This window comes from Gorilla gorilla, chromosome 8 (assembly GCF_029281585.2).
Source record: "Gorilla gorilla gorilla isolate KB3781 chromosome 8, NHGRI_mGorGor1-v2.1_pri, whole genome shotgun sequence".
Lineage (NCBI taxonomy): Eukaryota > Metazoa > Chordata > Mammalia > Primates > Hominidae > Gorilla > Gorilla gorilla.
This window is the reverse complement of record NC_073232.2, coordinates 11,104,815-11,176,903: the sequence shown is the minus strand read 5'-3', so window position 1 is coordinate 11,176,903 and position 72,089 is coordinate 11,104,815. Positions and strand designations below refer to the sequence as shown.

Here is a 72,089-nt window from a genome sequence, read left to right as displayed (position 1 = left end):
TGTGAAAATTTTAAAACAAATAGGCTACAATACGGTTTTAATGAAGTAAAGACTCCTGCAGCTACACTGACAGAATATAATGTAACCACCAAGAAAGATGTCAATAAAAAAGAGTTACAACATGAAACATACTTATTCTATGATGCTTAGTTACCATGTGGTACTTTGAAAATTGGCTGTACCTGTGTTCCCACAGAGCTAACAGAGAGAGCAAGAGAAAGATCTAGTGGCAGACGGGGGGCAAATGACCCATGGAGCTGAGTATCCTGGGAACCTCGAGCATCAGGGGCTCTGAGGGACAAGCAGACACCAGAAAGACAGCGGAGAGTTTCACGCGTCCCCTGGGACACTGGAGAATCCTTGATTAAGACCCTCTGGGCCTACCCTGTTCTGGAAGCGGCACTGCTCCAGTGCACTTCCTGACCACACGTCAGATGCCTGCAAAGCAATAACGGTTTTAGAAAAGAATTCAACGTGCGTGTGGAGTCCTAACGGGGGAAAGGGAGTTAGGCTTGTGCGACAGAGGAAAGCAAAACGAGAAGGCAGATAAGCTATAACTCTGCCTTTCTTCATGGTCCAGGATACAGAGCCCTCCTGCACAAATAACTCACAATTTTGCTGTGCCCAATTCTTCCCAGACACCTACCTGCAAATTAGCTCACTGCAACCTTGGCATTGTTAGTACTGCACAAAGCCCTCTATAGCACACAACATAAACACTATTCTATAAAATCCCCAGCAAGTCTTTGTTTTCTTGCAGTCACCTCCGTTTTGCTGGTCTGCCTGTTTTGTTTTTGTTTGTTTGTTTGTTTGTTTTTGCAATGGATTTTCATATTTTTTTCTGATAAATTTGCCATATATTTACAAAAAATAAAAAATAAAATAAACAATGCGACAAAGCACAATGCATTTCTTTCATTTTCTGCCCACGTGGGACACTAGGTTATCAGCACTATGTTTACCAAGGCTTGAAACACTCTTTAACCAGGAACTTTAGGAAAATCACAAGATGCTTTGAACATTATTGGTTCCGAACTTTGAAAGAGTGTCATCTTTGTAAGGTTGCAGTGATGGAAGTATCTGAGTTCCTTTGGCTGCTTTAACAAAAGACCATAGCCTGGGTGGCTTGTACACAACAGGATTTTATTCCTCAAGTTCTGGAGGCTGGGAGGCTGTGATCAGGGTGCAGGCACGGTCAGGCTCTGATGAAGGCTTTCTTCCCAGCTGCCAAGTGGCCACCTTCTCCCTGTGTCCTTAGATGGTGGAAGGGGTGAGGGATCTCTCTGGGGTCTCTTTGTAAGAGACCCACTTTTTAGAGACCCATTAATCCCACTTTACCCTGATGACCTCATCTTCTCCCAAAGCCCCACACTACCTCTTACTACCAACATCTCATCTACGTGGTTAGGATTTTAACATATGAACTGGGGAGGTGGGGAAACCAGCTTATGACCACCTTAGAATCTGAACCTTTATTCTGTCTTTGTGTATGGGTGATGGTGTGGCCAGAGGCAGAGGTGCTGTGGGGTCCTTTTCACTGTTAATTAAAATTAATACGGTAACCTCCGCTTCACTGCACGCTGACATTTTCTGTGAAATGCAAAATAATATCTCCCAGGGGTCTGGTTAATTAAGTGATGTCAACATAGGACAGAAAAATTACTTAGAAAAAAAAATAGGCTCTAAGAATAAAATGTCAACAGGTTGACTGTGAGTGTGTTAGCTTAAAAGTATTTATTTTCTTCTTTAAAAGAAACTCTGCATATTCTAGATTGGTTTTAGTGATCATGCACCTATTTGTATAGAAAAACCATTGTTTTCCTAAACAATAATGTCTAACCATGTCCTGATTTTTGGGTGGTGTACTGTCATAACTGGATGCAGATGTTCCTCACTAACTTTCCTTCCTTTGACAGTTACGGAGTTATGAGAGAGGAGAGATGTTTGTGTACATTTGAAATTACAAGTATAAAAATCCATCATGTGTATACCTGGGTCCAATGCACTCTGCAGAAAGACGTGAGGATGGATTCCCCTGGCCACTCACTCATGCGTAAGAGCATGTAATTGGGCATACATGATCCAGGGTGTGCCTAAACAGTGGCCATCTATGAATGTGCCTCATATCTTCTGACTAATTACAAGTTTCTAGAAGGCAGAGACTCTGATTTAACCTCACTAGCTGGCATCTATGAGACATATTTGTTGAATAAAGCATCTCTGTGGGCCCGATGCTTTAAACTAGGATTCAGTCTCCAAGAGCCTCTCAGTTTATTTGCCTGATGTCCAATTAAGGGCCCAAAAGGTTATTTATAAATGCAGATGCTCTCTCCATAGTAAAAGGGAACACATTTCATTCATAGGTTTTTAGTCATCCAGCCACAGCCTGAGGACAGCAAATCCTGTCATATAGAGTCATCTGTTTATCCTGTTGTTGGTGTCTGTTGTTTGTCTTAACTCATTAGGGTTGTGATATTCTGATCTTGGTAGGTGAGTAATTTTCTAATGCATCCTGAACATTGTGGGTGTTGTGTTTTGAGACATTGTTTCCTACTTAAATCTTATTTTAGCAGGTGGCCATGCTAAAAGCTTGATATTGTTTGGCCCTGTCCCTGCCCAAATCTCATCTTGAACTGTAGTTCCCATAATCCTCACATGTCATGGGAGAGCCCTGGTGGGAGGTAACTGAATCGTGGGGGCAGTTTCCCCATGCTGTTCTCATGATAGTGAGTGAGTTCTCACGAGATCTGATGGTTTTATAAGCGTCTGGGATTTCCCCTGCTGGCACTCATTCTCATTCTTGCCACCCTGTAAAGAGGTGCCTTCTGCCATGATTGTAAGTATCCTGAAGCCTCCCCAGCCATGTGGAACTGTGAGTCAATTAAACCTCTTTTCTTTAAAGGTTACCCAGTCTCGGGTATTTTCTTCGTAGCAGCAGAGGAGGGACTAATACATAGGTCTAGCCCATGTGTCCTGGCCACTTTGCTGACTGCGGTTTGAATGTCAATTTTCAAAGTCTCCGTGGGGTCACCTGGCGGTACTGCTGGTGCACTTCCCACAGGCAGCTCTGACACCTGGGCAGCACTGGGCACTCTGGTTCAGTTCTCATGCCTTTTGCTGTGCTGGTTCTTGTCAGGTCCACACGTGAGTCGCTCAGGAGCAGCCTTGGAGGTTACACAGCCCTGGAAAGAATGCAGTGGGTCCATCTGCTTACCCTCCCCCCACACCCCAGCCAGGCAGAATGCCCACTGTGAGAGGACACAAGTGCCATTTCATGGTGTTCAGCGGGGCAGGGAGAGCATTGCCACAAAATTCCATCCTGCTGGGCCACCCCTTTCAGGTGCCTGTGGCTAGACAGAATGGGCTTTTCTTAGACATTTTATAAAATCTCCATCATTATTTCCAGGTTAAGGGCCTCTCCAGACTGGGCATTTCTGGAGGGGAGAAAAAAGGAAGTCACGACTGTATCCTTTCCCATGACTCTTTAGACAATCTGACTTCTTTTCTCTGTCTTTAAGTTGTCTGGGGAGGCTGAGGCAGGAGAATGGTGTGAACCTGGGAGGCGGAGCTTGCACTGAGTCGAGATCGTGCCACTGCACTCCAGCCTGGGCGACAGAGCTAGGCTCTGTCTCAAAAAAAAAAAAAAAAGTTTCCTGATCTAGTTTTCTATATGTCTGAGATTTTTAAACTGTAATCATCTGAATGGAGTGGAATATGTTTACTCCATCATGTCCAGAACCAGCAGTCAAGTTGCCATAATTATTTGGCATATACAAAGATATCTTAAGACAAAATTTAATGGGAATCACAAAAGAAAACATTGAGCAGAGAGACCATTAATTACACACATATTCTAGTTTGAGACCTTTATTCCAGTCCTATGCCTATCAATCTGCTCAGAGACAATGTCAAGAAAGCAAGACACTCGGGATAAAGGGATAGCTCTTGAGTATTGTCTCCTTTTCATGCTGAGGCAGCTCGGGGACTAGAAATAAAGAAATTCACCAACATGAGCTTGGAGCAGAAGTTTGGCTCAAGAGCAAAATTTCATCCCTCAGAGGAGGAAAGGCAGGGAGTGGAGCCCGGAACGCAAGCTAGAGAGAGCTTAGGCATTTTATAGTTTCACTGTGACTCCTCAAGTCTTTGTATTTCTTTCAAGTATTTCAGCAAGTTCGATTTATCAAAAAAGAACAGCTATGTCACAGTCCTGAGGATACCCATTCTAAGCACACTCTAGCAGAAGGAGAGTGCATCCATGGTCAGGAAGACAGGACAATGACAGGACAATGGCTTCCATGAGACCCGGTCTCACCTCCCCTTCCTCAGTGACAGAGGGAAACAAAAAATGCCATTGGCATGAAAGTTATTTTCATTTTAAATAATTAATATATATTTAGTATTAGCCACATGTGGTCCTTCCCGACTTCTTACTTCTTGCACGGCCAAGGCTCTGGAATCCTTTCACTTCTGCCAAAGAACTCACTTTGATATGTTTACTAGTTCAGGTCTATAGGTGATTAATCCTTCCAGATTGTATTGTATTTGACTGCAGTTGTCTTTATTTGGCCTTCATCACCATCATCATCAATGTAAATATGTTATTCCATTTTCTGTAGATTCCCATCATTTCTGTGTTCGTTACTTAAAAAACAATCTCTGCTGATATTTCAGAATGATTTAGTAATTATATCTCCAGATGATTTTAAGCTGTTGTTTCTTCTTTATCTTTGTTGTATTATGTCTCAAGGAGTGTTTTTTGTAATATTTATCCAACTTGGGGTGACATGGCTTCTTGAATCTTTAATTTGATTTTTTTTAGTCATGTATGGGCAATGTTTGTGCTGCCTTTCTTCAAATATTGCTTTTGTCCTATTTATCATCTCTCTCTCTCTCTCTCTCTCTCTCTCTCTCTACATATATATATATATATATATATATATATATAGAGAGAGAGAGAGAGAGAGTATATATATATAGAGAGTATATATATATATAGAGAGAGATAGAGATATATATAGAGAGATATACAGAGATATAGAGATATAGAGATATATATGTATATATGTATATATATATGTGTGTGTGTATATATATATATATATAGAGAGAGAGAGAGAGAGAGAGAGATAATAAATAGGACAAAAGCAATACTTGAAGAAAGGCAGCACAAACATTGCCCATACCTATATATATATATGTATATATATAGAGAGAGAGAGACAGAGACATATATATATATATATATATATATATATAGCACCTAAGATAGCGTGAGGCTTTGAATTGGCAGATTATTTTCTATCAAGGACTGGAAGAGGATGAGTAGGAAAACTTCTGCCACAACTATAGTGCTGGAGTGGAGTAGGGCTGAAACTGGGGTTGGGCCTTCTATAGCCGAGGGAGGTCAGGGGTGGAGACCAAACTGCTATTTGAGGCTTCTACTGTGTTGTGTGTTTTTAATTACTCAATTTTTATCAACTCAAGAATGGATGACATTTTCTGGTATGCGTATGTAATGAAATATAATGCAGCAGGGAAAATAAATTAACTGCAGCTTCAAATTTAAGCTCCTTTGATTACTATATACATACATATACATATGTATGTGGTTTGTGCAAAAGTAATTGCAGGTTTTGCAATTGCTTTCAAATGGCAGAAACCACAATTGCTTTTGCACCAACCTAATATAGATAGATAGATAGATAGATAGATAGATAGATAGATAGATAGATAGATAGATAGATTTGGTTTTGTTCCCTTCATCTTGTCTGTGTTATGTGGGTGGAGATGATTTTTATTCTTTTATGACTGTTTTGTTTTATCCTTTGTATCTTTGATATATTTAATATCCATTGTTCAGAGCTTTGCCATTACTTGAGTACCTATTAGTTATTATTATTTGTGTATCAGGAGTGTATTTAGTATGTTTTAATTGCAGTAAGCCGACCTCCAAAGATTTCCTTTTGAAAATGATTTTTCCCCTCCCTAATTTTTATATTCCTTACTGTTTCACTAAATATTAAGTGTTCCTTGACAATTTTAGTGCTCATGTGTTTTGGGGACAAAAGTAAAATAAATCTGTCATTATACCAGGAAGTTAGTTTGTTTTAAATCCTCAGATCAAATGTGCCTTAATACATTTTTTTCATTTAGATTTCAAGCAGTGATAGATTTGCCATTTTAATACACATCATTGGAGATCTACTTATTGGTAAATAACCTGTTGCTCATTTGGAAGAATTAACCAGTGAACAATATTTTTCTATTGTACTTTTCAGAATCATCTTGTCTCATTATTCCTGTTTTAGCTGAAGAATTGTTTTATATGTGGAGAGTAAAAAATTTAAACACACAAAAAAATCTAATAGATCTATCAATTATCTATCTATATCTCTATATAGATATAGAGAAACAGATCTATACATAGAAATATATATTCAAATTTTGCTATATGGAGATTATATAGATATCTATATATATGTAGAGAGAGAGATCTCCCCCAGCCCCTCTTTCTGCCCTTGTCTTCCTTATCATTTTGAGAAAAAAAATTACATGTATTTAGACCTTTTCACAAAGGGCTAGATATATCTTTTAAACTTTTATCTGTTTTCTTCATTATTTCTTCATTTTATGATTTGTTCTAAATACTTTCTCCTGATCTATATTCCGGTTTATTAGTACTCTCTTCTACTATTTCTAATGTCTTAGCAAACACTTCTACTGGATTAATACATTTAATAATAGTTAATTATGTATCTATACTTTCTATCTTATAGGTTCTAGTCCTCTGGTGAAATTTTTATCTTATTTTCTAATTTATTAAACATATTGATCCTAGTTTAGAATTTGAGACTGATAGTATCTGGTTTACCTACCGGTCTGCTTCTTAGATATTAAGTGGTTTTTATTGAAGATGGCACATTAGGCATTAAAAATAGTAAATGATCTGTCTTGTTTTCTTTTTCCACATCAGACTTTATTTTATTCTGGCCCATAGTTACAATGACAAAAGCTCGCTTTGATGCAAGCAGAGACTGAAGTGACTTTGTGATAACTGCTTCATTTTTAATGTCACTGTCTACTCTTGAAGTGGGGCTCTTTAAGATTTTTCTCTTGGAAACCTGTGATACGTACCAGAGTGTTTGTCTGTTCAGCTCTGCTTGGGGTTGAGCCTCTTAGAAGCTATTTTCTTTTGATTTCTAGGCTTCTCACCCCTTATCAGTTTAGAATTTAACAAGTGCTCAGAGAGGAAATTCCAGGCAGAATTTCAGGCTCAGTGCTTTGTAATTTCCTTTTCTTCAGGGTTGTTTCTCCTCAATTCCTATGTGTATTGATTGCTTTCCAATGACTTCAAGCAGTTTGAGCTCTTGTGCAGTTTATTCAGCTATTTTTCGTTGACTTTAATGAGAGAATAATACAAGCTATGATAATATAGATGAAAGCAGAAATGTTTTCTTCAGTTTTCTTAAATGTTAATTTCCTTAAGGTCAGGAACCAACTGACAGGTTTATATTTATGTCACCAGCAGCTGTTTCTGAGCCCACATATGACCTGTCTTCCATGTGCCCAAAATTACTCATTTCATACACTTTATAAACAGGGCATAATTCTCTGTTTCTCTCTTGCTTGCTGTTACTTTACTACATTTTGTTTATTGATTTTTATCTACACTGTATGCAGAGACAGATTTTAAAGTATAGCTGAAGTCACATGATTACAGAGTCATGGTCTTTTCCACTCATCCACACACCCCTTTCTCCTGCCCCCTCACATTAGAAATTAAGGAAAGTACTTTAACTTCTGGGTAGTTTCTATCGTTTGTTGTGCCCGTATTTCTAAATAACACACTCGTGCTACTTGGACAGAAAAATAAATAAAAATTAGCTAACAGAGATCCGTGGTTGTAAACGAAGATGTAAGACAATATATGTGTGTTTGTATACTGTTATAAAGACACTTGCTGCTGGGCGTGGTGGCTCACGTCTGTAATACCAGCACTTTAGGAGGCCGAGATGGACAGATCACGAGGTCAGGAGATCAAGACCATCCTGGATAACACGGTGAAACTCCGTCTCTACTAAAAATACAACAAATTAGCCGGGCGTGGTGGCTGGCACCTGTAGTCCCAGCTACTCGGGAGGCTGAGGCAGGTGAATGGCGTGAACCCGGGAGGCGAAGCTTACAGTGAGCCTAGATTGTCCCACTGCACTCCAGGCTGGGCGAAAAAGCAAGACTGTCTTAAAAAAAAAAAAAAAAAGAAGACACTTGCAGCTGTTACATCCTATGGGAAGGTTTAATCTTTCCCTGAACCTCAGAGATTAACACGCAAAAGCCAGTGTGGCTGCAACATAAATGTATTATGCCAAAACAAATTTGATCTCAGCACAGTAAATCTTCCTAAATTACAGGCTGATCTTGCTGAAGTGGGTGCTGTCCATGGTACATACAGTAACCACTCTAATCTTCAAGCATCCCCACTGTTCTAATCCCCACTGAATCCCATGGTCCCCTCATCCTACCCACATGACCACTCTTTCCAACCACCCCATTCAATCTCACGGTCCCCCCATCCTACCTGCACGACCAGTCTTTCCAACCACCCCATTCAATCCCACGGTCCCCTCATCCTACCCGCACAACCACTCTTTCCAACCACCCCATTCAATCTCACGGTCCCCCCATCCTACCTGCATGACCACTCTTTCCAACCACCCCATTCAATCCCACAGTTCCCCCATCCTACCTGCATGACCACTCTTTCCAACCATCCTGTGCCCTCCTGAAACCTGACTGTTGGCCTCGTTTACACAGTCACACCTCATATGCATCGGGACTGAGAGTGCAGTGGAAATTGTCCAGGATGGAACCCACCTAGTAGTAAATCATTATTCTTACACTCTTTTGAAGGAAAAAAACATACAAACAAAACAAACTGCTGTTTGAGGCTTCTACTGTGTTGTGTGTTTTTAATTACCCAATTTTTGTCAACACAAGAATGGATGACATTTTCTGGTATGTGTATGTAATGAAATATAATGCAGCAGGGAAAATAAATTAACTGCAGTCTTCAAATTTAAGCTCCTTTGATTACTATATACAGATATACATATATAGTAATAAGTACTATATCAATATATAAGTACTAATAAGCTTATGTATTAATATAGTACTTATATAAGCATATTAGTACTTATATATTAATATATTAACAGTATATAAGTATACTACAAGTATATATAGCATATTATAGCATATATAAGTATACTACAAGTATATATAGCATATATATAGCATATTCAACATGGGATTTCGGTGGGGACACAGAATCAAACTGTGTCATATATATTTATGGCTTAGGTTGTCATCTTCCAGTTGAAAATTTCAACTTCTGTATTCAGTATATCAGCAAGTTGCATTTACATTATATTCCTTTACATCTATTTACTTCATTCTCTGTTTTAACTCATTCTAAGCTGACACTCAAGCACATCAATTTTTAAATTCACCTGAAATCACATATGCACCTTTCTGTCACACAAAACAAAGTACACTTATTCATGAAGAAAATGTAATATTGTATGAATAAGAGTAATCTGCCCAAAGAGAATCTGCCTAAAGCCCTTCAATAGTTTCCTAATACCCCTAGAGGTGAGACCAAAGTCCTTACTGTCATTTTTGCCAAAGCTATTTTCCTAATTGTCCTTCAGCAGCCTCAGACTAGATTAAATCTGCTTATTATGTGTTCTGATAACACTGCATTAATCCTAATTATCACTCAATTATTTGCTTTTATGCTTATTATTATTGCACAATAGCTGTGCTTTCCATTAGACTGTAAATGATGTAACACCTGAACCAAATCTGAGTTTCTTGCAACTAGCATAGTGCAGAGTAGAATTTAGTTATTTAATAAATGAATACGTCAATGGGGGTAAGTATTATAAAGCAGAGAACAGTCCAAGAGGAAGTTCAAAGGTAAAGCACTTTAATTTTTATAATTTTGTCCAATTTAGTTGTCTAAGTAAATTCAAAATTCAATAAAAGTTATGAAAATTAAAAGTTCTGAAAAAAATTAAGATACAGTTACAATAGTAAGACAGACGATCATTGTTTTCTCATTTTAATATCAACATTTATCCAAGAAAAACAAAAAGGCAGAAGAAATTACGACTGATAATCATGATACTTTGATTATGTTATACTAGAAGATATTATTTAATTCTTTGAACTATTTTTGATACCCATTATACTCACAACTATCTATGGCATTTGTCAATCTGATTGAACATCCCCATCTGCTAGAAGCTGACACTGAGACATTTTAATATCCTTACTGAAGTTTACACATTTAGACTTCAATTTTTATTTTTCCTCCTATGCTAGGAGGAGATGCTGGTTTCTTCCTTGCAGAAGTGCAGGGTTTGTTCCTCTACAGGAGATAAATACTTTTTTTCAAAACTAAATTAACATTTTGTCCAAGTCAAAACGTTTTGTCAATTGCAATGCATAATTAGAAGGGGTGATAGAAAACATCTTTCTTGAACAATTAAGATGCAGAAGATGGGTGGCCAAGGCAGGTGAATCTCTTGATCCCAGGAGTTTGAGACCAGCCTGGGAAACATGATGAAGCCCTGAATTAGCCAGGTATGGTGGCACATGCCTATGGTCCCAGCTACTTGGGAAGCTGAGGTAGGAGGATGGCTTGAGCCTGGGAGGTTGGGACTGCAGTGAGCTGAGATCCTGCCACTGCACTCCAGCCTGGGCAATAGAGTGAGACTCTGTCTCAAAATAAATAAACTAATTAAATAAAAGTGAATAAATAAGTAAAATTTCAAATAAAATGCAGATGAAGGAGGTACTATGGGTTTGTCCCATTGAGTCTTCACACTGACTCTTAAGACGATATATTTTTATCCTAAAAAAAAAAAGAAGCTGAGACTTGTAACTGTGTGAGTCTTGCCCAGGTGTCCATACATGGCAGTCTCTGCTGGAATCTCTGCCTGGGGACCTCTGATGCCACCACCCTGATAATGAAACTCCTCTTCTGTTTAGCTTTGCCAGAGGGAAGAGTTGGCTAATACCATAGAACAGCTTTGAGGCACCTTGCCTCATCATCTATCAATAATTCCCTTTGTCCTAGATTTTTTTTTTTTTTTGTGCAACACAGATAATTTTGCTTTTGTTAGGAAATTTTGCTATTAAGGGATAGGGCTGAAGTTCGTCCATTCACAACAGACAGACGATATTTCCTTCACCACCAGCTCCCCAGCCCCATCCTTTCCTGTATTTTGGGACATAAGCTCTGCCCACACCTCTGTGGTCCTCTACATTACCACCAGTGATCTGGCATAACCTACAGAGGAGCCCTACTCAGAGATCTTCAGTGATAAATGCTCAATTGTGGGCAGTTTTTGTACAGTCAGGCATTCCCTTGACAGTGATTCGTGTTATAAAGGGGGTCATATGAGCTGCAAAGTACATTTGCACATGGAGATGTCTGTGCCACGTCTCAGCACACTGAATGGTTATATGATTTTTAAAAGACAATTTCCATCGTTTATATTCACCCCCCAAAATACATGCTATCAAATGTAACACACTTTTATTACAAAAGGGAGAATTGATGGATTTTTCTCACCAGGTTCCGAGGAAGCCTTCTTATCAGTTTCAGCAGTCTCAGCACGGTTGCCTGGATACTCAGTCTCCCTGAGTATTGTTCTGATTAAAGGGCAATTTAGAGATTTTTTTCTAAAAGAAAACTGAACTGTCATCTAGAAATATTATCAGCCCTCCCTTGCACTGATTTGTCAAGTGGCAGATTGAGCATTATTATTTAAAGATGGTTTTTCAAATGGGTAACATAAGAATGTGATTTTCCATTTTATCAGCCTCCTTTGGATATATATGTGCTAAATTTGGTGAAGCTTCTTTGGGGGAAAAAGAGTTCAACGGATTTGGGGCATTGTAGGGGCTAGGGAATGATTACAGTATGAACTAAGTCTCTATTTCACAATTTAAAGATAACAACCCCTTACTGTGAATCAAAGGCCGTCAAAATGGTTCTAGGGAAAAAAAAAAGGACAAAATGCCTCAAAATCAGCATTTTTTTGGAGGGCTTTTTAAACACCTATCTCTAATACTGTCATTAGCAGATAAGAAAATCAAAGCCCAATGATCCTCATTGACAGCATTTCAGGAAATAAAAATCTATGCCTGTAATCCACAAATTTACGTAATTCATTTGTATTGAGGTAAATTTGCATATAATGTGCATTTATTTAAGGGGCACAATTTGGTGAGCTGTGATTTGTGTATTCATTCCTGGCACAGTCGCCTCAACCAGGAAAGGGAGAAAAATGCCCACATGTTTCCTTGTGTGGCTGTGAGGCCCCTTCCTCCTACCACTGCCAGTGAGCCACCCTCAGCACACACTGATCTACCGCCCGTCCCGGCAGCTCAGTTTACACTTTCAAGAAATCTTTATAAATGAGAACATAAAGTACGCACTGCTTTTTTCTAACTTTTTTACTCCACGTACTTCTTTTAAGAGTAATCCATGTTTCTGCAGGCATCCTTATTCCTTTTAATTGCTAAATAATATTCCCTTATAAGGATATACCAAATGTTGTTTATTCCCTTCACCTCTTCATGGCAGTTTTTGTTATTTTCAGTTTTCTACTGTTGCAAATAAAGCTCTTGTAGACATCCATGTCCTTTGTAAGGACATATAGTAAGTATATATTTTAATTTTAAAGAAATTGCCAAATTGCTTTGCAAAGCAGTTGTGCAATAATGCATTCCCAGCAGTAATGTGTAAGAGAGTCACTTGCTCCACCTTCACGCAGGCATTTGTGCTGTCAGCCCTTGTAAAAGGTAGCCATCTTTTTTGGCTCAACAAGAGGAGTTTCGCTCTTGTTGCCCAGGCTGGAGTGAATGGCTCGATCTCAGCTCACCGCAACCTCCGCCTTCTGGGTTCAAACGATTCTCCTGTCTCAGCCTCCGGAGTAGCTGGGGTTACAGGCATGCACCACCATGCCTGGCTAATTTTGTATTTTTAGTAGAGACGGGGTTTCTCCATTTTGGTCAGGCTTGTCTTGAACTCCTGACCTTGTGATCTGCCCGCCTCGCCCTCCCAAAGAGCTGGGATTACAGGCGTGAGCCACCGTGCCCGGCCTAAAGGTAGCTATCTTAAAAGATACTATGCTGGCTTTCACTTGGGTTTCCCGAATGGCTAATGAATTTGAGCTTATTTTAAAAATTCATGCATATTTGTCATCTCATATCTGATTAAGTTTATCTTTAAAACTTTTGCAAACTTATTAGTTGTATTAACTGTTTTCTTATTTTTGAACTTGGAGAGTTTTTATAAATCTTTATATATCTTGGATACAAGTCGTTTATCAGATACACATCTTGCAAAGATAATTTCAGGTGGTATTTTTGTCGTTCTTCTTACAACATCTTTCAAATAGCAGTTCTCAATATAGATGAAGTCTAATTTATGATTTTTTAATTTAATGAATCATGCTTTTCGTGTTATATTAAGAAATCTTTAACCCATGATTAAAAAGGTATTTTTCTATGTTTTCTATAAATTTTATAAATTTAGGTTTTAAAATGAAATATTTTATCCCTTTGACTTAATTTTTCTTCGATTTGAGTTATTTTATTCCTGTCTTCCAGGTCTTTATTCAACTTTTCAATATATTAAATTCAATCATAATAATTGCATCAATGACTTTGCTAATTTTAACTTACGTGTCTGATCTAGTTCAATGTTGATTAATTGATCATTTTTCTAAATGTGAGCCTGTTTGTCTGCTTTTGTGCTGTGCCTGGTTGTCTGTAATCAGCTGCCAGGCATTGTGAATTTTTCTCTTGTTGGGGGCCGGAGGTTACTGTTTTATTGGAAATGTGATTGTGCTTTTTGCTAGGACACAGTTAAGCTACTTGGCAAGAGTGTGATTCCTTTGAATCTTGCTTTAAAGAATTTTAGGCAAAACCAGAGCATGTGATATTAGTCTAGGCTGACCATGCAGCAAAACAGAAGCAAGGCTGCTCACGACTCTGCCCAGGGCCCCATGAATTACAGGCTGTTCTTGTCTGTCAGGATGGCACAGCCCCGGTTTTCAGTCCTGAGTGAGTTCTGGCCCATTCTCTCGGGTTATCCTCCCATGTCCTGGCAAGTATCCTCAGAAGCAGTGACAGGACCCTGCTGTACCCTGAAACCCTGGAGGGGGGTTCCTGCAGCTGTCCTGAGCTGTCTTTCTGAGACAGCCAGGTTGGAAGGGCTCCTGGGCAAAACTCCAACCGACTGGCAACTAGGGCGGAGCCTCAGGAAGTTCGCATCCTATGCAGTGAGGAGGAGCGTGGCCCTTCCTCTTCCTGGAGCCCGGCCCCCCTGTTCCTGTGTGGAAACTGGGATTCAATCTGTGAGGCAGGAAGTCTGCAGGATCACGAGCTCTGCCTCGTGGGGAGTCCCTGTTCCCCTCTTTTTCCTTTTTGCCCAATAAATCTCATTATTCTGACTTTTCAAATCGTCTGCAAGCCTAAATTTTGGGGGCCGTGTGAGAAGTACCCTGTATTTAGCTGAACTTAGGAAAAGTCCTGCAACCCTTCTGTGCGGCCCTCGTCCCTCCAGCACCGTGACCTGGAACCTGCACTGCCCTGACTTCTCCTGAGCCGCCTCCTCCCTGCCTTGCCAGGACTGCAGCACTCCCTGTGCCGTGGCCAGAAGACCCCCTGAGGTCGCCAGGGAAGGAAATCAGCGCCGTTCTTCCTTTCCTGTCCCTTCAGCATCGCTGTGCTTCGTTGCTGAATAACCGGGTCTTGAAAAACATGGTTTTAGAGACTTTTTCTGGTTTTACATATTCATTGTTTCAGGCAAGAGAGTAAACCCAGGGCCTGTGACTCTACTTGTCCAGAAGTGCATGTCCTCGACATTTTTGATTTTTGCTACAGGGAAATGGCTATAATCTAATAGTAATTATTAAATAGCTCTCCAAGTTACAATCAGCTAAAACCACCCTAAGTGTTGCCCTCTGCAAATCGCTGCTCATTTGCTGCCAAATCCCTGTATTGGCCACTTCGTGTTGCATGTGATGAGCCGCAAAGCAGGTCAGCACTGGGAGAGACACTGACGGGTCGCCTGGAATAAGAGCCTTAAATCAAAGGGAGCCCTGGAGGAGAGGCGGGCAAAGGCAAGGCTGGGTGGGAGGGCGGACAGAAGCAGAAGACAGACGTGGACATGGAGGAAGAGGGCAGCAGAAGACAAAGAGACAAGAGGTCATCTCTGCATTTTGAGCGGTCACGGACTCCTATCGTCCAAATTATGAGACTTTGTATTTCCGATATTTTAAGTTTGTCTATTATTTTCCCATTTCAATCATTTCTTAAGAACAGTGTGGTAATAGAAGTAAATAAAACAAACTCTGGGGAAATTTGATGGATTTTAGACATCCACAATGAAAAGCTTTTTTAAAAAATAAATTTTTATATATTTTGGTAACAAGTTCCTAACATCTATGACCAAAAAAACAAAACAAAACAAAACAAAACAAAAAGAAAAACAAAACTGTGAGTGTTTCACATTTAACTACTTTAAACGTAATTTACACTCTCCGTCCTGCCTCATGTTGTTTAAAGTGTGAATTCGATTCTTCTAAAGTGGTATTTAAGAACTAGTTCAAATCAAATACTTCAGTTTAGTTGTGAAAAAAACACAATTGAAAACATTCTCCTAGAGGGTCTGGGCAGATTCAGAACCTGATCAGTCATAAAGATCCACATTTATAATGATTACTTTTTCAGGATCCTACCATGTATGAAGATTCATAGTAAGCTGATTGCTTGAGCTCAGGAATTTGAGACCAGCCTGGGCAACATGGCAAAACCCGCCTCTACAAAAAAATACAAAAATTAGCTGGGACTTGTGGTGCACTCCTACAGTCCCAGTTACTCAAGAGCATGACGTGGGAGGATCACCTGAGCTCAGGAGGTGGAGGCTGTAGTGAGCCATGATCACACCACTGCACTCCAGTCTGAGTGACAGGAAAAAAAAAAAAAAGGAAAATTCATAGTGATATAATGATGTCTGCAGACACGTAAAGGTCTCATGTGAATTAGTTATGCTATAATCCTCAATTCCAGGGGCTTTCCGATATTATTATTCGCTTGACCTCAACAGTCAATTATTGTAAGTTGAAGTATCATTGTCGAAATAATTGTAATTTTTAAAATGAGCTGAATTCAATTAAGCAATCTTAGAACTGGATAGTTCCATGTGTAGTGGGCAATAGGAAGATGAGACCAGTAAAGGCAGCTGGGAATGTGGGAACAGTGGTTTAAAGTCAGGCAATTCTGTTGGCCTCTCTAGCACCTGAATTAAGACAGGATTTATTGCTGTCAAAGAAGTTCAGGGATCAGATTCACGAGCAAGAAATATCTGCAGACTCATAGGGATCAGCTTCATGAGGGAGAAGTATCTGCAGGTCTGCAACATTCCCACATAAAGGTCTCTATGTTCTGCTTCTGGAGAAATTCAATTTCCATCCCAAGAGATGGAGTCTATTATCAAATTATATTATTAAATAAAGACATTATAGATCAAGAATGCATTGGTTGGCTTTTTAAAAAATTGGTAATAAACTCTCTAATGTAAAGGCTTTGAGACATAAGGAACGTGGCATGGCAGAGTAGCCCACGTGATACTGAGAATGATTCAAAGATACTCACCTAAGATGCATTGACCTGGGCTGGTGATTTCTAGGATCACGAAGAGACTGTGTTTGAGAAAGTTTTTCTTTACAGGTGAGGAAATTATATTCAGCACATCCTTCATTTAATGTAAAATAGGAAAAGCTCTTTCCACTTCACATTGTCAGGGGAAAGTAGCAGCCGTGGTCCAAAGACTCAGAATACTCGTTTGAACGAAGGCAGAAGGTTCAGGCCATCAAAATAAGTCGCCCTCTAGGTTAAATTAACCACAGACTTTCAGCTCCTAGAAGGAAACAATTCTAATTGTGAATATCGCTGATTAAATCAGCTACTTGGGGGGAGGCTTAAGCTAGTGCATAACTAGACAAATATTGCTGAGAAGCAACTAATTGGGTCAATACAGATTGAAGGAAGAATTGTTTGGGATGTTCAGACAAGGACATCATTATTGAAGCAGCTAAAAATAGATGAGTGGAAAAATGAATAAGTAAATAAATAAATGAAACAATTAGAGTAAAAAAAAAGATGAAACTACATTAACATCATCTTGCATCAGGCCTCCTCCATATTTTGTACAGAAGTGATAAAACACAAAGGAATGCACACTTACCTCTAACTCTTTGTGTCTTGAATCCGCCCCCATTCAGGCTCCACGCCAGCACCAGAGTGCTGTGTGTCCCTGTAGACAGACACCAAACCTTCTGAATCCAGAAACCAGGACATTGTGGCCTGCAAATGTCACCCAGGCAAACAGGTCCCTCCAGACGGCTGGTTTGCCAGGCTTCCCTCTCTGTCAGTGCATTGTAAATTTCATACTCAAGGAATTTGGGTTCTAGACACAGGAATTTCTGTTCTGACTTCACTGCTAAGTTGCTGATTAACTTTGAATATTTGAGTTCTCCTCATACACAAGTAAAAGGATAAAAGCTTAATAAACTGTAAGAATATTTGCAGTTCTTAATTTCTAAGCTCACTTTGCTGACTTGATACCTGAAAAGGATGGGAAGGCAGAGGCGGGTTTCACTGTCACTTTGCTGTCATAGCAGTAGACGTGCTTGGGCATAGCTGTGAAGGAGACGTCTGGTGTGAATGTTCTGCCGAGATACCTCCAGCCTCTGACTGATGGTTAACCGTGGGCTCTCAGCCTCAACACTCAGACATCCTGGGCTGCATCAGCTGTTGCAGGGACCATCCTGTGCACTGCAGGCTGGTCAGTAGCATCCTCAGATGCTACCTCCTAGATGCCAGGGACACTCCACAGTATGACAATAAAATTGTGATCATATGCCACCAAATGTCTCCTGGAGGGCAAAATCGCCCCCACTGCAGAACTGCCGGTGTATGTGAGGCTGAGTGAGACTGTCTATCTATGAATTATTCAATCCATTGCACCTGCTTTTAGTTCCAGATGTAAGAACCTGCTCTCTGCCAGAAAGAATACGTGGAAGGACTTCCTTGATGCTTGAAGTAATTCACAATGATGACAATGTCTTCATCGACACATCTTTAAAAGACAATGCCAGAGCTTTTTGTGATTATCATAGTTGAGAAAGTGAAAGATTATGTCAACATAGTCACCCTTGACCTGTCGGTTGAGAGGAGATTAGAAATGGAAGTTGGGATAACATGCATTACTTTAACAATTATGAGTTTGGAAACTACCCTCTGGTGGTAACACACACACACACACACACACACACGCACACACATGCTTCTCTCCCCCGTTAGTGAGCACCTTGAAGACAGGTTCATGGCATATGAACCTTTACAGTCCTGATCTATGCTATGCTCACAGCACACTGTTGATGCTCAGTAAAGTTTATGTTTGTTTGCTCATTCAAATTATAAATTTTAGAAACTGTTATTGAATAAAAGAACACCACAGAGTCCAGAGAATTAGACCTTAAACTTAGGGCTTGCTATTGCACCACAAAGTGAAAATAAAAGCTCACTAAATGGAGTCATTTTGTCTAGCCAGATTTAAAATTATAAGCATGGGTAGATTTCAACGTAAGTTTAACAGTGAGTAATGCATGGAGTATACCATTTCTTACAATTTATTAAATACCAAATCATTTAAAGATGATATACATAAATTTATATATCCCTCTGGGAAGGTATAAATACCCCTTCCTGATAAGGAAAGAAGAAAAACGGATACAGAGGCACCTCTGTCTCTGGTGCTTTATTTAAGATAGGGCTGAATAAAAACAGTAAAGATATTATTAAGAGTATGCCTTAACACCAGCTGGAGCTTGTAAAAGAAAAACCATAAATAGTAGTTTAAATTATACAAAGCACTTTCTTGTGCCATTGCTCATTAAATTTCCAAAACAATTCTAAGTGATAGTATTATTTTCATACGTTTTTAATGGATGAGTTGACAAATTTCAGGAAGTCAAAGCCAATTGCTAATGATCATAGAGTCCATTTGCAGCAAATTCAAAGATTTGAATTTGAAATTCTGACTCCAAATCTTCTGCTCCTTCTATTGTACAGGCTTCTATTTGGAAACTTAAATTTTACCCTGGCTGTCACACAACTAGGAGAGACTCTGATTCATCACCAGGGACTACAGTTCCCTGTGGGACCATGATTTTAAGAATATAAGCAAGTTTACCCAGCAACCTCGTTTGGGAGAGAGTTTTTGAGGACGTGAAGTTAAAAAGGCTCTGTCTAAATCATCCAGAGGCTTGTGGGGTATAATCTGTTCCTGGGTGTTTTTTTCCACAGCATATTAAATTCTGAACATAGCATAAAATGAAATTTATCAGATTACATTTCTAAAAATCCCTGTATTTCCTAAATATATGTTATTTTACTTGACAATCAATTCTTACTGATTTTTCAAAAGAACTAGCTTCTTTTCTGTCCTTCACAAATTAAGCTGTAGATTCTGTCAACCTGTCAACAACACACACATACACATACACCTGTGGACACTACACACACATACACACACCCATACATACACACAAATACACACATACACATAGACACACACATATACATATATATAAAGTCAATTTGTTAAATCCTAAAAATCCATCTTTTCTTTAGAAATTGTGACAAGAATTTTGTAACTTTGTAATCTTAAATTTAAAACAACACAGGTATTGTGCATTGGAAATAAATAGTATAATAAACAAAGCAGGTGTACTGAAAATCCTGCATGGGGAGGGCATGGGGAGACCAGGACAGAGGACATCAGGTGGCCTGGAGGGCTAATGTGTCGTGTGAGGACCACAGGTCATACAGTTGTACTGTATGGAATTCATGCTGAATAAGTAGAGTTTAGCTGGTATTGCCCCCCCAAAAAATACAGAAAAAAATGGGTAACTATGAGATCATACATGTTAATTTCCTTCACTACAGTAACCTTTTTACTATATATATATATATATATATGTGTCCTATAACATCATTTATATACCTTAAATATACACAATACAATTTAATTTTAAAAAGATACAGCATTAATGACAGAAACTAGTTTATACGTATTGTCAAAGTGAAGATGTTCTTTAAGGTGTCAAAGAGATCATGAACGGAGACAATGTTTAATGATTTCAGTAGGTGAAAAATATCTTAAGAGATTAATTAACAGAATCTAGTTAAGACGATCCAAAATAAAACAAATACGCATTCATAAAATTTAACTATTAAATGACTAAATTATACAGAAACATTATATTCATTATCTTCTATCTATTGAAATAATTTTTTGATTTTGAAAGTAACCTGAAAAATTACTGTAATTTATGTACAACATTTTTTAGCTTTCACACAGATATATAAAACACATTTTAATCTTATTTTATTCTAGAAAATTGAGACATGGGATTTGTATTCTTCACCGGGACTGCTATGTATGTTGCTTATACCATACTGAGCATAACATTGAATTAATTGTCCACAGTCATCTAAATATTCAATGTAAAGGGCCAGGGTTTGATCCATTTATCTTGCCTACGAAGCTCATGTTTACAACTTCCTGCTATCTAAAACTTATATCAGGATACATTTAGAAATGTTCCAGTGAATGAAAATTCTATTTCTATAAGGTGACTTAATCAGAACTTTCTAACAGGTTTGCAATTTCTTGAGATGAGAAACATTTTCCCAGGTGGGAAGGAATTAAGAGGCAGTCTAATGAAAATAATTACTCTGAGCATTAAAATGCACCGTTAAGCTTCAGAGATCCTGTGTGTTTCATGGGCTCGTGATTTCCCAGGATGCTTTGTGTTCTAACCAGAAGTGTCTCCACTTTCTAAAGATGGAAAGGCTGATCACCATGATTTGGACACTTCATAACTTCTACTTACACACAAACTACATATGGACATTATATCCTCCTGTGAATTTCTCCCGACTTCATTATCATTCACATAACCTTCCTTGATCATAAAATGTACATATATGTAGTCTGCTCGAGGCTCATAGTGTGAAGTCAGTCTCTTAACAGTAACTGAACCATTGTCATTCACATCTGCTTTTCTTTAAGAACATTTTCATCCATCGGGTCTCAAGGTTGATATTCTCTTAAGTATTAACTCCTCACAGCTGGACAGGTTGTTCTTCTTTGTTTTGTTTTTAACTATATTAGATGAACCAATAAACTTCTATCAGTTGGAATAAATCCAAAATTTGTTCTAAATATTGAATTGCCCTGGACTGAAGTTTAGAATATCTCTTCTCTTTCTGTATTGATCACATTAGTATGTACAGACTCTTCTGAAATATTGCATTCATTACCAAAAAGACTTATCATACTTCATTTATTTCAACTTTTTCTTATTCATTTGTTGCAAATTCTACAGTAAAATAATTTCGTGAGTCTGAGGTTGGCCTGGACTCTATTAGAATTACTCTTAGGATTATGCAGAACTTCTTTACAATATATACCCATTTTTTGAAAAACTGAATATATTTTGATACAATAAGAGATATATTGGCATTGTCACATAAGAGAGACAAGAAGTTAAGGAAAGCTAATTGTGGCTAATGTTTGCACATTGAATATAAATGTATCCTATACATTTGAGTTATATAAATAAAAATAAGTTTGAATAAAAGGGAAATGTGTAAGTTAAAATTTTATATGTAACACAGAAGACATGTTATAAGCCATAATTGTCTATTATACATTCAATGAGAATAGATGTAATGATAAATAGTGTTTTATATGTAATCAATATTAGTGTAAGCTGACTTAATTTGTAGGCTAGACAAACCTTTAGAAGCCATTGGAAAATGTATGCTTGCTTAAATAAAATCATTCTGTGCTGTTTATAAGGCAACAATGTCAATGCCAGCATGTCTTGTTCCAATGTTGAAACAAGAAAAATGATGGACAGATGTCACAAACTGATGATTTTCCTAAGGTTTTTTTTTTTTTTTTTTTTCAATGTGGATGGAAATAACAGGGTGAGCAGATAGTGGTTTGGAGGAAATTGCTCAACTTCATCAGACAGGGAAGCAGTAACAGGAGAGCCCATAATGGAGGGGCACCAAGGGTGTTCACCCAACCCCGGGGGCAAGTGCATCCCGGACTAGGGCTCCTGCACAGCGTGCAGCTTCTTGAAGAAGATGCTGGAGGCATTCGGGAGGCAGGACCAGTGAATGGGCTACTTCAGGCACTGATGGACATCTCTGCCTTCTCTCCTCTGCCTGACAGTCAGCACTGTCCTCACTTTCTGAGACATTTGGGCGGTGAACAAAACACCATGGGTAAACATTCCTTCTTGTATCCTGTTTCCCAAGTGCGCCTACAGTAATGAGACAACTGGTGAAACATCTGTAAAATGGCAATGCACGGAAACAGACGTTGAACATATGCACACATACGGCCAGGAGGCTCCTTAGGAATCCAGCAATCACAGACTAAAGATCCATGCTTTAGAAGCACGGTTTGTTTAAAATAGGATTCCTTTGTTTTATACTTACTGTCCAATGAAAAAGATATTGTCTTTCTTGTCAGTGTTCTTTTAAACAATTAGGTCATGTTGTTTCTCCTAATTGAAACATCTTTTTATTATGCTTGTTGGTGACTTACAGAGAATACTTCACAGAAACTGGTTTTAGAAAAGCAGCTCTGATTTATAATGGGTGCGGAATATAACTGCAGGTAAAGTGTCTTCTCTAGAGACTGTTACCCTTGTTCCAAGCAAACATTTCACTATCTTATTATCTGTGAGCTCAGAAAGAACTTGTTTAATATTTCATGTAAGAAACCAGCTCCTGGGAGAAAGGGAAAGTCTCATGTGTGTGGTGTGTGTGTTTACATATGTGTATGTGTGTGCATGTAACATTTTAAGTTAATAAACTTGAGGATTAGAAAGTCTTTTAATGCATGGTGACACCATGTCCTCAGAAGGAAAAGCCCTGAAGAAATTTTGATGAACAAATCCACTTCATGATGACTTCTTATCATACTTTGATTTCTTCAATAAAATTTTGACCATATATATGTAGACAAAATAAGATTATTAAAAATTTCAGGAAAAAGCAATGAATATAAAATTAAATGGTATAAAATTCCTATGCTTTCAGTTTAGTAATTATTATATCAGATACACATTTAAAATTGTCTACTTTTTCAAATGTTTTATAAATCTATTGAGATGATGATGTATGTTTCTACTTAACTTACTGCTAATATTATTTATAAGATTCCAGTGTGAAGCCATCTTCATTTTTCATATTCAGCTATCATTTTAATATACTGCAAGATAGAATTTCTAATAATTTAATTAAGCATTTGTCTTCATTTCATAGAGAGATGTTTACTTTTCTTCAGCAAATATCATACCTTTTGCTGTGTTAGCATCAGAGTTATGCAGTATCTCTAATAAAAACTATGTATGTATATATAACTGTAGATACCATATACACATATAATATCATACACACAGAGACACACACACATGCCTATGTATCCCATTTTTAAGCTCGAGAAAAAAACTTAAATATCTTGCTTATATAATCAGTTTCATGAAAGTGCTGACAGCATCTGGAATTTATGCTTGGGAAGGGGTTGTTGAAGTCAGCCATTTGCAATAATTTTTATACTTGCTATTGGAGTATATATTTTTAAGTCTAATTTGAACATTAAATTGCCACTCTCTCATCTGCATTAATTTATATTTGAGTAATCTCTGTAAACATCAGGAATTCCCTTTCAAAAACCCAACAGTCTATGTTTATCTTCTCTTTTTGTTCCATGTATATATTTATATGTGTGTATTATGTTGGCATGTGTTTTTTATTTTAAAACTTTGATAAGTATGTTGTTATTATCCTAACACCAGGCTGGCAGAGTCCTTCCTTTCTTCATTGACTGATTTTTCTCTTTATTTTTTTTTACTACTTTAATTACTGTATTTTAATAGGATGTTTTCATATTTAGTATTTCAAATCCCTTTTATTGTTCTTTTTCAACATTTTCTGGAGTAATGTTGTACATATTCTTTCTCTCTAATATTAGAGTTTGCTTACTAAGTTCCATTACAAATACCATAGCTGAATTTCTGTATTCTAGATTTTCTAGAGGGGTGATTTAAAATACCTTTATGACGTTAAGTATTTTCAATCAGGAAGATGATCTATCTTTTCATTTATGCAGGGCTTGCTTGGCATCTTTATTTTCTCCCCCAGATTTTAAGTTTTATGGAGCTAGGGAATGAAGACCATGTCTTACTGCCTGCGCACACCATCGGTGTTGGTTGAACAAACAGAAAGAAGTGTCACGTAGGGAAGGTAGCAGTGACCATATATAACTGAGGAAGAAGCACACACTCCTTTGAGTAATTTTGCCAAGATCTCAGGCTGCTCACTGGCTGAGTTGAGATAACACACTTGTCTCTGGATCCTCGATTAGTGCTCACTACCTCTGTAAATGCGCAGCAAGCGCGAGCTCGTGAGAAATAATAGGATAGAAGACTTCGCGTCATAAACTAAGACCTTCCCAACATCGAATTTTTTCCATCACATTTTACAAAGCCTGAATCTTCCTTCAATTGATTCGATATGCTGCCACTGCAAGGGCTGATAAATAACAATCTAGTAAGCCTCAGCCCAAAATGCACGTAATACTTTTGAGCAAACACACAGCCCCTGAGGTTATAGAACGTTACCAGCTCAGCCCTGACCGAGACTGAGGACACTCATTCCCTCCTCATGGCTTTCAGGAGAAAGTTCTAGAGGCAGGGGGCAGCCCGAGAGTGAGGTAGGTGGGTGAGCTAGTTCTGATTTTTTGACTTTGCTGCACAAAAGAATTTGAGAGCGAGTCCAAGAGGAGCCACAGAAATGTATTGTGAAGTGAAAGCCCACTCTGAGAGGCAGAACGGGCTGCTCAGAGGCAGAGGCAGCCCCTGGTGCCTCAAGGGGAATTCCTTTCATGGGAACTGCACGTCCATCTTCATAAAATACTGGTGAGGTCCAGGAGGCAAAGGTGGACCTGTGGTTGGCGCATGTGCTCAGTGTCTGCCAGCTCCAACACGCACCACATGTGTCATTAGTGTAGAAAATCTCCGCTTAGAGGTGTGTTTTTTACTATTAATATGAGGAAAAAGTAGTGGCTTATTCCTCCATCAGCTTTTTCCACTGTAAGCTAAACCTTAAGCCCAGCTGCACATGCAGGACCCCAGAGAGGCCCCTACCACACCCAAGGCAGGAGTTTGTAGCTAACAGCTTCTTGGGCTTTTGGTGCTGATTGTTGGGAGATTGGGGAGGGGATTCTATCCAAAATAAGGGATCTTTGTTCTCTTTCATGGGTTGTCCCAGGTGACAGGAACTTGTAACCACCTGGTGGTCTGCTGGTATCCTGGAGGACTGCTCATCTTGCAAAAGAGCCGGGTGCTCATTCACAAGGGTGCAAGGGACGCGTGGTCCACTAGGACAGGAGCCTCAGGGCTTCCACAGGGAACAAGTCAGTATGCCCTCCCTGCTTCAGGAGCAGAGGGGGTGGTTGGATCCCCGTTGTAACCTCTTGCTGTCTCTGCGTTTAATCTATACTGGGCTGCAGCCACAGTGATAGGAAAGACGTAACACAGGGCTGTTTACCCCAAGCTATCGTGCAACCTGTAGAGAAGACGGCGCCTTTCTCCAACGAGGCACCGCATGCACACGTCATCACAGCAGGGCCCCCAGATCACGTAGCGTGTTCGCATTCCTAAATGCCTACGCTAATTGGAAACTCAACACACTGATACCTTAGCTATTACCACTCAAGTTTTATCTGCAGGAAGTGCGGTAATATTGACTCATAAGTTACTCATCATCATACTAAAATTGACAAAAAGTAAGAATGTGTTAGCAGCGTTTCTTTGCAGAATATCTAGCTTCACAAAAAAAGATAAGCTGAATCATTTGACATAGTAATTAGTAGCTTATGGCACACACTCTACATATAATGTACATATATAATTTTAAATGTACTTTTAAATGTTTTATCACAGAAATATTTGAACATCATTAAAAAATAATAAATGAAAACTTCTGTCTTCCACCCCCTCTGAAGCATTCTTATCCCCATTTCTGTGCCCCCAAAGATAACTACTAAAATCACTTAATCATTTCTGATATTAAATCACGATGTCCCTAAGTAATAGCTTTATGCTGCTTAATATGAGAAATTATAACCAATATCCCTATGTACTGAGGACTCAGCTACTCCCCATCTTCCCCAGTTCCTCTCCAATATATAGAAATGTTACTCTTTTTAGTATTTTCCACATTCATTATTAAGACCACATGTTATTTCTTCTTCCATTATCTATAGGTACTATCTATTGATTTTTATTTTGTGATATTAATGCTCTTTTATTACTAGGCGAGCTTATAAAATTATCACCAGTTAATATCACAGTGTTGCTCAACTTTATATATGTATAAAAGCCCTATTATAGAAATTTATCAGGAAATAACCATGTCTTAACAGACAGGAATTAACAGAATACTTTTAGTCAGGGTGGGTTTTCAGATTTTGCCATATCCAAATCACCAACAAAAATGTCTGATATTTTTTGAAGCTTCCTTGCAAAACAATCATGGTTCAGTCATTATTATTATGGTGAAACATCTTTAGCCAGCACTCTCTATCAGAACAATAAATGGGATTTAAATGGAGAGCTGTTCCCAAAGATTCCTATTTTCTGTCTCTATTTCTGTGTTTCTGAACAGTTACACTGAACAGTTCTTTGTATATTAAAAACTAGGCTATCAAAATATAATGCCAATTTAAGGTACAACAATTACTTACATTACTGTTACTGGGAGGAAAAAAAATGATGTAGTAAATTAATCTTTGTGCAGCAAAGTACTCCTTAAAATAGGTTTTCAGTGTGGATGGTAATGAACTATTGCTATCTCTATGGAACAGACATCTTGAAATAACTATGTCCAAAGTTGTTTAAAATCCACTCCTGAAAATTTCAGTTTCAGCAAGGCAAGGAAGACTGATTTCTCACTTATAACACCAAACAGCACAAGCCTGTGATTTAGTTTTTTTCCCCAATCCTTTGCTCAATGTAGGGAGCTCCTGAATCAGCTGTGACTTTTACATGCTTTGCTGTGACCTTCCACTGATAATCATAATAATGTTTGGCTGCCAAGTACCCATCAGCTTCATAAAGTCAGCAGCCTTCAGATTCATCTCATAGCATTAATTTTACAAGTTAAAAAGACAAGCAAGACAGACGTGATGGCTTTCAGCATTATTTGCTCCCCTAAAAATATTTCCTATGAACAATAAACAAACAAATCTCCAATTTGGTGAAGCTATAAACTTTCAGGCTTCATAAAAATTAATTTAAATGGATGTGGCAGTGAGTTTGGGCTTGTAAAGATTAGGGAGACGTCTGTTGCTGTAATTGCCTGTGCGGCGCCTCCGTCACTCAGGAGTGCCCAGGCGGCAGTAACAGCGCTCATCAGAATCTAATTCTCAGATCAAATTCCCGTCTTCAACATATCCTTTAATAAGCCTTCCACTCTCCATCTTTTAGCCTTAATTATTGCTCCCTGTCTCCCTTGACAACCAAATTAAAAGGTACAGCTACAACTCCATAATGGCAATTGTCATAATAACACTTCAAAAATCACAAGCTGCTCCGCGGCAAATCCAGGCTCACCTTGTCAAGGTTGGGTGTCTTCTGATAACTAGATTTTCTATGGATAGCTTCAGCACTGGAAGATAAGAAATACAATTATATAATCTTTTATTGATTTTTTTCTTTTGCTCCCCCTTAGTATTATGTACAATTACCTGGGCAGTTTTTAGAGTGTTAAAGCTGGAAGTGGAAAATTTACAAAGATTCACTGAAGCGGAATGTTTTAACTCTTTGTTGAATACAGTTATTTTTGTTGAAAATTAAAGCCATGATAGAGAGCAGGGTGAAAGACTTTTGGTTTTGACTCTGGGCTGCCTGGGTGTATCTACTGACTTTAGCTGTTGTGTGACTTTGTGAAGGTGGCATGATCTGATGCATGAACCATCCTGTCTTTACTTGTGAATGTGAGTAAAGCAAACTATCATAGCAAAAACAGACCGATTCTACTTTTAATGTGTTATTTTCGACCATGGTTATAAACTTTTCCTTATGCTCTTCCTGAAATGACTTTGTCTTCAAGAGATATATCTACAGACTCCTTGTCTTTCCTAGTGGCATGAACTTCCCACTTTAGGTTTTATTTTCTTTGTAAGCAAAGGATTGACCTCTGGTGGTTAACACTTGGAACATTTTTTAACCACTGACTTGTCTTTTTATTGCTCCATGGCTCTTCCCTGACTGGCACCATCTTCCATGGGCTCCTATATTTGAGGAGGTGGTTAGTGGTGATGGCTGCGGCTGGCGGGTGGTGATGGCTTTTGCCGGTGGGGGTAATGGCTTTTGCTGGTAGGTGTTAGTGGCTGATAGCTGTTGCTGGTGGTAGTGGTTGAGGCTGTAGCTGGTCATGGGTGGTGATGGCTGTTGCTGTTGGGTGGTGATGGTTGTTGCTGCTGGTAGTGGTGATGGCTGTTGCTTGTGGTGGCTGGTGATGGCTGTTGCTGGTGGTGGGTGGTGATGGCTGTTGCTGGTGGTGGGTGGCAGTGGTGATGGCTGTTGCTTGTGGTGGCTGGTGATGGCTGTTGCTGGTGGTGGGTGGTGATGGCTGTTGCTGGTGGTGGGTGGCAGTGGTGATGGCTGTTGTTGGTGGTAGTGGTGATGGCTGTTGCTTGTGGTGGGTGGTGATGGTTCTTTACAGTTAGTGGGGATGTTTACAGTTGTTGGCAAGGTTCTTATGAGCCATTTCACAGAGTAGCCTTGACTAAAACCACATCCTCTCACTACTCAGCTCCGTTTTTATTTTTCTCCATCATTTTCTCCTTAATGTCTTCTCCCTCACTTGTCCTGCCCATAGACTCTCAGTTTTGTAAAAACGACATCTAGGCTTCTGTAAATTCAGAATAATGTGACTGCCATCTTGCATAATTTATAGAAAGCCTTCCAGCCTCAATGAGTGATGTCTGAGGAAAAACATCTGAAGCATTTCTCAGATTTTTAAAATTTTGTATAACATTTGGTGATCTATGTAATATCACATATTCACATCATTGCAGTCATGGCTGGGCTTGACTGAATTTTTCATTTATTGTGCAGATATTGATCATCAGAAAGGCAGTTAGAGAGAGAGCTCCTGAGACTGTAAAGGGTGATTTCTGGAGTCATTTTTTCAGAGAACTAATGAAGGGGTTAGCATAATCCAATGGAGATGGATTTATTTATCCAGGAAAGATGCATGAGGAGGGGAGTGGAATTTACTTTGGCACTAAGATAACAGATACAACTAAATGGCTCTGTCAAATATTATCAGGGTGGGCCACAGTAGGAATCGTATGAGCAAAAATCTTTTAAATAGCTCACCTGACACAGCAGTCAATGTGGAATAAAAAATAGCAACATAATTGTGGATTGTGGCTGGAAAAGTCAAGGACAGTGGAAGCAAATATGTAAGGCAGTGTTTTTGTAGATAAGGAGAGCCTGCAAGAAGGCAAGAACTCTAAACCTGGAAGCCTTTAATTACTCAGATACCAGTATTGATTGGGATAGCAACTGCTGGAAATGAGGGCCGGAGATCAGCTTGTAAAAGAAGGGCAGGGCTGTTTTCTTAAGCAGTTTATTGAACTATCTACATGGTCTCAGGCGATCCTAGCTCTAATCCTACCAAACAGGAGGAGCCTCGGGGGAGCGAAGATGCGATGAGACCTTGACTGATGAGTGGCTTCTCCTAGACAGAGATGATTTATGTTGAGAAAACACAAACAAAGGCAGGGTGAAGAAATGTCAAAGAAGATTAAAAGTTAAAGGAGAGCTCACAAGTCACTGATTGGGAAACAATTCGCAAGTGATGGGGGCGTTTAAAAATAGCCCTGTGATGACTTGAGACCTTACAAACATAGCTCCATGATAAGTGAAGAAAACGCACTGAGTGAATGCTGAGAATATCGACCATATACTGGAGATGCTTATACAGCAGCCATTTCATCTCCCTGGCAACTTATGAATTGTATTCTATTTTCCACATGATTTAGAAATGAACTTGCCGATGTCCAGGAGGAATAGGAAATTTGCTTTAAGTCATAGTTAATAGCCAAGACAGGCCAGCCTTATGTTGATTAATAAAATACAAACTGCCACCATGTTAAAAAAGCTGATTTCGTAGGAAGACTTGTAAGGCCATTTTAGATATTGATATATATATTGGTTATTGGATAGTTTAAGCAACCATGGTTCGAACAAAGATTCGTTTTTATCTAGGTAATTCAAACTCTAGGATTTGCATTTTCCACAAGGTCTGTGTGTTTGAGAATCAGATTGTCATAGTACCTGATAGAAAATATGAAATCAGAACCCAGAGGTACTGATGTGAACCTAAGCCTCTCTGGATTCTCCTGAATGGGTTTGGGAAGCTGCTTAACCACCTGTGCTTCAGGTTCCTCACCTGTAATACGGATAATAACGGGGGTTCTCGATGGCACTTTGATGAGGAATTCGTTAAGTTAACATTTATAAAGGGGTTAGGAGACTGCTTGGAATATGTGAAGTAGGATGTAATAAATCTTTAATAATAATAATGACTAGCCACGTGATTGCTATTTTCAAGGCTTCAAAAATGGCTTAGTGTCCAGGATGAATATTTAATTTGCACTTACCCATTTGAAAGCAGACACGGAATTTCTTTTTTTCAGGTAATTGAAAGGATGGATAGTTGACCAGAATTAGGAGTCCACAGATCTGGGGACCAGTCCAAATTTGGCAATACGTTTCTTGCATCAACACTGGCAAATTTTCTTTCATTTCGAGCCCAAGTTACATCAAAGGCTTTTTTGATGCTCTAATAAGATAGCCTATATACTTATTTATTTATTCAACAATATTTATTGCAAGGCACATGTACAAAGTATGTTCTTAAGAGCTACTGTGAATATCTATACATCTATCTACCTACTCACCTATGTATCTACTGAATTAACTATATATATAAAAAAGAAAAAATATTTTGTATCTGTGCATTACTGTAAGTATTCAGAAGGTATGAAATCTCTATGAAATTTAAACTGTGAACTAAAATAATTATGAAATTGTCAATATAAACTTATAGATGTAACAACTCCTCAGCATCTATGAATACACCCTCTGATAAAATACAAGCATGTATCACTTACACCCAAATTTAATAGTTTATTTTGATTCAAACAAGGGAGGATTTTCTGTAACTAGAGTGCTTGTGCAATATTCTGGAATGAGGTACATCTCTGGTTTTCCAAACATCTTTATCGACCGTGGATGTTAGAGGAGGCCCAGGCTGCTGCGGGCTATCAGAACGTTGTTCTGATCATTACACAGCCCTTCCAGACCATGTGCCCAGAGATTCACAGTCCCCTGATCCGGGATGGGGGTCGAGGTCTCTATTTGAAGGAAATCTGGACGTGACTCTGCTAGGATGTGAATGGGGCTAAAGCTCTGGTGACCTTTTCTGACAACAGCTGCATCCAAGGGTCTGGGAGAAGACCAGGCACACACACATGGTCAAATGTCTTTGTGAACTCTGCAAACGTAAGATGTTTCTGTTCTTACTAAAGACCTTCCTTTGGCCATGACTTTCCCACCATCACACTTCCTTTTGTAATGGGCGTGGCTGTTTGGGAGAATTCGTTATGGGAAACTGACTTGGTAATACATTTCTTTTGAGTGAGACGTCGGTCTGTGACTTATCTGGGGTCACTTCTGAGTTCAGTTTGGTGAAGCCGCTTCCTGCTGTCTATAGGGATAGTTTCTGCCTATAGGGATAGTTCTGGCCTGTTCCTCTCTAGGTTGATTCACAGCACCAGGACCCTGGCAGCACCCACGTATTACCGGTGGCAGAGACCTGAGTTACCAGCTCAAATCCCAATGGGTTCGTAGCAACTTCAGCCCTTGCCTCCTCAAAAAAAAGAATTTGACTAATTTGACTGAGGGGCATAAAGCAGGAAAAGAGACGGAGGCAAGTTCTAGGGCAGGAATGGAAGTCTACTTAAAGAGGGCTTATAACAGGAAAGAACAAAAGGTGCCCTTGGAAGAGACCCAAGTGGGCACATGAAGGTTAAAGAGAGGTCAAGTGGCCGGTTCAACCGTGATCCTAAGATTTTGATAGACTCGCCCCTTTCCCATGATTCTTCCCTCAGGGTGCACGGTCCGCATGCGCAGAGCCCGCCTTGCCCTGGGAAATGCGCATGCGCAGTGTGCTTAGGGACGGACAACACAGGTCCCGCTGAGGTTTTCTTCCCGTGTCCGGTGCTGTGTACCCTCAAGATCCTACATCGCCATTTTCGTCTCTTAGTACGCATCCACAGAAAGTTTCTTCTCCCTGAGGCCCGCATTCAATGAACATTTTGATGTTAACGGGTGTGGACCATCAGGAAAGGGCGCCTCGCCGGCGCTGCTGGATTATCACCGTCAGAGAGGCAATGCAATTATTGCTGAACCATCACCCGATGTTTCTCGTGGGTGGGGGAGAGCCGTCTCCTGCCCCTCTCAGCCAGTCCAACCACCTGCCACACACGTGCAGAGCTCAGTGGCTTTCCGTGCTGGGGCACAGGCAAGACAACACGTAGAGGATGCAGACGAAACGGGGTTAGAAATGTGCAGAGCCAGGACAGGTCCTTGGAAAACACACTCAAACCTCATGGGTCTACACTGGACATTTGGTGGAGGGGTTTTTTCTTGTTTCTTTTTTTATTTTTTTTCAAAATTGATAGTAGTCCTGGATTATTTGCAGGACATGACCAATATCACATCTATGTTATATGGAAAACAATTTATTTGTACCTATTACTAACAAACTTTAATAAGTGTCTTAGAAAAGTGGACATGAACTTTCTACTACTTGTATAGAAAGTGACGTTACAAATCAAAAAGAGATGAAAAAGTACGAGCCAAAAAATATAGGAAAGATGTGTTAGTGAGATATTTCAGACAATTGATACAAATACTATAATATTTTATGGATTTTATAATTTTATGATATTCAGTATGATTTCATTTCTAACACTAAATAGCTACCTTCCTAATTTATATTCACAATTTTGTTCTTTTTTCTTAAAGAAAATCTTCTGTAATTTATAATGTTCAGTCACTATAAAAACTAAATCCACGCCTGAAGAAAATCCAGATGATTTTAAAGCACATTATGCATGACTGTTTGAAAAACATGCTACAGAAGAGGGGTCAGCAAACTATGGCCTGCAGAACAAAGCTAGCCCACTGCCTACATTTATAAAAAAAAGTTTGATTGGAATACAGCTGTGCCCATTCATTTTCATATGGTCTGTGACCGCTACAGAGTTGAACCAGTGTAGACCTTACGGTCTCAAAGCCTAAGCTATTTACTCTTTTGCCCTTCACAGAAAAAAAAAAAAAAAAAAAACCAACGACACTGCTACTTGGTCTGGGTCAATATCTACATATGGTCCTTCAGATCTGTAAGGTCGCAGTTTGAGAGTCTGCTGTTAATGTTTTAAAATAACACATGTTTTATATTAACTGTGCCTCATATGATAATAAGTATCTAGAAAAACAGGAAAAAATACATAAGCTCATTATTAGGGCAAATAAGTCAATCTTCATACTAAAATAAAATGTTGCTGTTTTTATTCCGTACACTTATTTCCTGAGATTCTTGCAAGCTTTAATGTAGTTAATTTGTCTCATGCCTACTTATTGTATAAAAATTAGTTCTTCTGATTTCTAATTCATACAGACTTACTTTCTCATTCGATAAAAATATTTTTATAGATTGAAATTCACTTTGTATTTTTAAAATTAAAAGCATTGAGTTAATCATAAATATTTATCTAACAAATCTATTTCTTAGATGTATCTATCATGATGAAATCTCAGAGACGTCGCCCAAGGATCTGCTTCTCTTTACACAGCAGATACATATCCTTTCTGTGATATCAACACGTAATAAAACATATACATGTTGAATTTTAAATACTTAATTTTAATCATTTAATTAATTTTAATCATTTAAATGTTTCTAACTTTTACATTTCCCACCCAAATTCCTTAAGAGTTTGTTTAGGTAAAGTATTTCTAAATGAAAGAGTATACCTTTAAACGGAGGAGGCACTTTGCAAATATATGACACATTTGGCATAGTCTAAGAACACACATACCGTTGCCCTAAAAGTAATTTTTCTTTGTTTTTGCCCTTGAAAAGGGAGGAAAAAAAATACATCCAAAATGTGTTTCTAATTGCTGTATGGCTTAACTTTTTTTTTCGGCATCAAATTTTTTTTGCATAAAGGGTGTTTCCTCTCTGACAGAGACAGCTTTTATACTTGATTGATGTTACAGTGAAGTTGTCATTAGAACTGAAAAATTAGCCCTGCCATGAAAGGTAAAGAAGCACAGATGAGAGGGCAAAATATTTTTCTGCATCACTTTGAGGTCTGGTGAAATGAAAAGCAGTATTTTCACAGAAGCCATCCTCTCCCAGTCATAGAACAAAGGATACCTTTGCTGATGGACAAGCCAAGCTTCACTCTGGATTTCACTCCCAGGACTGTGTGAGGACGATGGCTTCGCAAAGCTCTGATCACAACCATCTCTGTGTGGCATGAAGCTCTTAGCATGAAAACATCTCTAATATCATCAGGGAATTCACAGAAGGGGGGTGTAGCCTCAAAAGGAAAACAGTCCTGTGTAAAGAGAAGCAGATCCTTGGGCGAGGTCTCTGTTCTGAGCTGCAATCACAAGTTTTTCTCCTGAAGTTGGGGCCACACACCTCCGACTCTTATCTCAGTGAATCCACAACAAAATAATTTCCTTACTTCAGACATGAGATAAAAATAAATCACGTTCTAGGATAGTGTGGAAATTCAGTGAAGATCAAAGATATGTGCTTTCTCCAACAATACTTTACATTCTCACAATATCTTTGGGATTTTATTTTCTTTTGAGATCTGATTCCAAGAATACTATTTGGCATTTACATTAAGAATGCACATTTAATAAATAATGTGATAATGAATATAAGGGTGGGTCTGTATACACATGCGATTAAAAATAATTTTGCTAGGTCTCAACGAAGGAGGAAAAAGGAAGGTACAAGGTTAAGAATTCACTAAGAAACAGGGTGTTTGGAGATTTCTGAAAAGTTTTACTTAAAGTGGTATTAAGAATATTTCTTGTAAAAGTAGGTTATGTCTTTTAGCCCTTTCGTTACAGGATCTCGTGCAAGAAAGAATTCAGGGCGAGTCCATAAAGTGAAAACAAGTTTATTAAGAAGATAAAGGAATAAAAGAATGGCTACTCCATGGAGCAGCCCCAAGGGCTGCTGGTTGCCCATTTTTATGGTTATTTCTTGATGATATGCTAAACAAGGGGTGGATTATTCCTGCCTCCCCTCTTTAGACCATATAGGGTAACTTCCTGATGTTACCATAGCATTTGTAAATTATCACAGGTCTAATGAGACTGTAACAGTGAGGACAACCAGACGTCACTCTTGTTGCCATCTTGGTTTGGGTGGGTTAGAGCTGGCTTCTTTACTGCAACTGGTTTTATCAGCAAAGGTCTTTATGATCTGTATCCTGTGCTGACCTCCTGTCTTATCCTGTGACTTAGAATGCCTTAACCATCTGGGAATGCAGCCCAGCAGGTCTCAGCCTTATTTTACCCAGTCCCTATTCAAGATGGAATTGCTCTGGTTCACATGCCTCTGACAGTTTTATGGCAGAAAACCATATCTATGAATCAACCTAGGAAGTCTCACTCAGAATGCTATTGCTAAAAGAAAGAATATAACAAGACCTTTACGTGAAGCAGAAGGATTTCCAGCTCTGTGTGGTCGTGCAAGTAAGTAAAGTGTGTTCCTTGCACCTCATGTGGAAGTCTGATCATTGGTCAGCTCTGAGCTATTACTGTTCTCTTCCTTCACACCCAGTTTGAAGTATGTTTTCCTTGACTCTTCAAAGTAGATGGCATGTCACTTTTTAAATGTTCTTTCCCCAGATGAATTCCCATGATGTAGTCATCATCTCATCCTACCACATCTTCCCTTCTTTCCTATAACTGAGATAAAATAAAACAAAATGAAAAATTCATTGGAAAACCAAAGTGTCCTGTGTTTATCCTTTGAAAATATTGATGATGATTAGGTGGAAATAAATTAGAGCACAGCATATGTGAAGTGTCAATAAGTCAATTACAGGTGTTGGGGGAAGATCTTAAAAAACTGCATGTTGAAATGTAAATGGAGTTGGTTTTTTTTTTTGATAAATGGCACATAAATGTTTGACAACGATCATATAAATAATGAGGAAACATTGAGAGAATAGCTTCAGATAGTTTTACAAAATTATAAAATCCATGATCCATAAAGAAATGTACAAGAAAAAACTGCCACATGAATGGTGGTTGAAATATTATCTTTTTTTCCATACATTCATAGATGTGATTTTTTTCTTCTTTTTATTGACCCCAAATGCTCTATTTTTCTTATCTTAAAGAGCAGCCAGCCAGGCGCGGTGGCTCATGCCCGTAATCCCAGCACTTTGGGAGGCCAAGGTAGGTGGATCACCTGAGGTCAGGAGTTCAAGACCAGCCTGGCCAACATGGTGAAACCTCATCTCTACCAAAAATATTTAAAAAATTAGCTGGGCATGGTAGCACACGACTGAAATCCCAGCTACTGGGGACGCTGAGGAGGAGAATCACTTGAACCCAGGAGGCGGAGGTTGCAGTGAGCTGAGATCGTGCCATTGCATTCCAGCCTCAGCAAAAAGAGGGAAACTACGTCTCAAAAAAAAAAAAAAGAAAGAAAGAAAGAAAAAAATCAAGTAGTCTTGGACCCTGAAACAAGTAAAATATTGATTAGCCATTGCCAAAGTTTCAGTGTTACTAACTCGTTGTATATTTGCACTTAAAGCCCTATTGTGCTCCAAGGAGCACTGTATTTTATACCATTTGATAGAATTCGGAACATATTTGTTTGCTTCTGCAAAAATATAATAGGGAAAGTTGACCAGAGACAAAATCTAATGTTATTTTTTTCAGTATACATTAGCTATTGTTGATTACTTTACTCATCATTAGTTAAGTGCCAAATCTGCCTGCGTTTATGCTACAAGAAGAGAAATAAATCCTTTTATAACAGGGATGACACTGAAAATTAGGCTAATGGCAACAAAAGCTGACATTTATTGAGTGCTTGTTATGTGTCAGACACAATTCCAAGTGCTTTTTCCTGTTCGAATCCATTTAAAAGTACATACCAACAACTTCATGAGGTACAGACTGTAAAGCAAAAATACAATTGTTAGTCCCCCGATGGACTGAACGGCCACGCCCTCTTGGCCCAAGGAATTGCAAAGAGACCTGAAAACTAGTTCAGGACATGACAGGAAGGGAGAGGCAGACATGCCTCATTATACCCTGCTCCCTCTGGAATTCAGGCACAACTGACCAGCAGCATTCACGTTAAAACAGAGATCTGGAGACTGACAAAGCAGGCTCTTTGTAGCAGTAAGACACCAAATCCCAACCTGACTCTGGTATAGCACCACATGACACATCGCAGACCCTAAAGCAAATCCAAGTATTTTACCACAAAATATATTTATTTGGCAATTTTGGAATGGCCTGCGAAGCCATCTCTTATGGGGGAAATTTGCAGTCTGTAAAAAGCACAAGTAAAAGTACAAGTGTAAAAAGGACGCTGGTCCCTCACTAGGTCTTTTCCAGAGAGCCGACACCTTCTAAGGTCCAATAAGAGACATTTTTTTAAAAATTTTATTATTATTATACTTTAAGTTTTAGGGTACATGTGCACAACGTGCAGGTTTGTTACATATGTATACAAGTGCCATGTTGGTGTGCTGCACCCATTAACTCGTCATTTAGCATTAGGTATATCTCCTAATGCTGTCCGTCCCCCCTCCCCCCACCCCACAACAGTCCCTGGTGTGTGATGTTCCCCTTCCTGTGTCCATGTGTTCTCCTTGTTCAATTCCCACCTATGAGTGAGAACATGCGGTGTTTGTTTACCTTCTATTCTCTCTGAAGCCTGTTACCTGGAGGCTTCATCTACATGACAAGAGCCTGGGCTTCCATCACCCCCAACCCCTTATCTTAACTCAAGCATTTCTTTATGCTGACTTTAACTCTCTAAGCAGGGCTTCACTCTTTCAACCAATTGCCCATCAGAAAATCTGAATCTACCTAGAACCTGGAAGATCCCTGCTTTGAGATGTCCTGCCTTTCCAGGCTGAGCCAATGTGTAACTTGCGTGTACTGATCTATGTCTTTGCCTGTAACGCCTGTCCGCTAAAATGTGTAAAACCAATCTATAACCCAACCACCCAGGGCACATACTCTTCGGACCTCCTAAAGCTGTGTCCCGGGCCATGTTTCTCTAATCTGACTCAGAATAAACCTCTTCAAATATTTTACAGAGTTTGGCTTTTTTTTTGTGAACAGGGCTATTTTTATTCCAGTTTGTAAGTAAGGAATTCAAAGCAGGAATAATATATCAGATGTTGCCTTACAAAAATGTCAGTACCATGTGAATCTTCATCTTTCTAGACCAGCCTGGGCAACATGGTGAAATCCCATCTCTATTAAAAAATACACAAATCAGCTGCTTGGTGGTGTGCACCTGTAGTTCCAGCTACTTGGGATGCTAAGGTGGGAGAATGACCTGAGCCTGGGAGGTCCCGAGCCTGGGGAGGTCGAGGCTGCAGTGAGCCGAGATTGCACCACTGTACTCCACCTTGGGTCATAGCCCGACCCTATCTCAAAAATAAAGAGATAGACAGACAGACAGACAGATAGATAGATAGATAGATAGATGATAGATAGATAGATAGGTAAATAGATAGATAGATAGATAGATAAACAGAAGAAAACTCAATGCATTACAACAAATAAACACAGCACCACACAAGTCAGGAAACCCAACATGCTAGCACTCCACTCTAGAACCTCTTCGAGGGCTCACTCCCCATCTCTTCTCTCCTGACTTTTATGAAAATTACTGACTTACTTTTCCTTGTAATATTACACTCTCACATTTGTTCCTCAACACTGGAGTTTCATTTTTTTCTCTTTATTTTTCTTTTATAAAGGCAGAATTCTAGGTGTTCTTTATTTTTGTGAGAATCACCTGTTTTGTTGCATGAGTGATATTTTATTTGTTGTGATTGCTGTACTGCACTAAATGAATGTACCACAATGTATTTGTCTGTAACCACTGTTGAGGTAATTTTTCCAGTTTATGGCTTGAATAAAAAATACCGTCTTAAGCATTCTTATACATGTATCTTCAGGCATATGTGAACATATTTCTGTTGTGAAATAGATTTGAAAATAGTATTTCTGAGTCTTAGAACATGAATTTATTCACATTTAGTAAATTACGCAAATTTGTTTTCAGGAGTGCTTGTAAATGTTTCACATTGCATATTTTCTGCATTTAAAGCCATTGCCAGTTAAATATTTTGTTAAAAAAAATTTTTTAAGATGGAGTTTCACTCTTGTTGCCCAGGCTGAAGTGCAATGGAGTGATCTCAGCTCATTGCAACTTCTGCCTCCTGGATTCAAGCGATTCTTCTGCCTCAGCCTCCTGATAGCTGGGATTGCAGGCTCCTGCCACCACACCCAGCTAATTTTTTGTATTTGTAGTAGAGATGGGGTTTCATCATGTTGGTCAGCCTGGTCTCAAACTCCTGATCCCAGGTGATCCACCTGCCTCAGCCTCCCAAAGTGCTGGGGTTACAGGCATGAGCCACCGCGCCTGGCCTGTAAATATATTTTACCCGCTGTGGTGTGCCTTTTTATTCTATCCATTTGTCCTTTGGTAAGTAAAAGTTCTTAATTGTAGCATTGTTAAATTTATCAGCATTTTCACTTACAGTTAATGCTTTTAAGTCCTATTCAAGGTGACTTTTTTTTATCAAAAATGAAAATATTTTAGAATCTAAAAGATATATTTATCCTATCTTTCTTCTATAATACTTCCTGTATTTATATGATGTGAAGTAGGAAGCTATGTTTTAGAGATTTAAGTATATGTGTGTGTGTGTGTGTATATATATACAAAATACATAAAAAATGCAAATATATATTTTTTTTACTATGACTATACAATTAACCAAGTTCTGCTTATTGAAAAGGCCATAATTTTTCCATTGACTTCAGTGACAGTTTTGTTTTGAATCTACGGTTTTTATGAATGGGTATGATTCTGGGTTTTCCATTCAATTTTATTGTAGTATTTCTCTATCATTGTAGAAACACCATATTATCTTTTCTTTTTTTGTCTTAAACTGGGGGGTATGCTTCCTCCATTTTATTTATTTTGTTTTATTATTCTTTACTGGTATCTTTTATAACTGAACTTATTCATACTCTTTGGAAGCCATTCCTTCAGCTACAAAATATTCACTTCCTTGAAGAAAGGAAAATATTTTGTATTATTTTTCAGAAAAAGACAAAAAGAGCCCTTTATTCATCTGTTCATGATGACTCAAAAACATGGAACGCTTCACAAATTTGCATGTCATCCTTGCGTTGGGGCCATGCTAATCTTCTCTATATCGAAACACCATATTATCTTAATTGCTATAACTATAAAAATCTTGGTATCCAGTAAAACAAATTATTCCACAATTTGCTCCTTCTTTAAAATTTGTCTATTTCTGACCTTTTCATCCTCGTGGAAATTCTAGCATTTTCTTATCAAATTGTACAGGGTAATCTACTGAGATTTGCATTAGAGTTGTAAGTAATCTATTTGGGGAGGATAATATTTTTATATTTTCATTGCTTTGATTTTCATATGAAGGCAATACTGGTCTCATATGACAAGATCAGTAGTATTCTGTATTTTAATTTTGGAAAGAGTTTTCTAAATTTGGAATTACTTAATATTTTGTAAACCATGTTGAATTACAGTTTGGGGGAATGTCTTCATTGGAATGTTTTTAAATAAAGCTTAAATTGCACTGCAATTTTTAGGCTTTTCAGATTTTCTATTTCTCAGTCAGCTTTGCTGATTTTCCATTTTTTCTGGGTACTTGAACATTTCATTTAAATTCAAAATATTATCTTAGAGACAATCAAGATTATGTTCCTCTTTTATTGTTTATTCTGTCTACCTTTATCTTCATAGTAAGTTTTGAAAGAAGAACTTAGAAGTTCTCCAAAATTATTATTTTTTAAGTTTTTTTTTTTTTTTGGTTTTGGGGTACCTCAATTTTCCATATGAATTTTAGGATCTTTTTGTTACTTAATGCAAAAACAAAGGTAGGTTTCGATAGTAATTGTATTGAATCTGTACATCATCTTGGAGCATATTGTCATCTAAACAATATAGAAATTCCAATCAGTGAGCATAGACTAGATTCCATTCAATTGGGTTTTTAATTTATTTCAATGATGCTTTGCAGCCTTCACTGTACACATATTCACTTCTTTTGTTAAATTTATTTTAAAATGTTTCATTTTGGATGCTATTTTAAATAAAGTTACAATTGATTTTTTATACTGATCTTGTAGGCTACAATCCTGCTGGTTGTATGTATTAACTTTAAAGGTTTTTTTTTGTGGATTCATTATGATGTTTTATAAATTAGATTGTCCTTGCAAATAGACATGGATTTACTTCTTTACTGTCAATCTGGATGCTTTACTTGACTACTTGCCCTTGCTAGAAATCAAGTAGAATTTGAGTATAAATTGTAAGACAGGGCATTTCTGTCTTATCGTTGACCCCCAAGGGGCTCTCATGACTAAGAATAACATTAGATATGGGTATTTTGAGATACCCTTTATCAGTTTGAGGGGCTCTATTCCATTCTTAGTTGTTGAGTATTTTCATCATAAATGGGTGTTGGATTTTAACAGATTTTTTTTCTGTGTCTATAGAGATGATCATGTAATTTTGGGCTTTTGTTTTCTTGATAAAATACATTACTTCAATTAATTTTCTAACAGGAAACCAACCTTGCAGTTTTGGGGAAAGTCTCCCTTGGTCATTTTCTTAGACTGTTTTCTGATACTATAACAGAATACCATAGACTGGGTAATTTATAGAGAATAGAGATTTATTTGGCTTCTGGAGGCTGTGAAGTCCAACAGCATGGCACCAGCATCTGCCCAGACATCTGGTGAGGGTCTTCTTGTTGCCTAGTTACATGGTGGAAGGTGGAAAGGCAGAAGCAAGACATGGGACAGAAAGAACAATAGGGGGCTGCTTTTATTACAAACCCACTCTCACAATCACTAACCCATGGCTGTGATAATGGCATTAAGTCATTCATGAGGACTTTGCTCTCATGACCTAATCACCTCTTAAAGACCACAGATATCAACACAGCTGCATTGGGGATTAAGCTTTCAACACATAAACTTTTAAGGAAACTTAAAAGTTGAAACCATAGCTATCATGCTATATAGTCTTTTAAATATGCTGCCGAATTCTATTTACCAGTGTTTTACTGAGATTATTTTAGTCTCTCTTCATAAGGCTCCTTTCCCTTAAATTTATTTTTATTATTTTCCATAAAAATGATATATATTTTATCTTTTGTACCCCATCAGTGCAGTCTTATAATTATTACTTTATCTAATTTTTTTCAAATCAAATAAGAGAGATAATATCATTAACAAAAAATACATTTATATTGTCTTTTTTACTTAACTATGCAATTCCTTTCATCAGTGCCCTTTGTTTCTTCATGTAGATTTGAGTTACTGTCTAGGGTCATTTTATTTCTGCCTGAAGAGCTACCTTCACTATTACTTGCAAGACTAATAAAATGACTAATTATTTACGTTTTGTTTTGTTTCTGTTTTTGCTTTTATCTTGCAATGTGTTTTCTCCATTTGTGAAAACAATTGTGCTGCACAGATAATTATTGGTTAATGGCCTCTTTCTTTCTCTTTTTTCTTTCTTTCCTTCTGTGCTTTCAATACATCAACCTACTGACTTCTGGACACCATAGTTTCTGAAGATAAATAAACTGTAATCTCATTGAGGCTTCGTTGTATGCAATGAGTTGATTCTCTCTTACTGTTTTCAATATATTTTCTCTGTCTTTGGTTTTTTACAAGTTTTTATGGCATGCCATGGTGTGCATTACTTTACAACTCTGCCTCAGCCCTCACTTCGTGTTTGTGCGGAGCCCTCAGGTTCAGCAGAGGTGTGTGTGTATGTCCTTCTCTGTCCTGCCCTGAACATCGCACAGCCCTGGCCATGTGCAGAGACCCAAGCTTGTGCTTGGGCTTATGGATGCCCAGGAGCCAATGCAGCTTCTGAAAGCTCCCAGGAATACCTTCTTTCCCAGATTTCACTTTCAAGGTTTTGACTTAGCTTGTTTTTGTTTCAAGTGTTCTCCCAATCTCAGGCAGCTATGTTATTGAACAGTTACTTTTGTTTGTTTGTGTTTTTGACAAACACCCTCTGAGAAAAGGCTGTTCACCCTGGGCACTGTCTGCACCAGGTGAATGGAAGACAAGCCTTACAAATGAGACTTTCTACAGCAAGTACAGACAGGTCAGATGATGACAGTCGTCTGAGATTGGGACTTTGAAAAAGGCCAAGTTCCATTCTAAGGCTTTGAGTGGCTGCTTTGCTGCTAGTTGTGATCACAGCATTTGATTTTCAAGGCTGTCATGGAGCTAGCAGAGGGTGATGTGAATAGAGCAAGTAAAAATATCACAAAGCTCACTCTTCTACCCAGAGTTAGCTGGTTTTCTTCAATATAAGTACTTCCAGATGAGTATAAGCCTTTGGTTATGTTCTGGAGTTTTAATAAAGTTTATTTTGGTAATTTTGGGGAAATGTTCTTGTTGTTTTTATGGAAAGAAGTGTTTTTGGAGGTCCTTGCTCCACTTTTCCCAATGATCTCTAATCTAACTTTAAATCAAACACCAAAGTCTAAATCTCGAATATGGCTTTTTGTTTGTTTTTTGTTTTGTTTTTGTTTGTTTGCATTTTCCGATCTAGTTTGCTTTTGATACTTTCCAATTCTCCATTGAGATTCCACATTTTACCTTTTATCTCGTTGAATATGTGATTAAAATTAAAGCAGGCACTTTCCAATACTAATCAAAAGTTACTTTACATCTATAGCAGAAGGCTGCATACCATTTATATAAAATCAAATATACAAGAACCAAACAGTAGAATGTGTAGGGATATATTCTGTGATAAAGCTAAAGAATAACAAAGAGAAAAAAAAACAACAACAACAAAATCCAAGATCGTGCTATCTTCTCCAGTTAAGACGAGAGGATAGGATTTGAAAAGGAGCACTTGGGTAGTTTAATGATATAACAAATATTTTATTTCTTAATTTGTGTGATGAGTTCATGAATACATCTTCCATCATTATGCTTCATAACTTACATATAGTTTATATTACCATACATAGTCATTGCATATTATACATTTGCAAACCAAATCCTATGTATCAATAATAAAACTGTAAGTAATTCCATTATTTTTTACCATCTGAACATAAAAACTAATTAGAAAGAAATAGCTTACTGAAAGTAGCATGATTTAGAGTATAAAAAGAAGATGAAAAGTGTTGACAACTGTATATTCATTAAAACATAAAGCCCTGGAATATTAGTTTTGATATAAGTGATCTGAAAGGTCAAGATGCTAAGAAATGCTCTCATTATAAACAGAAAGTCTGCAACGTGAACTAATCAAGGCTTCTCAGATGATGACAGGGATTGAAACCTTGACACAAATATGTTTTGACAGTAGTCAAGGAATTCAGAATAAGAGTCTATAATTTAATCAACTAATTCTAGAAGAGGATCCATAACCAGAAATAGTTTCACATAGGGAGGTACAGAGGTACAAGGAAGGTGGACAGTAAAAATAAGACAAATGAAAATGACAAGCACTTTCCAAGATGTGTGAGCTTGCTTTGGGTAAGAAAAGATGTCTGAAGTTAATAACAACTTAGGATAGCCCTGCAGAGGTGCAGACGATTCTTAATGCTTATGTAGAATGTTTAATCTTTTAATTCTGCAGCCCACGGTATAAGCATCACAGCTGGAAGGCATAATAGGATTTTATCAGTTTACAGATGTGAAGCACAAAACTCAAAATGCTCACCAAAGAACACTATTACCTCACTCAGTCATATTTCAAATGGCAAAACTATGATTTCAGCGTTCATGCTAACTACTATCATATTCAGGTTACAACCAATACTTAGCATAAAAATTGAAGGACTCTAGTACAACCTAAGGTTTTCAATTCTAACAGAAAAATACAATATTTATTCTACATATATATACATATATACTTTGCTTATAACTACTTAAACATACTTATCTTTTATAGTATTTTAGCTATCAGTTTTCCAAGGGAATGATGGTAGGTACACTTACCAACTTATGTAAAAGAATATTACCACATATTACACATATACTCAAATGCATTGATATTTATAGGTAGAGGTAAGCACACATAATTCATACCTATCTGTGTTAATTAAGATACGTGCATACACAAAATTCCATTAATCAAATATCTCTTGAGCACATACAGCCGAGATAAAATAATATTACATCTTAATTTAACCTTCATACGTTGAATGAGCAAGTTACTATTTTTATTAAGTAAAGACACTTTAGAGTTCAGAAAGTGGAAATAGATTGAATGTGTCTAATAGATCCTTCCTCCAAGTCCTCAGTACCATGGCAAAGGCATTTAAAAATAAATATGCAAACCCACAAAGAGGTGATCATCAGGGGAGCAGAAAGCCATTCAACAATATTGTAATCTGGAAAGAAAACAGTTGAGCAGAAATTCATCTAGCAGATCCAAATAGGCACCGCAAGCTCATGGTGAGGGAAGATGAAAAACGATGTGATTTAAATGCAGATCCTCAAGCCTGGGCACGTTGGCTCACACCTGTAATCCAGGGACTTTGGGAGGCCAAGGTGGGTGGATCGCTTGAGCCCAGGAATTCAAGAGCAGCGTAGGCAACATGGCAAGACCCTGTCTCTACAAAAATTACAAAAAGAATAGGTGGGCGTGGAGATGCATGCCTTTGGTCCCAGCTACTTAGGAAGCTGAAGTGGGAGCATAGCTTGAGCCTGAGAGGTCAGGCTGCAGTAAGCCATGCACCACTGTACTCCAGCTGGGGTGACAGAGTGAGACTCTGTCTCAGAAAACAAAAAAACAAACAAATAAATAAATAAATAAATACATGCAGATTCTCAAAAGGTGCAGGGACCCCAAGTGCTGTTGGAATTAGGGATGAAAAATAGGACTGCATCGAAGAGGTAGACTGTGAGGGTTAATTATGTGTCAGCTTGGCTGGGCCACAGGATGCCCAGATATTTGGTCAAACGTTCATTATTCTGGAGGTGCCAGGGTGGGTGTTTTTAGATGTGGTTAACATTTAAGTTGGCAGACCGAGTAAAGCATGCTGGCCTCCCTGATGCTGGTGGGCCTCATCTAACCAGCTGAATACCTAAATATGAATAAAGGGCTGACATCTCCGCAATTAAGGGAGAACCCTTTTAACTGATGGCCTTTAAACTGGGACGTCAGCACTTTTCAGCCTTTGACTTGAACTGAAATACTGGATCTTATGTCTTGCGTTTGCCAGCCCTTGGACTAGAACAAAACCATCAGCTCTCCTGGTCTTTGGGCCTTCAGACTCAGACTGGACCTAAATCACTGGCTCTCCTGGGTCTTCAGGTTGCTGACTGCAGATGACATGGTCTCCTCCATGGTCATGAGAGGCCATCCCTTATTACATATACACACTCACACGCATGCCCGCACAGACACATCATATGGCTTCTGCTTCTCTGGAGAACCCTGACTAGGACAAGGACATGGACTCTTCCTGTGAAGCCGTTCAGCCCCCAGATTGTTTTCGCCATCTCCAGGTATCCAGTGGCTGCACCTGTTCTGTTTCACTCCAATATGCTCAGGTTGACTCTGTGAGAGGGAGTCACGGAGGTTCTCAGACAGGGAGAAGCCACCGCGGCTGAGGGCACGGCTGCCATTTTGCAAATGAGAAGCAGACCAACCTCTGCACACCAGATGCTGGCTGCTAGTGGTCTTTCCAGAGCTAGTCCCAGAGCACAGTTAGATGAATTCCTACTTTTCAGACAAAGATGAGATGACACTTTTATGAAAAATCTCAACTGCCAAAGAGAAAAAATAAAGACATGACATTGTGTCCTCCACAGCAAACAATCCATCTCATGTCCAAGCTCAATGTTCAGAAAACCCATCTCTGGCTCAGAACTTCCAAATAGCAGCTTATTTCATCTTTTTTATTTATAAATAAAGAATTATGGATGTCCTGATGCCTGAGGAAAGTCTATGATGCAAAACAGAAAGTTTGTACAAATCAGAAAACCAGTAAACCGCTTAAAGGAGGAAGAAAAAAAGCCAGGAGCCAGGTATGGTGTGTGCCTGTGGTCCCATCTATTCGGGAGGCTGAGGAGGGAGAATTGCATGAGCCCAGGAGGTCGAGGCTGCAGTGATCCATGATCATGCCACTGCACTTCAGCCTGGACAACTAGAGAGAGAGAGAGAAAATCAAGCATCTTATCATAAGATTCTCAGAAAAACAAGAGAAGTTACTGTACACATGAGGTAAGAATAGTGTGTGACTCATAAGGACATGCTTCTGAGAATTACAGGGAACCTCAATTAAAAACTTAGAAGACACAGGCCAGGCGCGGTGCCTCACGCCTGTAATCCCAGCTGTGATTGGGAGGCCAAGGTGGGCGGATCACGAGGTCAGGAGATCGAGACCATCCTGGCTAACACGGTGAAACCCCGTCTCCACTAAAAATACAAAAATTAGCCGGACGTGGTGGTGGGCGCCTGTAGTCCCAGCTACTCGGGAGGCTGAGGCAGGAGAATGGCGTGAACCTGGGAGACGGAGCTTGCGGTGAGCCGAGATTGCGCCACTGCACTCCAGCCTGGGCGACAGAGCAAGACTCCATCTCAAAAAAAAAAAAAAAAACTTGGAAGACATAGTTAGGAAATTCTCCCAGAAGACAGAGCAAAAACACAGGAACACAGGGAGAGGGAACAAGGACTAATCGTAAAAGTCTTACTACAGTAATAACAGGAGTCTCAGACAGAAAAAAAATAAGAGAGAAGACGGGAAGGAGGGATTCAATTAAGTAGTCCAAAAAGAAGAGGTTCTTACCTCAGGAAATAGGCATTAGAATACCTTTAGATTTCTCAAAAACAACACTAGAGATTAGAAAACATTGAAGAAATGATTTCATAACACTGAAGAAAAAATATTTCTAAGTTAGAATTCAGACAAACTCCTAGTCAAATGAGAAGATACAGTGAAGACACTACCATTATTAATGAATTAAAAATTAAAAATCCCCATACATCTATTACCAGAAACTACCTGAGGATGTCCTTCACAGAAATGAAGGCGTAAATCATGAAAAATATATATATATAAGGTACAGGGAAAACAGAAGATTCTCACAGGAAGGAGAAGAGAGGAAACCCAAGACGGCGATGCAGGGGATTTGAAAATGGCTACCATAGGCAGCACGCAGTGGGCGACCAGTCCAAACTGGAATAAGTATGGAAATTGTTGGCCGTGAACAGTGCAGAAACCTGTATCCTAACTGTGCTTCCTCCCAAGACAGCTGAGAGTCATGATGAAAACAAATAGGACCATTATTTCAATCTCAGAATTCTTCTGTTGGACGCCTATGAATTTCAGTGCTTACCATGAAACTTGGGGTTATTTCTGAATCAACTTTGTGGCAAAAACATTCTGATCTCTGTAGAATATAGAAGAAAACAAAGGGAAGTTCAGATAAAATAAACTCTCTTATAGATATATACGTCTATATATGCATACAATATTTATGACAGGATAGGATAATCTGTTAGCATTAATTGTATTACAAAGCAAAATTAGATGGCTGAAGAAATACTTTATAAATTAGATTTATATTTTCACTATTTTATCTTATTTCTTTTGAATTTTTCACCATGTACACATTTTATTTAAATTTAATAAAAGACAAATTAATGAAAAATGAAAATACCATTTGAATCAGCAACTTGACTTCTAAGCATTTGTCTTATATATTTACACATGTATCAATCATCTACATGGAAATATTTTTATAGAAGAATTTTCATTGCAACATTGTGCTAGAAAAATATTGGAAATAAAACAAATGCAGAGAATCAAGAGACTAATAACGAAATAAATAGATAATAGAAAGAGATGAGATAAACGGATGGATGAATAGATGGATGGTTAAATTGATGTATGGATGAATTCATAGATGGATGGATAGATAGATGACTGATAGAGATAAGTAGATAGATGATAGATAGATAGATAGGTGTAGGTAGGCAGACAGCTACAACATTCTTCAGTGGCAAAAATATGAAGAAAAAAGTTATCAACACAGAACTTTTTTTTTCTCTTTCTTTCTTCTTTTTTTTTTTATTTTTTGAGATAGAGTCTCACTCTGTCACCCAGGCTGGAGTGCAGTGGCATGATCGCGGCTCACTGCAACCTCCACCTCCCTTGTTCAAGTGATTCTCCTGCCTCAGCCTCCCGAGTAGCTGGGATTACAGGTGCCCTCTACTCCGCCTGACATCAGGTGACCCTCCCCCGCACCTCGGCATCCCAAAATAATGACATTACAGGACTGAGCCACTGTGTCTAGCCAACATAGAACATTTTCTGATGTGCATTGTTAAATGAACCAAAAGCAAAGTTAAAGTATAATATGCTACCATTTGTGTAAAGACACAAGAGAAATACTAACTTTTCATGTTTTGTTAGATGTGCATAAAATACAAAGCATGTGGAAGAATATGAGGTAATTAAAAACATCAATTTTATCTGGAGAAGAGACTTTCTGGCAGGGGGCCGTGTGTTCTCATGAGGATTTTCAGTGCATATTTATTTGTATCTTTTATATTTTGAACATGTGGATATATAACTCATTCAAACATTAATGCTTCATTAGAAAAGGTCAAGGAAAATACTGGATGTGGGAAGCAAATGAGAAACCATATGAAGATAGGTGACCCAAGAAAGAACAGATCATATAGAGAATTTTTCAAGATAGCTTTATAAAAGGAAGTGTTGCAGCGGTATTTAAGGCAATCTTGATGGATAAATGTTGTTCTGGAAGAATATAGATGAAAATTGTTTGAAATGCTTGTTCCCCGGTGCCGTAAAGAGATAGCACTTGAACATAAATTTAACTTCCTCAGCAAGCCCATTTTTATACTTTCTGCAGAAAGGGAACACTCACCAGCAGTTTTGCCACGAGAGTACACCAGACAATGGAGACAGGGTCATTTATAACCTGACACAGCCACCCTGCTGCTGTGTCGGGTTTCCATTGGCTGGAACGGGACCTCACATTCTGTATTTGTCCCGATTGGCTAGCAACTTAGAACTTTTTAAAGGAGGCAAAGGCAGAGGAGAACAAAGGAAGGAAGAAGTAACTGGTGGATTGCTGAGAAAGGTAAAAACACCTTCAAATAAGGAAGAGGAACAGGCTATGACCTAATGCTTGCTTGGACCAGTATAAGCATGCCAGGGCAAATATTTAGGCTAAATTTTGGAAACTAAGAACATAAAGTACATTGATTTCTTTATTACAGCTAGCAGATATTTAAGAATGTCAGCACAGGTGTTTGAATAAATTTTGCTTCTAAGAGAAGTTACTATTTATTCCTAATTAGATGGGGAGGAAAGTCTTTGAAGAGGAACCTCTACTTTACTTTTTACAAAATGAAAGGGAGAAAGTGGTCAGGATTAAAACTTTCAGGCAGAGAAAAAAAGCTGAATAAATACATGGATATAGAGAACCTATGGACCATGTCCCAGGATGACTGGGGCATGGGAAATACGTAAGGACATCATTAAAAATAAGGCTGATATTCCTGTTGCAAAGATGGTGTTGAGTGCAGGAATGGCACAGTGTCAGAACAGCACTGTACAGAAGAATGATCTATACATAAATGAAAATCTTTTAGACTAAAGGGGAGACTAATTATCATTTTAGAAATTTAATTGTTTGCAAATCATTCACCATTTTGTGTAGTATTTTGAGATACTGTTGATTTTACAGAAAGTCTTGCTGGAATATTATGGACGTCCTTTTTCTTGATTAATTCGTTTCTGTTATGTTTATTTTACTATACGTTTCTTTATCATAAAATTATGGTTAATTAGAGTTGGTTGACTTTCTGCATAACTTGTCACTTGTGTGCATGTGTGTGTATGAGATAAAAATTAAAAAACACTATTAAATTTGTGGTCAAGCCTTTGGGAGCTGGTGGCAGGAACCGTGTGCACGAAGTGCTCATCTTCTGCTCCCAGGCATCTTCCGCTTCTCTTGGTCATTGTTTTAAAATGTACAATTAGTCGTGGCCTGTGGGCAGCGGGAAAAGTTCACCAAATTTGCATAAACAATATTTTTAATAATCAAAAGTCTTTTGAAAATGTTAGAAATCCAGTTAATATCCACAGTGTTGAATCCATGGAAAACCATGTCTACAATCAAAACAATGTGTTAAGCAGAGTGAACATATTTATTAACGATGTGAAATAAGCAGTGTATTTTATCTCTTCCAGAGTGCTTTCTAAGACAATCCCCAACTGAGCAACATTTAATGTGTTGATTATCAGCTATGTTGCAAGGTGCTGGGCTATGGAATACATACATCATACATACATACATACATACATACATACATACATACATACATACATACGAAGTAGGAGCACCTTTAAGGAGAGCACTGTAGTAAGAAAGATATATTTATAGACAATTAATGATAATGTATTTTGAAGTATTGTATTACAGATATGCACAAAATCATTGGGATCTGGTATTTACGCTAAAACTTACAAAAGTTTTGGACTCTTTTGAAATGTGCAGAAGAGCACACTCACAAGCCAAGACCAAAGTAAAAATCTAGAAATGACTTGAAGATGTTCATACCCACTCCCGCCTGTATTTTCATATCTATTTATTTGACATCATATTAAAAAACATTCCTGAATTTCAGCATTTCAGTGTGAGGCATCATCATGCAAGCTCTGTAAGAGAAGAGTAAGATCAATACTCCTACTTGTAAATGAAAGAGAAGAAAACAAAAACAAGCAAATTCCTTCTAAGGTGTGAGGAACACGAGTAAACAGAGAAATCACCTAAGGAGAAAACAGCAAGCAGATTTGAAACTGTGGCCACCAACGACACGAGGGAGCGCAAAACCCAGCCCACTTGCCAGGGAGGCTGGCAGAGCCCACACCCAGTCTGATGCCCTGGTCGGTTACATTCTGCTGTATGTTATTCCTGCACTTAGCTCATTCTATCACAAAGGCCAAGCTCTCAATGCCTGCAAAATGAGCCAGCAACAGGATTATTCTCATAGAAAATGGACCATTGACGGCTCAGTCGTTAAAGCCAATTCAGACGAATCATGTCTTCTTCCAAGTGCACAACTATCCCTAATGTGTAACTAATACATATTTGTGAAATGACTTATTACTGAAAATTAGGTTTTAGTAATTTGTAGTTATCAAAATAAATTCAGTTTGAACAAATGGAATATCAGACCATAAAAATTCATAGGATGTAAGAAAGAAAATAGTAAGAAAGGCAGATTTCTCATAAATATTATAAGTTTCATGATGGTTCTATGCTTATAGTTCTGAAAATATGTAAGCAAACATCTTAAAGATCAGTGAGAAAAATGCCCTTTTGGATATATTAGAGAACAATTCAAGGAGAAAAAAAAATCACCAATTCAATGGTGAATTTGAATGGTGAATATTATCACCATTCAAAAAAACAGGGTATCATTAATATACAACCACGATCCTATTAATATCTACTAATTGTGGGAAAACATGATTGGAAATGGAAACAAAAAATGCAATATGAGATTGGTGGGAAATTTATGTTTTACCATAGGAAAAAAGTGAACGCAAATTATGTTGTTCTTTCAGGATGTACACTTCTCCCGCTTACGACCGATTAGTGAATAAGGTCCACAGGGATTATGTGAATCCTGGGCAGGTCCTGAGCTACTCAGCATTGAACAGCATTCGAGGCCACTGCAGTGGAGCCACTCTCATCAGTAACAGGTGTATTCTCCCCGGTCTTCATCCTAATACCGAGCAAGTGGGATCTTGTAAGCATGTGGTTTTTCTGCCTTTTCCTGGCAATTGTCAGATTTGTACTTACGTAGCACCCAGGAGTACATTATTGTTTCCAAGGAAAGGAAATGGCACATCTCTTTGACATTGCAAGATCTGACCCACTGCTTTAATTAGCATTTTTACAGAAAATAATCTGAAATGACAGCCAGTCTTTCCTACTTCCTTTCTGCACTTCAGTTTTGAAGCAGCGTTCAAAATCAGTTGTGGATCAAGTCAAGATGAACTTTGAAACAATACTTTAAATACCCCTGGATGATTTTGAAGGTATTTGTAAGTGAGAATAATTCATTCTGTTTTAAATCATAAAATCAACTTCCCCCAAATGCAACATGTGAGTTAAAAGAATCATACCCTTTTTTAAAAAAAACTTTGATGGCGTCCAGCCAGAAACTACCTGCTCATAATTTGCTGAAATCTACATAGCTCATCATTTCACGTTGTAAACTCCATTGCACATAGAACACATAGCTAAAGCCGAGGAGCCTGCTAAATGCACATATTTGCCATTGGGCTGGTCCTGGCCTTTAAATGTGGCACGCCCATTCCACAGAAGAGAAGGTCAAACTGCTTTGAATTTGAGAGACTCAATCCTTTATTTCCATCAGACTTCCAGAAAAACAGTGACCTGAAATGGCAGAGGGGTTCCTCAATCCTTGTAGACAAAATATGAACAACCAGGCTTCTCTCTCTTCCAATGGAACGTAGATGGAAAAAAGCAAACCACAGCCGCCTACATTTAGGAGAAGCTTTTATTTATCTCATTATCAAGATCCTTTTAATTTGCTAAGAGTTTCTTATGGCAAACAAATACCTCTTACCCCCCACTTCAGAGAATGCAGGAACAGATGAAAGGAAAGTGTAATGGTTTTGATCTCATTAGGACATCGGCATTAGTGGGGCAGCAATTATAAAAGTAATTGACTCTGCTTCACCCGGCGTCGGGAGGGAGTCATTCTGAAGACCCATCGTGCTCCGAGGTTGGGCTGTCATCCTTCATCTTCTGCTGTGTGCCCATGTGTTAGGTTTTCATCCCTCAAAGGCATTCAGTCTTTCTCTGGGACTCAAAGTGCAGCATAAGAAATATCTAGGAGTGTTGATTATTGCTGCCTGGGATTGACTGTTCAGATACAGCTCCATCAGGGAAACCAAATATGTTGCTGCTACCCTGACATTTTTGTGTTTTTCTACCTGATCATCTGTATAGGACAAGGGAATTTCTTCTCTGTGGTGACCTGTCATGAATTAATGATCCCAGCATACCCAGTAAAGTTTTTAATGTGCAGTATGGGTTAATTCATAAGACATGGTCTGACTCAGGTTTGTTTATACAAAAATGTGCTCTGTCCACACCAACATGGCACATGTATACATGTGTAACAAACCTGCACGTTGTACACATGTACCCTAGAACTTAAAGTATATATATATATATATATATATATATATATATATATATATATATATATATATATAAAACTAGTTATTGGGCACTATACTCTCTACCTGGGGTTGTACCCCAACTCTCAGCATCACACAATATACCCATGTAACAACCTGCACATGTACTCTCTGAATCTAAAATAAAAGTTGAAATTATTAAAAAAAGTTCTCTGTCTACTATGAATTTATATGACCCATGTTTTTCAGTAACCTTTAATTTTAGAATAGTTTTCAATTCATAGAAAATGTTTAAGATACTCCAGAGGGTTCCCATGCACTCTGTATCCAGTTTGTGTTATTGATAGTGTGTTTTTAGGGTATATTTGCCACAAGGGAACCAATATGGATGTGTTCATCTTTACTAAAGCTCATATTGTATTCTTGTTTCCTCATTTTTGTCCCCCATGTCACCTCTCTGTCTCGGGATCCCATGAAGGACACTGGGTGACTTTGAGCTGTCATGTTTCTGAGGCTGTTCTTGGCTATCACAGATTCTCAGACTTTCCTTGCTTTCAATGACGTTGACAGTTTCAAGGGAGACTGGTCAGGTGCTTGGTGGATTGTCACTCAAATGGAGCTTTTCTGATGTCTTTCTCATAATTAGGCAGGAGCTAGAGACATTTGGGAGGAAGACCACAGAGGCAAAGCGCTGTTCTCATCACGGCACATCAAGGCCACACCAAGGCGACTTAGCGTTGTTGGGGTTGATCTTGATCCTGGCCTCGGGTTGTGTTTGTCACATTTCTCCACTTAAAGTGGTTCTTTTTGTTTCTCTTTCTCCTTGTCCACCTTTTGCTCTTTAAAAGAAAGTTGATGTGAGACTCTCACACTTCAGGAATGGAGAGTTGTCCTCTGCCTCCTTGAGGGTGAAATATCTTTGGGAACTACTTAGAATTATTTTGTATGGGAGTTTTATTTTTCAATCAATAAATAGAGACCTATAAGTTGATCTTGTTTATTTATTTATATGGTCAATCATTTATATATATCACTGTGGACTTGTGAATACTGATGTTAGACTTTGGGTTATATTCCAATACTATTTTATTTATTTTGTTCAAATTTTCCAGATTTGACCACTGAGAGCTTTTATGACTGGGCCTATGTCCCTTTGATATAATCTCATTGTTGTTTTGTGTCTGGGAATTTTTTTGGTTTGTTTTGTTTTGGGGGCTACACACTACTTTTTGGCACTACAAGGTGTGCCAGGCTCATGTGGTTTGTTCCCTGCCCCAGTCCTAGGATCAGCCACTTCTGGAAGGATCCTGGTTTCTTTTATTGGAGAACAGTATTCAAATCCATGATTATGGCTGGGCGCAGTGGCTCATGCCTATAATCCCAGCACTTTGGGAGGCCAAGGCAGGTGGATCACTTGAGGCCAGGAGTTCGAGATCAGCCTGGCCAACATGGCAAGACCCTGTCTCTACTAAAAATACAAAAATTAGCCTGGTGTGGTGGTGCACATCTGTGGGCTGAGCTACTTGGAAGATGGAGGTTGCAGTGAGCCAAGATTGCACCCCTGCACTCCATCCTAAGCAACAGAGTCTCGAAAAAATAAAAAAAAAGAGAAATGTGTTAAAAAAAAATTCATGATCAGCATTCCAGTTGTGCTCCTTGTTACTGGAGCATTCTCATCCTGCAGAACAAGAAAATGTATGTGTGTGTTCTAATCCATGTACCTATAAATACCTCCAAATATTTTATATGTATCAAAGAAAATATGAGACTCCTGCTGTCCCCACTCCATTCCATTGCCCCGTGCACTATGGCCGTGCCTTTGTCTGTGAGCTCCCACTCTTCAGCTGGAAACCTGCTCCCATCACCCGCCATCCATTCATTAATTACCTCCCTCCCATACCCATCACCCACCATCCATTCATTAATTACTTCCCTCCCATGCACACGCAATGTGGTTTTAGGGTGTTGGCTGGCACCCCTGTGGGAAACCACTTTATCAATCAGAGCACAGTGCTTGTGTGCAGTTCCCTTTGCCTTCAGTCTTCAGAATCTACTCATTTTCAATGTCTTTAGGTCAGCACCTCTGTCCCCTTGCAGTGAGGTTGTTTGTAATGTACATTTGTAGAAGGTTTTGTCCCCATCTACATTCTATCAAGGGTTTTCTCAACCTCATACATTATTTGCTTTTAATTTTTACTCAATAAGTTTCATTCTTTGTGCCATAAGTTTCTCCAGGCTCTGAGAAGGGCATAGCATCACAAATCCATGATCACAGTAATATGCAGAAGAATATCACAGCCTACAATGCTAAAACTCTATTTTCTATGCCATATTAATGATTGTTGTAAATTAATTCTTTTTGGAGGGTGGGGGGGCCCTTAGCCAAATTTAGTGATTTGAAAATCTCTTTCACTGTGATTCAGAAAGTTTGATTTGATAAAATGCTTTTATTTTAGTCTGATGTTTTTGCTAAAGGGAACCAAATAAATGCAATGAATCCTTGGAATTGACTCAAAGGCCCAAAAGGGTCAAATGACAAAGAACTGGTCTCCTACAACGTCTCTGAGAACAAGCTCTAAGTGGCTCATTCCAGACAAGGAGCACTCGTATGTAAGCAGAGACGTCATCGTAGGGCAGCAGGAAGTTTCATATCCCTAGAACCTAGGAAGCTGTGACACGACATTTACTCTTCATCATTTTGCTTTGTTTTTATATAGAACTAGTATCAGGAGACCTCCCTTTATTTAACACTACTCAAAAATATGACATATGATAGGCATAATTACTGGGATTTTGGAGTGCATTCTAATTTAATTTTTTATAGCTTTTTTTTTTTTTGAGACAGAGTCTCACTCTGTCTCAGGCTAGAGTGCAGTGGCACAATCATGGCTCACTGCAGCTTCAACCTCCTGGGCTTAAGGCATCCTTCTGCATTAGCTTCCCAGGTAGCTAGGACTACAGGTGTGTGCCACTACCCCCAGCTAATTATTTTGTTATTATTTTTGTATAGAGATGGCATCTCACTTTGTTGCCCATGCTAGTCTTGAACTCCTGGCCTCAAGCAATTCCCCTGCTTCAGCCTTCTAAAGTGCTGGGATTACAGGCACGATCCACCATGCTGGGCTCCCCTTATAATGTCTGAGCAAAGTTTTCCTTTATAGCAAGAGAACAGACCTCCACCTACATATGTAACTGTAGGATATTTAAAAGTACGTTATATTACGTGATGAGGAGGCCAAGTTATAAATCAGGCCCAAGTGGAGAAAACCCCATAGCAGCATTTGCAGGCAACACCTTCCGTAGACAGCTCCAATGACTGGGAGACCCAGCGTGTGTGCATGAAGCCACTTCAGAAGGAAAAGGTGAGGTGGAAACATTGCGTCTCTAAGCATGCGAGTAGCAAAGACTTGACCTCCAAGGCTTTCACTGACAAACAGAATTCCAGGAATAGATACAGACAGATGACTCACTTTTAGAAAAGAGCTCCTGAGAGCATTCCCATTACTGTGGCCGGAATCTGCCCCCTGGAATCTGCTCCATGACTGGGACAGGCATCACATGAAAAGCAGCCTTTGGAGCTCTGGCTATCCGGCTTCTCGGACACTCGAGAGTGTAGACCACATCAGTGCATCTTCCTCTTGGGTTCTGAGGCTGACACTCCAGAGTGTAGACAGCATCAGTGCACCTTTGTCTTGGCTCTAAAGCTGACATTGCAGAGTGTAGACAGCATCAATGTGCCTTCCTCGTGGGATCTGAGGCTGTGCCTTATTGCTGGATCTAAAAAATTCTACTCAGTTTGTCAGAGGCCTCTGTGTCTAAGAGGTGGCTTTCACATTATTTGAATTAATTTAGATCTCCTGCAGCCAGAACCTTCAGGATTTCTAGTCTGCCACGTAGAGAGATAGCCAGATCTCTTCTGTTTTTTCTATCAAAGACATCTTAGTTTTGTGCTTAACAGTCATACTTGGTTATGTTTTTCTTAGTCCAGCCATTTACTTTAATACAGTCTTGCTTGTTTTCCCCCAATAATTTTAGTTCCTCTTGCATGTTATTTTCTGTTTTAAATGCCTTTTATAATATTTTCTGATAATTCATTTATCTGAACTACAGGGCTGCACTTGTTTCTGCTGATCTTGATTTCTTTTTTTAATCTTGGTGGCTGGCTCCCTGGAGTCAGAAGCTTAAGTGGCCTGGAGAGATCCATCATCCTGGGGAGAATATGAATTGACTTCCATGATGTGAGCCTAGGGGCATCGTAGACCCAGAATCAACCTCATGTCTCTACTTGAGCTTTTCTGAACCAAAAACATCAGTAAAATTTGACTTTGAAACCCTTGAGACAGTTTTTGGGGATCTTTTGTTTGTTTATTTGAAGTTGAGAAAAAAAACATTCTTACATGCAGAACCCAGAGATGTTTTTGTTCTGTCTGGGCGGAACAGGCCCACCGGCCCTTTCCCAAGGAGGTTTTCACTGTGACCTTGGCTGTATTTTGGGTCTCACTTTCATTCTACACTTGTACCACCTCTGTGTCTTTTCCTGTGCGCTCTTTCTGTAGATTGAAAGCCAGACCTCTAAGACACCAAGGGCAGCCAATGCCCCAAGGTGGCAAAGTGCCAAAAATTGTGTTCTGTCTTTGCTTCCTGTGAGATTCTTGCCCTTGGGAACTTCCCTGTTCAGTCCAAGTTGAGGATTGTACTTGACAGACTTTAAAAAATCTTTTATCTGACACTTTGAGGTCTTTCGTAGTAGGAAAACTTTCAGAGTGTTATTTTTGGTTGCATTGTTTTTGAACATCATCGATTTTATTTTCAAATGACCACCTTAGATTGTTGCCCATGAACTCTTTGACAGATGATAAAGGAGGAGACACAGAAGAGTTAAGTGGGCTGCTCCAGCTTCTGCATTGATTAGTTTTCAATTCTAAACTCCTTCTCAAAGCTCTCGGCCTCTGCTGCCAGTTGCATCTCCACCACATCACGGTGTGTACTCAACACGCCAAGTCCAGGTGGGTGCGAAAGTGGACGACCCTCGTCTACTCTAGGGAGGCCCAAAGGCTGAGAGGTGCACTTTGACCGTAGCTATTGCCGTCTCAGTGTATCTTCCCATGGATTATGCATGGATTTCAAGATACAAGAAGAGCGAGTTTCCAGTGGAGAAGCCTGGCAGACAATGGCACGATCAGATATCTGAAGTCTACATCACCAGGGTGGGGGCCTCCAGCCATGAACATCCCTGAGCAGGAGACTAAGGGGTTCACCCCACGACAGCAGACTTTCTGCCAAAAATATCCAATTGTAAAGCAACACCAGGCAAACCCAAATGGAGGAATGTCTTATAAAGTCACACATGCACTCCAAACGGGTCACAGCCCAGAAAGAGAAAGGAGGAGAGGAGGCAGGGCCACACCAGCCTGAGCCAGAGAGCACCACAAACCAGGAAAACTTTCCATAAAGTGTGGTACTGGGACCATGGGTGGGGTGTGATAAGGAGCTGTGATTTACATAATAATATTCAATCAAAGTGAACATGCTTTGTTTTGATGATGCTTTGGGTTATAAAAGAGAGTATCTTTTATTTTATTAATGGAATAAAAATGAAGCATGCCTCCAACTTCATATCAAATAAATCAGACAAAAAATCATATATATATATATATATATATAATCAAATATATCAGTCATGTGTGTGTGTGTATGATGAGAGGGGAGAGACAGAGATAGATAGATAGAGCAGAGATGGGGAGAGAACAAGTGAGGAAAAATATAAAAATTGATGGATTTGGGTAAAATACATGCTCTAGTTCCTTTTGGTATTCTCAGACTTTCTGTCTATGTTTGAAACCCTAAAAATGTAAATAAAAGTTAATAACAAATTATATGAGAGGAAAACAAATTGAGCACACAACCAGTGTGTCAAGCTCTGGGACTTTCATCCCCAAAATGGCCCCATTTCCTAATTTGCACAAAAGCTTTTGAAGCCCAGGAATTGCTCTGTGCTCTGCTCTGAGGCTCCTAGAATTAATCCATTCATTAAATAAATGATCATGAGCTCTTGTAACATGCCAGGCCTTTTTCTAAGCTCTCAGCATAGAACAGTGAACAGCATTGACAAGGCTCCTGCTTCTATTGGAGTTTACATTCCAGCAGACAGTGACAGAAATCAATCACATAGAGGAATATTTATAGAGTCTCTAACGGTAATGATTTCTTAAAAGAAAGATATACTATGGCAAGGAGATAGACAATCGGTGCAAAAAATTCAATTTTTGTGTGTGTGATGGATAAGGAACACTCACTGATAAAATCATGGTAAAAATAGAGATTGTGAGCAAATATGAAGACTTGTGGGGCAAGAGTATCCCAGGCAGAGGAAAGACATAGAGAGTAAGCATGCTTGCTTTGTGTTAAGGTGAAGGAAGGAAGGAAGGAAGGAAGGGGAAAGGGAGGGGAGGGGAGGGAGGAAGGAAGGGAAGGAAGGAAGGAAAGGAAGGAAGGAAGGAAAGGAAGGGAGGATTGAAGGAAGGAGGAAGGTGAGGGAGGGAAGGAAGGAAGGAAGGAAAGGGAAGGAGGGAGGAAGGAAGGAAAGAAGGAAGGGAGGGAGGGAAGGGGAGGAAGAGAGGGAGGAAAAGAGGAAGGAAAGGAGGAAGGGAGGGATGGAGAAAGGAAGGAAGGAGAGAAGAAGAGATGAAAGGAGGATTGAAGGAAGGAGGAAGCAAAGGGAGGGAGGGAAGGAAGGAGGGAAGGGAGGAAGGAAGGAGGGAAGGGAGGAAGGAAGGAAGGAGGGAAGGAAGGAGGGAAGGGAGGAAGGAAGGAAGGAGGGAAGGAAGGAAGGAAGGGAGGAAGGAAGGAAGGGAGGGAGGGAGGGAGGAAGGAAGGAAGGAAGGAAGGAAGGAAGGAAGGAAGGAAGGAAGGAAGGGGAAGTGGGAAGAAAAGCAGAGGGCAGGGACTGCCGGAACCTTGTGTGAATCACCCAGGGCAGAGGACTCCATCCTTCGCTCTGTATTTGCATCTCCCGAGGAGCTTTTAAAAATATCAGTGTCCAGGTGCCATGACTCGGGGTTCTGATTGAATTCATTCGTGCTTGGTAATTAGCATCTATATTTTTCACAGGCTTCCCTAGACTGATTCTAAATTGTGGCTGGGGTGAGATTCATGAATCACTGCCGCTTAGGCTGTAGTATTTCATTTTTATTCTGCGTGTGATGGGAACCTCCAGATTAGGAGCTGAGGAATGACATAGTCTGACTTGCCTTTAAAAGCACCCTAGAGAGAACTGACTGGGGAATAAGGTTAGAGGTTAGGACAGTGTGGCAGTCAGAGAGGCTGGGTGCTGGTTTGAATTGGGTGGTTCCTGGAGCAGTCATGAGAATGGTTAGGGATCTGGATGGCTTCTTACCACAGAGTCGCTCTGCTATGCACTCGGGGGACCGGAGGCTTTTCTTCCCGCCAAGTCTGTGTGTTGAATCCTAATCCCCGATACGATGGCATTTTGGAGATGGGGCCTTTGTGGGGTAACGAGGATTAGATGAGGTTGTGATTGCAGAAAACTCAAGGGATTGGTGCTTCCATGAAAATATGCCCCAGAGAGTTCTCTCCCCCATTCTGCCATGTGAGGGACACAGGGAGAAGGTGCCATCCGTGAACCAAGAAGCCAGCCCTGCACGGACCCTGAATCCGCCTGCATCTTGATCTTGGACCTCCAGCCTCCAGAGCTGTGAACAACAGGCGCCTGCTGTTGTAGCTTCCTGTCTGCGATACTCGGTTCTAGCATCTCAACAGACCAAGACACGCTCCAATTTGCCAATGTTTGAAGTAGGGCATGTGAGGAAAAGGGCATGAACCTCCGCCATTCTCTGAACAACAACGTTTTTGCCATTTCCTAAGACACAGCAGAGCTAGGGAGAAGAAAGTTGGTGCCTGGGATCAATACTTTAGTTTTGGACATAGTAAATTTAAGAGATCCAAGTCAGAAGTCAACTAGCCCAGGGGAATGAAGAAAACTGAGCCCATTAGTCTAGAAAATTAATATTTACACATGATTCATTCGAAGAACTAGGAAGGCTCGTGCTGACTCTTACTTCTCCTGAAATTGCATTTTCACTCATAGAATAAAGGCAGTTTATGAAATAAGACATATTATTAATTTCTTCAACTTTTTTGTAATTTGTAATATATGTGATGCATCATAAACTTTCATTTCAGTATGAAAATGTGTTTCTGTATTATTTTCTTTGAATAGCAACAAAACGACAGAAAACAAGTCGCTAAGATAATTATTTGGGAATTCTATTTAAAGACTATCTTTTGAAGAAGTGGAGATCTGACTCATAAGTTGTTTTCTATACAGCATTGCATTAAAGCCTCAGGACTGCCTTAAAAAGATAGGTTTGGAACTTGCTGACCTCTGGCAAGCCCTCTGTAATCCGTACCATGCTGAATTCTTTCACCGAATTCTAGCACCCGAGGAGCCCCTGTCGGAGGAGAAGGTCTGGGGTCATTGCTAACCGACCGACAGCCAGGGTGTGGTTGAGGCAGCTATTTGCAGGTTCCACAAGGACCCTGCTTTATGGCATCTGTAGTCTCTGCCCATCCAGTTCCAAGACCAACTTCACCACAGTCTAAAAGCGGAGTTTTGATGAAATTGTATTAATCAAAACCCAAAGTGAATTCAATTTTAATGTCCTTTTTTCAGAATAAATATTCTGACATATTCTTCAGTAGCACAAATTGAAGTTTTAATACAAAGAAACAGGAAAACCACCAGTGTGTTCTGAGTAAGGACAGCTTTGACCCAACTTATCTCATCAGAAAAGTAGACATCAGTGACTCAGCAGTCTCGTCAGAAAGCTGTCACTCAAATTCACTGGCACTGCTGCCGTTTTGCCCAATACTGAGGGTTCCACACGGTTCATGTCACCTCATGAACTAACAACAATTTAATACTGAAGAATACGAGGAAATAATGTTCACATAATATCAAATTATAGCCACAGGTTCAAGCATTCACTGAAATGTCTTAATCTGTTCCTAAGATTGTGTTACTTCCAGTTTATTAGTGGTTTGTTTATTCCATCATCTGTTAGCTCCCTGCAGCATTTTTTAGAAGGTACCAAATAAGAAAAATGTGGATGAAGATGGAGAAAGCATACAAAACTTTTACACACTGGTTTGAAGGTAGTACTATTTATTTTGTTTATTGGTAAACACCTTAATCTAGTTCACTAGCCACTAATGGGCTGCAGAAATAGATTGGTGCAAAAGTCATTGCGGTTTTGGCCTTTTTTTTTTTTTTGACACAGAGTCTCACTCTGTCGCCCAGGCTGGAGTGCAGTGGCACGATCTCAGCTCACTGCAAGCTCTGCCTCCTTGGTTCACACCATTCTCCTGCCTCAGCCTCCCAAGTAGCTGGGACTACAGGTGCCCGCCACCACGCCCGGCTAATTTTTTTTTTTTTTGAATTTTTAATAGAGATGGGGTTTCACTGCGTTAACCAGGATGGTCTCGATCTCCTGACCTCGTGATCCTCCCGCCTCAGCCTCCCAAAGTGCTGGGATGACAGGCGTGAGCCACCACGCCCAGTCGGCCATTACTTTTAATGACAAAAACTGCAATGACTTTTGTACCAATCTAATACATTAGAAATAGCCATTTCTGAAAGGTAAACATGTAGGTTTCACGGAAAAGACACTGTGTGGCGTGTGGCATTAGGTAGCATGTGCTTTGCTTACCAGCTTGTCTTAACAATCAGGTGAGGTGACCCGGTACAGGCATCTGCAGACTGGCTTCAGGACTAGGCAAAACACCTAATGTCTTGAAGCCTCAGTTTCTAGATCCTTACCTGCAAAATGAAAAAGAAGCATAGTATGGGAATCATAGATTTTGTATGAATTACATGGAGAAACGTGAAGTGCTTAGCAAAATATCTAATATAAGGTAAGTTTCCAGCATGTTTTAATAAACTCATAAATCATCTCACAAAAATTGATATGCATGTTACCTTTACAAGTATGGAATAGTGGCTTAGGGAAGCAAATTGAGTTATTTGAAGTCCAACATGTAGAATATGACACCTAAAATCCAATCGAGGTCTATACACCTGCACAGCCTCTGTTCTGTACACCATACCTCAGTGGTTCTCATGAGCATTCAAGGATTCCACCCAAGAATGTTTGAAATAGCCTGCAAGTTCCAATGGTAATCTGGTATATAGTTTCTTTCATAACAAGAAAGAATATTTACTTTTGCTTTGATATTTTTTGCTAAAAAATGTTTTCCCTGTAGTTTTAATTATAAGTTAATATATGTGACAGAATAATTTAACATCAAAAAATTCAAACATCTCAGTGCTGCAGGCAGTACTTCTTAAGATACTCTTTGAATATTTTGATAATATTGGAAGCAAATATACCACACTAGAATTGATTTTTTAGCATTGGAAATCGCCCCATATAGCAGCCTGTTGCAGAGAACAGGTGCAAATACCTGGATAGTCGGTGGTCTGCACCCAGCGTCAGAGCACCCTGGTCAACTGCACTCTTGGATGTGAAGTATATACAGATGCCAATCTGTGCCATATCTGCAGCTCTCTGACTGGCCAAGCTGCGACCACCTTCATCCTTGCAAGTCTGGCATTTCCCAGTGTTTTTAAAGCAATTGTTACAGCCCTTGACAAATATAGGATCTGCTGGCCAAGGAACTTCATTTCTAAAACTCACACCTTCATTTCACACCTTCATTTCTAAAACTCACACTCAAACTCAACCAGCATAACCTTGAAGGCACTAGGATGTGTTTTGGAATCCCATAATAAAGACATTAACTTGGCAGAAACAGAGGGACACATTTGTGGCCAGGGGTGCTAGAATAAAGCAAGCTAACTCTGACTTCTGGGTTCCTTGCAGCCAAAAAGGGACTTCAAAAAAGCCTTCCCCTTTAACTCCATGTTCAAAATTGTCCTTGAAAATCAAGGCAACAGCACCAAGCCTTCAACCTATTCCTTTTTAACGCCTAAAATGCAATTATTGCCCATTGTGCTATTTTCAAGCAGGTGATAAAATATCTGGATACTCAGCATGTTCACAAACCCCAAACTGATCATCCTGCTACATTTTTTTCCAAATAATATACAGCAGGCATAAATTTCATGTTGAAAATTTCATTTAACAGGATTTCCACATATTTTACTAATTTGTGTTGACTTAGAAGAACACGTGATAGTTGTGATCCTTGGCGACCTTGGTATACCACTGTTTTATCAGCGAGTTAAAATTTGTAATAATTTAAAAAACATTTCAGAAGCAATGTTCTAAGATACGTTTTAATCTTGGTTACACTTTACTCTCTCTCTCTTTTTTTTTTTTTTTTTTTGAGACAGAGTCTTGCTCTGTTGCCCAAGTTGGAGTGCAGTGACATGATCTCAGCTCACTGCAACCTCCACCTCCCGGCTTCAAGCGATTTTCCTGCCTCAGCCTTCTGAGGAGCTGGGATTACAGGTGTGCGCCACCACACTTGGCTAATTTTAATATTTTTAGTAGAGACAGGGTTTCACCATGTTGGCCAGGCTGGTCTAGACCCCCTGACCTCAAGTGATACACCCACCCCGGCCTCCCAAAGTGCTGGGATTACAGGAGTCAGCCACTGTGCCCAGCTGCATTTTACTTTTGATTTTGCTGCAAAAGATAGTGAAACTTTGAGATTTTTAATCTAAGCAGTTGGCCTACAAATGTAGAGCTATATCCTTCAAATGCCTGAAAAGACAATGTTTTTTTTTTCCTTTTCATCAGTTCAGCTGTTATAATGTCTGTGTTTACTATTAACATTTCTGTTTTAAAAGCCAGATCTGGAGGATTTTCATGACTAGTTTAGATCTGTCACTGGATCCTACATGGAATAGTTGTGCAATCCTCGCTGAGCTGCTACTGGCAGCTGTCTTTGGAACAATGTACAAATGGAAACTGCTTAAAACAATAGCCTGAAGCAATTACATGCCAATAACCGCTCAGAGTCTACCACACCTGCTTTCCATCCATCCTTATTAACAAGCCTAATTCAAAATCAGAATTGATAGGAAGTGAACTAACCATTACCAGCTGGTACATGCAGATGTCTAAACAAATGTCATTGAGGTGGGAAACCTGGATTTACTATAACCTGCAAATATGTGCGTTGCAAGTTCAGAACCTTTTTTGCTCCATCGTGTTGGAGCCAAGATGATTTTATGTTCAACGTGCAAGCGTCTACTTTCTTCTGGAGTGAGAGAAGGAACATTTATAAAGCAAATTGATCTGTGCAAATCAAGGCTTTTCCTATTTCAGGACCTTTCTGTATTCCTGATCCAGTCTCTAGAGATAAACAATTTTTAGCATCCCATCTTTGAAAGGGGTTCGGGAACAGACCAATTTAGTGTGTAAAAACAGCGTTAATGACACTCATGATCTTCCCAGCTGTGAGGAATGGGACACATTATCTGCAGAAATAATGGCATATGTGAGTATTAAGGCTGTGTTAAAAATACTCACAAACATATCTATCATTCACGTTTCAATATTTTCTCAACTGAGAACAGCCTTCAAAGAGAGACAGAAGGGAATGCTATCAAATAGTCCTCCTTTGCAGCTCACAACTGGGTTTTCGCCAGGGCAAGCCGTTGTGCATTTCTTGAAGTCAGGTGCTCTGCTCAACAGAAGGTGTGCTGAATAACGTCACAGGCTCTGTTCCCGGGAGACATGGAAGGTGAGAACCATGGAGGGGAAAGGACAGAGGATCGAATGAGAGCGCATGGGTCAACCACAAACCTTTCCATTCTTTACAAATTGGAAATCTTTAAAAAAATATTTTTAATATGTTAGACACTTTTTTTATGAGAGGAGTCATTTTGTTCTCATTCCATATGGTTTCAGAAGTGAAGGATCACCAATATTAGAACCTATGTGTGCATTATGTGGGTGCACCTGCAACTGCATAGTTTTTATTCAGTGTATAACAAGACACAGAGTCTTGCTCCAAAAGTCTTTAAACCATCAGAATGATGATACCAGATCATAGTGATTATATAGATAGCCTACTATAATTAGTTAATTCTTTAAATGTCTATTTTACAGGAAAAGTGAAAACACAAAACAACAGTATTTAGAAGTGAAGAAAGTTATTGACCAAAATGCTCATGGGGGAAAAAAACCAGAAATGTTAACAATGCAAGGACTTAGAGAAGCTGAAAATATTGCTTTTCTTCCTGATGGCTTATGTTTGAGGAACTGCCTCTTCTGGGAAGCCTTCCCTGGTTGCCTCATTTAAGAGCAAACTTCTCCCTCCTCACCATCACTGTTTCTCTTGCTCTGTTTAATTTCCTCCCTCATCCTCATCACTTTCTGAAGCCAGATAAGTGTTTCTTTTCTTTACAGCTGGTTGATGATGGGTCTTTCCCACTAGAAGATAAACAACATGATCCAAAAAAATCCCCTTTCTAACACTACATCCCTAAAGGCTAAAGGAAAACCTGAAAACAGCCATTCAGCAAAATTAGGAATAAAAACCAATACAACCCCCAAATGCTTCTAAAAACTCATTGCTATCAATCAATGGATCTTGTTTTGTACATATTAACAAACAAAAAAGGGGCAGAATCTTTTTTCCTGCTAAGATACATTTTTCACTTTTTAAATGCTGTAAATCTCATGCCAATTAGTTTTAGTGCATGTCATTGATCAAGGGTTAAATTGAAACTGTGGCTTCTCCAGGGTTTTTGGCTATTTTTTGGAGAAAAGCAATTTCAGCATTCTGATGAGGGCTTTGCCATGCGAATTTGAGAAACTTTTAGCAACATTGATTACACTTTTTGCTTAAATCTGGACATGCAATTATTATCATTTCAACCATTTCAACAGAGAGAATTATCACGTTGTCAAATCCATTATTTTTATAAACTATGAGTAATTGGTAATTAGTATACCATAACAAAAATTGATATATAATTTTTCAAAAATCTCAAATATTGCTAAATTGTACTGTAGCTAAACAGAAAAGTGTTAATTCCATACATTTCACAGTAATACTGTTTGACTAAATCATTTAGAACTCTTTAAAACTGAGATCAGTAAGGACATCAGTAAGAAATGGTGAAAAGTACTACAAATATTAAGTTGATTTTGATGTTATTATTTGATATGGTTTGGCTGTGTCCCCACCCAAATCTCATCTTGAATTGTAGCTCCCAAAATTCCCACATGTCATGGGGGGGACCCGGTGGGAGGTAATTGAATCATGGGGGTGGGTCTTTCCTGTGCCGTTCTCATGATCATGAATAAGTCTCATGAGATCTGATGGTTTTACAGAGGGAAGTTCCCCTGCACAGGCTCTCTTGCCTGCAACCATGTAAGACTTCCCTTGCTCTTCCACCATGATTGTGAGGCCTCCCCAGCTCTGTGGAACTGTCGGTCAATTAAACCTCTTTCCTTTATAAATTACCCAGTCTCTGGTATTTCTTTATTAGTGGTGTGAGAACAGACTAATACCATTAAATCTCTTAAAGTGATTCACCTACCTTTTTATAGTAATAAAAATGATGATGACCATGATGACAATAAAATAACTAACACCACATGTGTCAGGGTCTCTTCCAAGCACTACCTGTTGCTGTGTATTTTTTGACACAAAGTTGGCTGTATGCATGTGTTGAGGTGTGCTTGTGGGTGCAATTGGTTTGTGATTATTGGCCGAGATCAAATCTGTGAGTCATCTGTTCTAGGGTACCTGACTTAATAAGGCCTTCCAAGGCACAGTGTTGTAGAATATTCTTTAATATTTTCCTCTACAGTGTTTATGGTATTCACTAATGACCCTGAAATTTATTTTGAACATTGTATTTAGTGAGGTTTCCCATTCTTGCCTAAATGGAGACCCACAATCTTTTCTGAATAACCCATCTTGTCCCCAGCTGATTAGAATCACCACCTTATGAAGTCTCATTTCCATTTATATACCAAGGTTGCATCACTAGTCTCCTCTGCAAATATGACTGAAAAATAGAAATAAGCAGAAAGGTGGGGGTGGTGAGGATAAAAGGGGGGAAGACAAGAAACAGAGGGGAAAAAGGGAATGGAAAAGAGGAGGTGAAGGATGTAAATTTAATGGGAGTTTATTCTCAGCCAGAATGTTTTCCAAGGGAAACAGAATTTCAAATAGTTAGGGGTCTTCCTCCATTCTAATTGAGATCAGCAATTGAATAAGATTATTTTTCCCTGATTATATATATGACATATGGCTCTAATAGGGAAAATATTAGATTTATAGTCAGGATATCCTAGTTCAAAATTTGGCCTTGCTCATTTGCAGAGCTTTAGTGAGAATCAGGTGATGTACAGCATGAGGCCATTTCTATATGTGCATTAGCAGAAATTGTATATTTTAGTTTTAAAGGTGATCAAATATATTGATATCATTGTCCTTTAAAAAGTAGCTAAGGACTAATATATATATATGTATATATATATGTGTATATATATGTATATATATATATATTTGAATATATTTGAAAACCACTAATGAGTCAAACATATCTATTTTAAATTCTGTGTAACTGGGCCTCATGACCCTTGCTAAGGCACTAAGACTGCTCCATTGGGGGATATATTAGTAATTTGAAGCAAAATTAAACCAAACTCTGCACAAAAGAGAGAAAGTGCCACATTAGACTCCTTTCCTGGCACAGTTGAGCAGGTACTTAAAAGCTTCAGGATTTGTGAGAGATTAACCACTAAGAGCTATCATCACTCAGTAATGAACAATAAATGTTAAAAACAGAAACCTTAATCCAAAATGTGGGTTCAAATTTACATTTGAACTCATTCTAGAATGTAAAATAATCCTATCCTATAACTGACGTATATTATTCTGTCTAAATTATTTATATTTTGCTCACAAACCGTCCATATTCATAAATATCATGTTTGGATTGATTTATTTTTGCCTTTATACAGCCTGTTCATCAAGCTCCCAGGCTTTTAATTAATCTGGATTTGGGGGTATAAATTCTTTGTGCTTTGATTAATACCAAACAGGCTTTATTTAATTAAAGAGACAGACTGGTGAAAGACATTTTAATCAAAAATTTCATATGCATACAGTACATCTGTATTTAATACTCGGAAAGGGGAAAAAACCCTGATTTATTGTATTTATTTTTTAAATGTTTGAATAAAGCAATAGTTCTATTTCCTGTGATGAAACCCTTTATGTTCCTCCTTCATCTTAAAGCTGTCACCGCGCAGAACATAAAGAACAGGCCAAGAGCAGTGCAGGCATCGACGACTTTCTCCATTCAGAGCCTCCGCGCATCCCAAATAAATAAACACATCAAAACGTGCAAATACTTCCTTAAGTTTTCTTGGTTCCGATCGCCCTGTTTAGGCCTCTTGCGGGTGTTATTTTTCACAAAATGTCAGTGAGGAAGTGAAACTCAATCCTAAAATTTAAGGGGCTCATCATGGTTTTGAATGCGTGATTTTATGCTGTTGAAAATGGGCAGCCTGTTAAAATCAGTATTTCATTCATAGACATCTTGATGAAAAGGTTTTCTGTAATTGCACTGAAATCCAATTGTTGTTTTAGAGCATGATTTAAATAACGTTTTCTTCATCAAGATACCGTGTAAAGCCACAGGGCTCATTGCATATAAGTCTGGAGGGCTGGTTGGCTGAGCGTAGCACTGGGACCAGCAGCTCAGAACATGTTAGAAACGCAGATTCTTGAGCTCTATTCCAGACCTGCACACTCAGAAACTCCAGGGAGGAGACCCAGCACTCTGGTTTTAACAAACCTTCCGGATGATTCTAAAGCATACCAGCACAGCGGCTTAACACACACAAAAAGCCCTAACAGGTGTTTTCTTGAAATGCTTCTCCAACCATAACCGATGGGTGGAAACAAGACGTGTGTTCAAGAAATAGAAGATGAGAACCACCGATTTCACCGATTTCACCGAAAGGACTGAGCTGTTTCTGAGGACAGGGGGGCAGACTAGGGGCTGCAGGGGTGAAAGCATAACCCAGATGGAACGTGTCCTCAGTCCCTATTTCCCAGGGAGACTCTGCGGGCCTCCGTTCAGTTTCATTTTGAAGGACAGGTGCAGCACCTAAAGCTCACCCAGTCTATTCATCTCAGCATTCAGGAGACTCCAGTAATTCTGGAACGTGTCCTTAGAAGAACAAAC

General features: G+C 38.9%; 1 long non-coding RNA gene and 1 other non-coding gene across 2 annotated transcripts; one reads left to right on the top strand and one right to left on the bottom strand.

Annotated features, from left to right (window-relative positions):
* Positions 1-40,769: 40,769 nt before the first annotated feature.
* On the bottom strand, positions 40,770-40,871 carry LOC115936087 (U6 spliceosomal RNA). The gene has a single exon (XR_004071671.1). It is a non-coding gene; the product is annotated as a U6 spliceosomal RNA (small nuclear RNA).
* Positions 40,872-50,693: 9,822 nt separating this feature from the next.
* LOC129524895 (uncharacterized) lies at positions 50,694-71,247 on the top strand. Its single transcript, XR_010135093.1, has 5 exons — positions 50,694-50,777; positions 52,330-52,605; positions 53,663-53,749; positions 63,967-64,057; positions 71,135-71,247. It is a non-coding gene; the product is annotated as an uncharacterized lncRNA (long non-coding RNA).
* The last annotated feature ends 842 nt before the right edge of the window (positions 71,248-72,089 follow it).